Below are 65,449 nucleotides of genomic sequence, written 5' to 3'. Positions count from 1 at the left end.
AGATATATGATATTTTGTCAAAATTTGAGTGGTGTCAAGTAGGCAAATTTTTTTTACTTATAAACGAGGAAGGTTCCAGCCCAGTATCTTCGCAATAGGACTATATTCCTGGAGTATGCTTTGTCACTTGAATGATATTTCCCCTACCTAAAGTTCTTCTAATATGTTTCTCTGATGCTAAGTATTTAGGAAATATGTCAAAGTAAGATAAAAATATACTGCTTTAGAAACAAATTTGGGCTATATATTTTCACATTAGGGAGTGGGGGTAAAGTATAGCAGGTCTGCATGGCTAATGTGTTTGGTACATTTATTGTGCATAATATGTAGTAAGAATTGTTTTCTAACTTCACACTGTCCAAATCCTTTCCTCTTACCCCCCCCCTAATGTGCAAATACATAGGCCAAATTATATATTTTCTACCTATTCTGTCATTTCTCTTTGTCTTGTTTCACACTGAGCTGAAAGACGCTAACAAAACAAAGATGGTTCTATAGGCTAATGCATCAATGAATGAACAACTTGACTGGTAGGGGCTTTAGCATGCAAGTAATATGCTTTTAAGCCCTGGATTCACTACTGAAAATTCCATTTTCCTAACATAACCTCTTTCTAAGATAGCGAAGAGTAGCTAGTCCACAGTTTTACCAAAATTCTACTCAAAAAACAAAGACTCTATCTTCTAAACTAAAACCAGAGAAAAGTATACTGAAAATGAAAGCATAGTCACTTTTTCAAAATTCCATTATCTAGAATTTTAACCTTTGAAAAGCATAAGAAAAGACAAAGTGATATATTTACTTTCATCCTATCTAAACTATGTTGGCAACTGCAAATTTACCTCTGGAAGTTTAATATACCTAAATTAATTGAGTAAAAAAAGGATTTGAATAATAAAATTGTACAAGCCTACTCTTGTTATTTAGATAGTCCAGAAAAAAAAACCGATTAATTTCACTACTTCTTCCCAATCAATCTCCTTCAGTTTGCAGAAGATAGAGCACATTAGCTTTCGGACAATCAACGTTGGATATTTCATTGGATTTTGTGCTGGATTTCATCTTTCGGACACAGCCATATGTGAACAGGCGATCTTTCTCCTTAAAAAATGAATTATCGGTTTTTCTCACTAATTAAAGACGTATATGGCTGTGTAAGTTTACAATTGACCAATTTAATGAATTAGTTTTCATTTTAGGTGTCCTTGGTACTTTAAGGATTTTTGTTCAATGTTTTTATTTTGCTCTTTATTCCCTAAGAAGATAGACATAGTATTGGTATTACCGTCAATGAGATAAATAATGCTAAGCCATTTATTTATATTCAAATTATTTATCATATTCAAATATTTCAATATTCAAATTAAAATGATTAAGTCAAAACTATTAATTAAAAAATTCAAAACAAATGAATGCAAGACCACTTCAATTACTTATTCGACAAAGAAATCAACACGCATAAACTCCTCAAATACAAAGAAAATGCTCTCAATTAATTACTGCTGCTTATAATCACCGTGCATTTCCGTGTCATCAAGGTTCCGAGTAGTTGACCTTGTAACCCTTCCTCTCACAGTCACAGGTGGTTGACCATTCCCAGGCTTTTCAGATTTTGGTTCAGGAAATCGACCTCCCACAGAAGCCGAAGCTCCTGGAAAACAAATATTTGAAAATTTCCCAACAAATAGATGAAAATTTCCGAGAATGTTGAGGGGATGTTGACCGAAATAAAAACACACTTTGTGCCTTTATTTTGTCAAAAGGACGCATCAACAATGTCCCAGGAACTTCTTAGTCTAATAGATTACATGAAACCTTAGGGTGTAAAATTGTTTGGGATTGCTCGCATCTTTCCAGACTTTGCTGTATTTTTCAAGGATCTGAATTATTTAGTTTTCAATTTTAGATGCCAATAGATCGTGGTGGTGGCGAAGGTATATGTTTGTATATCGATACTGAAGGCACATTTCGTCCCGAAAAAGTAGAAGCTATTGCCAATCAGAATGAACTTGAAGGAAGACTTTCCCTAGATAATTATTGCCTATGCCAGAGCTTATAACACAGACCATCAGATACAACTACTCATTGAAGCCGCAGGAATGATGGCTGAATCAAGGTAGCTTTTCTTGGTTTCTTCCCCCTCCTCCTTTTTTGGAAAACTATGGCTTCAAAGTTGACGTGTAAGCCTTCTTTGGTCTTTTTTTGTGGATATTGATATACGGAACTAATCAAAATGACAATATTTCATTTTGTTTTCCTGTGTTTACTGTCTTTCGAAGATATACAATTCTTAATTTTCTTTTGCTTGCTAATATATAGTCTGCTTAGACATAAGTGCAAGCTTAGTCCAAAGATCCCCTCTGCAGAGCATCTTGAAAAAAAATAAACAACTGAACTCGCATTTTTCCATCGTCTGACGTCCCCCCTCCCCTTCTCTGGAAAAATAGCTTATAAACTCTCTTCCTGTCATTCTAAAGTCTGAACTTATCTATAGGCATCGTATGGCTGGTTATATAGTCCTAACTCCTAAGTATCTTAGAGTCTCATATTTTACTTACCTAGTGGTATGTATCCTATTTTTTTGGTATGTATTAGCGTGTTCCTACTAAAATGACCATAAAGATTTAGGTAAGTGGTATTAATTAATGGAAAATACATTACAGATTAATTTATCTAGTTTTTTAAGTTATATGAAAAATAAATTAGTGAAAAAAAGTGGCTTAAGAATATGTTTCGTTGTTTTAGGCCAGTTACATTTTAATCACTTTCCAAAAATTCTGCACTGAGTTCTAGCTCATAAGAAACACATTTTCCCTCTTACCGCAAAGGATATCGTACTTTTTATTCATAAATTATTTCATTTTTTTTGTTTAAGGCTCATCATGTCCATAGGTTGATTAAAACTTGTTTATTTAAAAAGAAGGTATTCTGGATGGGATTAGAAAAAAATAGAGGTTCAATTGACTGTTTTTTTTTAAACTAAAGTTTTATTTTTCTATCGATATTAATCTAGTTTTATTGCGCACCTTCTTTGCTTAAAAATAATAAGACTGAATCCTAAAGCCCGGTAGGGAGAGTAGGGAAAATCCATATAAATTTAATATAGCAATTTTATATAGTTTTTGTGGTTCGAGAAAGAAATTTTACTTTATGTGTGAAATAAATTTTGGGGGTATCTAGGTTTGTGAAAAGTTAAATTTTCGCAACAGTAAAAACAGATGAAATGTGTGGAATTATGGGAAAACAAATAAAAGTGGACGGTATGTTTAGTGTGTTTAACCCAAATATCTTGTTTTTGTGTCTTTTTTTCTGAATTTTCTTTTAAGGGAAAGCTTTCCGATATAAATGTTTTTAGTTAGTGGTTTTTAATTAATCCCTATACGAGTGAATATTTTTTCACTATGAAAAATTATCAGGCATTGAAGTGCAAATAAGTTCATATGTATATAATATATATGTGTGTGTGTGTGTGTGTGTGTGTGTGTGTGTGTGTGTGTGTGTGTGTGTGTGTGTGTGTGTGTGTGTGTGTGTGTGTGTGTGTGTGTGTGTGTGTGTGTGTGTGTGTGTGTGTGTGTGTGTGTGTGTGTGTGTGTGTGTGTGTGTGTGTGTGTGTGTGTGTGTGTGTGTGTGTGTGTGTGTGTGTGTGTGTGTGTGTATATATATACATTTCTTAATTTTCTTTTGCTTGCTAATAAAAAAGCCAAAAAACTGTTCACAATAAATATAAGTTAAAAAACAAATCTTGAATTTCCAGTTGTTTTTTGAAGGGTCTTGCTATTTCACGGTGTGCGTGTAACTCAACCCCTTTCGCTCAACCAGCATTCAATTCAACCCCAATTGATCCTAACCTGTTACAGAAGTTTGATTGAGTTGGGGTTGAGTTGCATGACGGTTGAGTTGAATGGAAGTCAAGTGAAAGGGGGGCTGGTTTGAATGGGGTAGGTTTGAGTTAAAGTGCTCTTTTGAAGGGTCAAAGCTTTCAAAATTAGTCAACCCCGTTTCTATCCTCTTTATACTCTATTCATCCGATTGGTATTGAGTCAACATTTCTAGCTCTTCAACAGGCTCAAAATGCACTAAAGGACAAAAGTGTAAGGGCTTGTAAACTCCAATGTAGTATCAGGGGCAAGGGTCTTAAATATGTAAACAACTCTCTCTTCGAAAATTGGTAGAAAAGGCTAGCTTTATAATTTATTCTTGGATGTCTGATCTGCTTGAAACTATTACCGGTTGTTCCTTTGTTGAACAGGACCAACGTATCGTTAGAGAAGGAAATACATTAAGGGGCAAAGGTATTTACTGATGACTTTGTTCTTCAATCAGTTTGATACCTGACAAAGATGGCCTGTTTAATTTTAAGCTTGTGATATGTACTGATGAGGGCTTCTATAAAGGTGGCAAATTTATTTTCAACTTCAAAATTGGTCAAGAATACCCTTATAATGCACCGAATGTGACATGCGAGACGGCGATATGCCACCCCAATATTGACCACACCAATTCACTGTCATTTTCATTTAATTTGAATAGCTTGGCTTCAGCTTTACCACCACCCCCCCCCCCTTCCCAGGATTTTGAAGAAATTACGGCACTGTCAAAACCCCTATGCATTCCAAAGGCCAGAACACACTTTGCACTTTACTAAAATTAAATTTTAAAAAAAACATTTTTTTTTTTACTGAAAGTAAGGCACGACATTAAAACTTAAAACGAACAGAAATTATTCCGTACATGAAAGGGGCTGTGCCCTCCTCAACGCCTCGCTCTTTACGCTAAAGTTTGTTATTGTTTAAAAAAAATAGAGTTGTGAGAAAGTCAAACTTTAGCGTAAAAAGCGAGGCGTTGAGCAGGGCACAGCCCCTTTCATATACGGAATAATTTCTGATCGTTTTAAGTTTTAACATCGTTCCTTACTTTCAGTTAAAAAAACTTGTTTTTTTTATTTAATTTCTGAACGTTTTTGAATTAATGCAGGTTTTGATTTTGGCTCACCGTACATGAATAATTAAAAAAAAAATTGTATATTAATTTTACTTTTTTTTATTAAATGGCTTTTTCAAAACTTGTTTAATAATATTTACGAACGTTTTGATTAGTAATAAATATACGTAACTTACGAATTAACTTACGTAACGAACTCCTGTATTCATTGATTTTTAATACATATATTAGGGGGTTTGCCCCCTAGTCAATACCTTTCTCTTTAAGCTAAAGTTCAAATTTTGTTCAAATTCTTTAAAAATGACTCCTTAATCTCAAAGGCCGTTAATTAGAATAAATAGCTCTTATGAAAGTTCTAAAGTTCTTTGCCTTGAAGAGCGAGGTATTGACTAGGGGTTGAACCAAATCATATAAGTAATATTTTCTATCTGTTTTAAGTATTGATGGTGCTCCTTACTTTCAGTTGAAAAACTTGTTTTTTTTTTAATTTAATTTCTGATCTTTTTCTTTAATAATGCTTGGAAATGCGGCACCCCCCACATAGCAATGTCCCTTCCCCAACGAAAACTTACTTCATGGAAAGATCCTCCCATATAACCCCCGACCCCCCCCCACCTACCAGAAAAAATCCCCCCTGAAAACGTCTGTATACTTCCCAATAACCAATACTAAATGTTAACATTTGGAGAAATTTCATAACTTTCAGCCCTCTCCCCGGGGACTCCGGGGATTAAGTCATCCTACAAGACATAGTTATCATATTTTCGACCATGCTGAACAAAATGGCTATCTCAAAATTTTGATCGGGTGACTTTGGGAAAAAATGAGCGTGGGAGGGGGGCCTAGTTGCTCTCCATTTTTTTGGTCACTTAAGAGGTTACTAGAACTTTTAATTTTTGTTCCAATGGGCCCTCCCACGATATTCTAGGACCAATGGGTCGATACGATCACCCCTGGGAAAAAAAAAAATAAAAATAAACACGCATCCGTGATCTTTCTTCTGGCAAAAAATGCAAAATTCCAAATTTTTGTAGATAGGTGCTTGAAACCTCTACATTAGGGTTTCTGATACGCTGAATTTGATGTTGTGATTTTTATTAAGCTTCTATAGCTTTTAGGGGGTCTTTCTCCCTTTTTTCAAAAATCAGCCAAATTTTCTCAGGCGCTTAACTTTTGATGGGTAAGACTAAACTTGATGAAACTTTTATATTTGAAATCAGAATTAAAATCTAATTCTTTTGATGTATTTATTTGTATCAAAAATCCGTTTTTTAAAGTTTTAGTTACCATTGAGCTGGGTTGCTCCTTACTTAAACTTCGTTATCACGAACTGTTTGATATATTTTTTGGGTTAAGAGACTAGGGTTCAGAGAATAAGAGATCCGCGTCTCATATGACATCTTCTATTCAAAGTACAAACTCCATAACTCGTAATTAGCAGACCCATATATACGATGGATATGTCTTTGTATCCTTGGCAAAAGCCAAAACAAGAGACATTCAAGTTTTGTGACAAAAACCAGTTTTTTGACATGATGCCTATACATCCCACATTTCGATAGAGTCATTTTTGGTTTAGAATTGGCATATCATTACCTTCGCATTAGTTTAAGAAACAAAACAAGTCTTGTGACGTCTGCTTTTAAACATGCCCCTTTTCGACAAGAATTCATTTTTGTTTCTATGCGGCCATGCCACATCAAATCTGTTTCAAACATGCCACAAAGCGGCTGATCCTGTTTTCGAACGACCCCTTAAATTAGAATTAGCGTCTTTGTAACATTACGATTTTTTTGTTATTGGACCTTTAACTTTTGCCGTGTCTTTTGCAATTATCAAAACATAACACGAAAATTTGTTTTTAACAGCGGCTGATACTATTTCAGGTTCAGATAAAATTGTCTACAGTAAAATGGGCACTGTCAACCCCCCCCCCCTCCTGATTTTACCTCAACAGTCTTTTTAAAAGTTTATGTAAATTAAACCTGACCCAGGAGTAAATACGTCATTAGTTTCGTAAAGTGAGTATTCTAACGAAAATTCTTTTTGTGATTTTTTTTTAGAAAATGCTATTCTTATTATTTATCCCCAAATGCATAAAAATTTATGTTTACATTAATATCCTATACCAACCTCGTTTTGTATGAAAAACTCTAAGCATATTTCTAGCTAGACAAAAAATATGGGGATGTCTTAACAGCTTGATGGTACATACAACTGAAGAAATCAAAATAAACAACAATAATTTAATTTATCAACATGATTAAACTTTTTACTAAAAAAAAAAACAAACGAGAGAAAGAGAGTTATTAAGAAATCCGACTCAAATGAAAGCTTCAGTTGCTCATTTAAGAATCCAAAAAGATTTTGGAGAGTTAGATCTTGCAAAGACCTGCGCAATAGAGTTTCCTGACAAAGATGGTCTGTTTAATTTTAAGCTTGTGATATGTACTGATGAGGGCTTCTATTAAGGTGGCAAATTTATTTTCAACTTCAAAATTGGTCAAGAATACCCTTATAATGCAGCGAATGTGACATGCGAGACGGCGATATGCCACCCCAATATTGATTTAGAGGGCAATGTCTGTTTAAACATCCTTAGAAAAGATTGGAAACCAGATTTTACTATAAAATCTATTGTTTATGGCCTCCTACACCTCCTCTTAGAACCGAATCCTGAAGATCCGTTGAACAAAGAAGCAGCAAATGTACTACAAACAGATAAACACATATTTGAGCAGAATGTTCAGCAAAAAAATCCATGCGTGGTGGAACTATACCTAATGATTATTAGACTTGGAAGTTTACCGCTGTGAAGATAAAGTTTCATAATCTGAGTACAAAACCTCGTATACTCAAGGAAGGGCTAAAAATTGGGCAGTGGATTTATTGGCGTTTCCGAGATCACTGAAATTCCATGTAGCTGATTTAACTGTGTCTCCAAGTAATAAGAAATCAGCTTGTACCAGGTCTACTCCAAAATATGCCATTTATTCAAGGCCACACATTTCAACCAAATAACCTTGTCATAATTATCCTTGTCTATAACCTTGCTAATAATGGTGAATGTCATGTCTCTTTCAGCCTTATCTCTTTAAACGAGGAATAATTGAACATATAAGTATGCATTTATTTATATATATTTTCTTGAAAACGGGTTCATATTTTTTTTGGAATATTGGCATCCTGAGATTTCCTGACCTGAATGAGTGATCTAGATAGGTCACAAGATTGATAAAATTAGTTGAGAATCTTGATTTTGGAGGAATAAATTATATGAGTGACGGCATATTTGCGCGTATTTCAAGAGCGCAGAAGATACGTTGTTTTTGCCTCAGGAGTTTTTGGTGTCTATGACGCAGGCAAAACTACACAAAACCTAGCTAAGTATAAAAATACAATTAAAAATGTTTTGCTTTCAGGCTTTCAAAGGAAAATAAAGAACAATACTAAAGCCTAATACACGAATAGATAAAATTTTTGTGGGACCTTCAAACATAGCTCCTGAAGTTGATTAAATAAAAAAAACAAGTTTTTTAAACTGAAAGTAAGGAGCGACATTAAAACTTAAAACGAACAGAAATTATTCTGTATAAGAAAGGGGCTGTCCCCTCCTCAACGCCTCGTTCTTTACGCTAGTTTTTTATTGTTTTAAAAAATAAAGTTGTGAGACAGAGTCAAACTTTAGCGTAGAGAGCGAGGCGTTGAGGAGGGGACAGCCCCTTTCATATACGGAATAATTTCTGTTCGTTTTAAGTTTTAATGTCGCTCTTTACTTTCAGTTTAAAAAACTTGTTTTTTTATTTAATTTCTGATCGTTTTTTAGTTAATGCAGCTTTTATTTTGGCTAACCGTCATTGAATAAGTAAACAAAATTTGCATAAAAATTTTACTTTTGTTTTGCTAAATGGATGTCTTTACCAATTAACTTACCTAACTAACTTCTATATTAGTATATTTTTCTTCTGGCAAAAATAAAAAGCTGCAGATTTTTGCAGATATGAGCTTGAAACCTATGTAATAGGGTTTTCTGATACGCTTAATCTGACGGTGTGATTTTCATTAAAATTCTTTCACTTGTAGGGGATGTTACCCCCCTCTTTAAAAAATCGGGTAAATTTTCTCAGGCTCGTAGCCTTTGATGAGTATTACTAAACTTAATAAAATTTATATATTTAGAATCAGCATTATAAACACATTCTTTTGATACATTTATTGACATCAAAATTCCGTTTTTAAAAGTTTCGATTACTATTGATCCGTATCGCTTGTTTTTTTTATTATTTTTTTTTATTACGTATATGGTATTCCGTATATGAGGGGGTTCTCCCATTAGTCAATACGACGCTCTTTACGTTAAAAGTAAAAAAAAATTTGATTCACAATCCCTGAATCACAAAGGCCGTTGAACTAGAATAGATAGCTCTTTTGAAAGCACAAAAAAAAACTGTAGCGTAAAGAGCGAGGTATTGACTTTGACGAGGTATTGAACCCCGTCACATACGTTATAATTTCTGTTCGTTAAAAGTTCTAATGTTGCTTCTTACTTTCAGTTGAAAAAACGTGTTTTTTTATATTTAATTTCTGATCAGTTTTTAAATAATGCTTGGAAATCCGGCGCCCCCTTCATAGAAATGTCCCATACCCCAAAGAAACATCCTCCATGGAGAGATTCTCGAGAGTAACCCCCTCCTATAGCCTGGCAAGTCCGGCGCCCCTTCATGGCAATTTCCCTTCCCCCATGAAAAATTCATTCTGGACAGATCCTCCAACATAACCCCCGACCCACCCTTCTCTCCCACTACCAGAAAAAAAACCTCCTGAAAACTTCTGTATACTTCCCAATAACCAATGCTACGTATATGTTAACATTGGGTAAAGTTCATAACTTTTAGCCCTCCCCCTGGGGACTTTGGGGGATTAAGTCATCCTAAAAGACATATTTATCATATTTTCAAACATGCTGAACAAAATGGCTATCTCAAAATTTTGAGCGGGTGACTTTAGGAAAAAAATAAGCGAGGGAGGGGGCCTAGTTGCCCTCCATTTTTTTTGGTCACTTAAAAAGGGCACTATAACTTTTAATTTCCGTTCCAATGAGCCCTCCCACGATATTCTAGGACCACTGGGTCGATACGATCACCCTGGAAAAAAAAAACAAAAAAAAAACAAATAAACACGCATCCATGATCTTTCTTCTGGCAAAAAATGCAAACTTCCACATTTTTGTAGGTAGGAGCTTGAAACATCTACAGTAGGGTTCTCTGATACGCTGAATATGATGGTGTGATTTTCATTAAGGTTCTATAACTTTTAGGGGGTCTTTCCTCCTTTTTATGAAAATCAGCCAAATTTTCTCAGGCGCGTAACTTTTGATGGGTAGCCCTAAACTTGATGAAAGTTTATTATATATAGAAAGTTTATATATATATATTTGAAATCATCATTGAAACCTGATTCTTTTGATGTATCTATTGGTATCAAAAACCCGTTTTCTAGAGTTTCGGTTACCATTGAGCAGGGTCGCTCCTTACTTACAGTTCGCTACCACGAACTGTTTGATCAGTTGATGAGCCATTTCCGGACGTCTATTTTTCAAGTCAAGCTAATTAGCAGTATTTACAATAATTTACCAAGGAAAGGCCAAAGAAGCGTTTATTAAAAGGAAGCGGGCGAGGGCTCAAACAAAGACTCCCAAAGTAGAAACAAGGCTAAGGTCAACAATACTTTCACGAGGCTTAGAAGACCAATCTTCCAGCTGCAATTTTAAAGAAATTAATTAAGAAAACTTTTTCCACAAAATAAGTTTTTCAAAAAAAGAAAGAAAGAACTCCATTAAACAAAAAATGAACACACATAGAATCAAATAATCTACCAAGCATACAACTGCCACAAATCAGTATCAATAAATGAATAAAACCCAAAACAAACAGAAATTAAAATAAACAAAAGAGTTCAACTCAAAATAAGCAGAAATTAGTGTGAGTAGGGTTCTAAACCCTTATACTTTCTAAAAGCCAGAATTTAATTTGTACTTTAATGAAAAAAATTCAAATGAATTTACTGAAAAATCATGCATTGTCAGTTTAATATACATATGCTGATATTTATTCCTTAAAATCTTAATTAATTTTTGATTTCTTAAAGTTATAAAAATGAAAGCATTTAAAGGAATTTTTTTCAGCAAAGTAAAAATTGTATTCTGGCTTTTAGAAAGATAGGGGGTTTAGAACCCTACTCATATTAATTTCTGCTCGTTTTGAGTTTGAATCTGTTGCTTATTTTAATTTCTGCTTGTTTTGGTGTTTTATTTATTTATTGATACTGATTTGTGGTAGTTGCATACTTACAAGATTATTTGATTCTATTTTTGTTAATTTTCGGTTTAATGGAGGTCTTTACCTTTTTTTTTGAAAAACTTGTTTTGTTGAAAAAGTTTTTTTTTTTAATTAATTTAAGTTCGTTATATATTGACATAGTCTTTTTCAGGGGAAGACTGAGCCTCTTCTAAAGTTAAAGAATCATCCCTTTCATAAAAGCCTTAAATACCTCCTGGGTATAACTTACAACCCTTATCCACAATCTCTTGCGTTTTTTTCAAACATCAAAAGCCTTGTTATATGATATGTAGACTATTTTGAATAGAATGGCTATCACAAAATTTCTATTAATTGCATTTCTAGACAATAGGACGTTTGTGTGGAGAACAAAGTGACCTCCGCTCCCTTTAACTCTGAAAAATAGCACTAGAGAGTCTGATTACCACTCCAATGAGCCCCCTTAAAAGTTTATATGACCATGCATTCTATAAAAAAAACCTTATATGCCCCAAGGGGAAACTTACAACCCTTGCCCTGAAGGCTGAGGGATTTGTTATCCTCAAAGACATAATTTCCAGACCTTAAAAATACATAGAACAAAATGGCTATCTCAAAATTTTGATTGAAAGTGTTTGGGAATATGATGGGCGTGGGGGCATTTGCCCTCTGATCACTTTCGACTAATAAAAAATGCACTAGTCCTCTCAGTTTCTAACCGAACGAGCCCTTTTTGAAGCTTCTACGACAAAACTTTCTATAAAAACCTTATATGCCCCAAGGGTATAACGTACGACCGTTGTCCTGAGGGCTATGGCGGAGGGTTGTCAACGTCAAAGACATAATTTCCTGAATTTTCAACTACAAGGAACAAAATGACCATATAAAAATGTTGATCGGAAATGTTTTGGGGAAATGATGGGCAAGGGGGGGGGGTGATTCTCCATCCGATTACTTTCGAATACTAAAAGAGGCAATAGTACACTCAATTTAAAATAGAATGAGCCCTTTTTCAAGTTTTTACGACAACGCTTTCTATAAAAACCTTATATGTACCCAGGGTATAACTTATAACCTTATCCTGGGGGTTGCAGAGCGTTTGTCATCTTCAAAGACCTAATTTCAAGAACTTTCAACAACGTTGAAAAAAGTGGCTATCTCAAACTTTTGATTGGATGTGTTTGTGGAACTGGTGGGCACGAGAGGGGTTACCTGTTCTCCAATCACTTTCTACTATTATCAAGGACACTAGCCCTTTCAATGTTTAATCGAATGAGCCCTTTTTTAAGTTTCTACGACAACCATTTCTATAAAAACCTTATATGCCCCCAGGGCATAACTTAGGACCCTTCACCTGAGGGATGTGGGGGGCTTGTCATCCTCAAAGACATAATTTCTAGATCTTTCAACTACGTTGAACAAAATGGCTGTCTCAAAATTCTAATTGGATGTGTTTTGGGAAATGTTGGGCGTCAAAGGGGGTTAATAACTCTCCAATCATTCCAACTATTAAAGAGTACACTAGACCTTTCAATTTCCAATCGAATGAGCCCTTTTTGAAGTTTCTACGACAAAACTTTCTATAAAAACCTTATATGTCCTCAGGGCAAAACTTGCAACCCTTGCCCTGAGGGGTTTGAGGGGGTTATCATCCTCAAAAACCTAATTTCCAAAAGTTTCAACTATGTTGAAAGAAATATCTATCTTAAAATTTTCATTGGATGTGTTTATGGAAATCGTGGGCGCGAGATTGGGTTACTTGCTCTCCAATCACTTTCTGCTAGTGAAAAGGACACTAACCCTTTCAATTCGCAATCGAATGAGCCCTTATTGAAGTTTCTACGACAACCGTTGCTATAAGAACCTTAAATGCCCCAGGAGCATAACTTACAACCCTCGCCCTGAGGGGTGTGGGGAATTTGTTTTCCTCAAAGACATAATTTCCAAAACATCAGCTATGTTGAACAAAATGGATATCTCGAAATTCTGATTGTCTGTGTCTGGGATAATGGTGGGCGTGAGAGGGGGGTTAGCTGCCCTCCAATCACTTTTAAGTATTCAAAAGGGAACTAACCCCTTCAATCTCCAATCAAATGAACCCTCTTTGAAGTTTTTACGACAATGATTTCTGTACAAACCTTATGTCCCCCAGGGCATAACTTACAACACTTGCCCCGAGGGCTGTGGGAGGAATTTCCTACCCAAAGACATAATATCCAGATCTTCCAACTACTTTAAACAAAATGCCTATCTCAAAATTTTCATTGGATGTGTTTGGGGACATGGTAGGCGTGCAAAGGGTGTTAGTTGCCTTCCAATCACTTTCGGCTATTAAATAGGGCACAAGCCCTTTAGCTTTTTTCATTGAGCTTTTTTGTACCTTTAGGATGTTAACAAAATTCAACGTGAAAACTGGGTAACATGTTTTTTTGGACATTTGGACATTTTCGAAAATACAAAATTTTTATGCGTAAATGAACATTAAGGCCCCAAAGAAAAACCTGTGGTATCCACAAAATCAAAACTCAAATTATCCAAGTATTTATATTTTGATCTCTTCGCAATTCACTGTACCATAAACTTGATAAAATTAGAATTTTACATTTAAAACTAGTCCAAATTATGACTTTAAGGATTTGTGTTCGATGTTTTTATTTTGCTCTTTATTCCCTAAGAAGATGGACCTAGTGATGGTATTACCGTCAATGAGATAAATAATACTAAGCCATTTATTAATATTCAAATTATTTATCAAGTCAAAACTATTAATTAAAAAAATTCAAAAAAAAATGAAGGCAAGACCACTTCAATTACTTATTCGACAAAGAGATCAACACACATAAACTCCTCAAATACAAAGAGAATGCATTCCCCTAATCACTCCTGCTTATAATCACCGGGCATTTCCTTGTTATCAAGCTTCCAAGCAGTTGACCTCGTAACCCTTCCTTTCACAGGTGGTTGAACCTTCCCTGGCTTTTCAAATTTGGTTTCAGGAAAACGACCGCCAACAGAAGCCGAAGTTCCTGAAAAAGAAAAATATTTGAAGTTCGACAATGTAATAACTATAATTCTTTTTTTTATGGAGACGGTTCTGATTCTACAATAGATTTGGAATGCAGCTAAAAAAGGGTTAAAGATAAAAAATACAACCTTCGATACTCTTAATACTCTGAAGCACTCTGTAACTCCTCACATACAAAGAAAAGGCATTCCATTAATTACTGTTCCTTATAATCACCTGGCATGTCCTTGTCATAAAGCTTCCGAGTTGTTGACCTTGTAACCCTTCCTTTCACAGGTGGTTGAACCTTCCCTGGCTTTTCAGATTTGGGTTCAGGAAAACGACCGCCAATAGAAGCCGAAGTTCCAAGAGGAAACATATTTGAAGTTCGACAATGTACTTAAAGATTTGGAATGAAGCAAAAAAAGGGTTAAAGATAAAAAATGCAACCTACGATACTCTCAATACTCTTGATACCCTAAATACTCTGAAATATAGGTATACTGAATGAATAAAATTATTCATTCAGACCCTCAATACAAGATTCCTCCGAATTTTTGGAATGAAGCAAAAACGTTAAAGATAAACGATACAACCTTAGATATTCTCAATATTATCGATACTCTCAATACTCTCGATACCCTCAATGCTCTAAAATACAGGTTTAGTCTCTTGAATTTTTGGAATGAAGCAAAAAAGATCAAAGGAAAACGATGCTGCCTTCGATACCCTCAATACCCGACACTCCCGAATTTTTGATTCGGGAGAGGAGCTTTTAGCGAGGAACTGTTTTAATTGTTTCCCGGCAACAGTATATTCTATTACAGATTTCCTCAACAATGAATTTGAGCATTTTTCGAAACCGATGTTACAATTACAACACTGGGATCTTATCAAATGTATCTGGAAGATCCACTTATATAGCTCTACGGGATCCACAGCTCTTCAATATCAGCATACTGAAATTAGATTAAACTAAACTGTGCAAATTCCAATCCTTCAAAAAACAAGAAAAGTATTTGAACCCATGAACTTCTGCAATAGCAAAATGCTGTGAGTTTGCAACTATGAAAGAAGAAAGATTTTATTTTTCACAAATATGCAACATTTCACTTTTTTTATCTTTAGGATGTAAACAGAACCCAACACTAAAACTGGGTAACAGGTTTCTTTTACATATTGAACATTTTTTGAGAGTCTAAAGTCCTCAAAAGAAATCAAGATACCCGGTAAAATTTTGAATTTTTGATATAAAATAGTTCAAGCCTCACCTTAGGTCGATTCTAAAGGTAAATTTATTAAATCTACGTCTAGAGATTAACTTTGACCCTACATGTGTTTCTTACCCATGTTTGAAAGCCTGAATACAGCTGTGAACAGTACATTTTTACGTTTGTTAGTAGAGGCGTCCAGAACACTTCACCAAAAACTTCGGTGTTTGGTGAACTGTTTGAAAATCAAACATTTCTGACATTGATTTTCAATATCAACCGTTTGATTTTTGGTTTGAAAATCAAATTTTTCTAGCCATGTCCAGGATTTTATTTGGAGCGGGGGTACACATTTTGTTTTAGAAAACATCAAAAATTTGTTTATATTCTTTTGTGTTACTTTCTTACGAGCCGAATAAAAATTGGAGAGGGGGAGAGGGTTCAAACCCATGGCCCCCTCCGCTGGTAACCCAAAAGTATCACTTTTTCGTTATCAGGCAGTTTCACTGTTTCTTATATCCTTGACCGAGGATCATTGGCAATATACCTTTGACCAAGTGGGGACAGTTGTGGGTTAAAATATAACATTAATATGTGAAAATAATAATATTTTCGAAAACACTAAACTTTTATGCGTAAATGCACATTAAGGCCCGAAAATAGAAGGACCTGTTGTACCCTCAACATCAAAATTCAAATTATCCGAGTATTTATATTTTTATCTTGTTGCAATTCACTGTACCATAAACTTGATAAAATTAGAATTTTACATTTAAAACCAGTCCAAATTATGACTGTAAGCATTTTCGTTCAACGTTTTTATTTGGCTCATTATTCCCTAAGAATATAGACCTAGTGTTGGTATTACCGTCAATGAAATAAATAATTCTAAACCATTTATTTATATTCAAATTATTTATCAAGTCAAAACTATTAATTAAAAAATTCAAAACAAATACAGGCAAGACCTATTCAATTACTTATTCGACAAAGAGATCAACACGCATAAACTCCTCAAATACAAAGAAAATACATTCCATTAATCACTGCTGCTTATAATCACCTGACATTTCCTTGTCATCAAGCTTCCGAGCAGTTGACCTCGTAGCCCTTCCTCTTACAGGTGGTTGAACCTTCATTGACTTTTCAGATTTGGGTTCAGGGAAACAACCGCCAGGAATAGCTTTGCTTACATCCTGAACTGGCTAATTAAGCTGACCAATATAGACTTTAGATTCAATATCAAGTACAAGCAGTAAAGCTCTTTGGTAATATCTAATTTCTTCAACCATTTTCCCAGTTTGTTCAAACTGGACACCTTTAAGAAATAGATCTTTAGCTTCAGAATCAGGGTCAGATTGAATATTAGTTTCAGGTTTTTTCATAGCCCATCCCTTTAATTCATCAACCCACTGGGCACGAAACTCTCCTAACGCATCTGAAGAAGTTTTGGAGGATGGCTCATTTTCACTTCGAGAAGCCGAAGTTCCTGGAAAACAAGTATTTGAAGTTCGACAATGTACAAAACTATTATTATTGTTTTTATGGAGCCGGTTCTGATTCTCTGAATATTTAGAATGAAGCAAAAAAAAGGTTAAAGATAAAAAGTACAACCTTCAATACTCTCAATACTCTGATGCTTATAATAACCTGGTTTGTCCTTGTCATCAAGCTTCCGAGCACTATACCCCATAACCCTTTCTCTCACAGGTGGTTGAACATCTCCTGGCGTTTCAGGTTTGGTTTCAGGAAAATGACCACCAATAGAAGCCGAAATTCCAGGAAGACAAATATTTGAAGTTCGACAGTGTAAAATACTATTATTCTTTTTTTTTATGAGGCGGTTCTGTGACTCCCAAATATTTGGAATGAAGCAAAAAAAGGGTTAAAGATAAAAAATACAACCTTGGATACTTTCAATACTCTCGATACCCTTAATACTCAGAAATAGAGGTAAAGTCAATGAGTAAAATTATTCCTTCATACCCTCTGTTGGAACCCTTGGTCCCAGTTTGTTTAGATAAATGCCCTTCCCAGATTCTTTTCTTTTGGTATCTTAATTATTTTCCTTCCCCTAGTAATAATTATTAGTTTTCCTTTAATTTTGGTGGCGCCATTTTCTGTCCTTCATTAATTGCGTAGTTGGTTACACAGACCACGAGGTATTAAGTGCGCAGTTGGGGATGATTGACCATTAATTAGTAAGCCCTTGGATCGGCTGGAAAATTTCACCCACCACCCCATCACCCCTTCGCAGGCACGCGGCCGGCTGAGCAAGTTAGAGAATTGGAAGTGTGATTTAGTTAGTTCCTTTTTTGTAGGGTGACTGATTACAGTAAGATTTTTTATACTATATAATCTTTGACTTTTTAGCCTAGGTCGAGTCCAAGGAGATAGTTAGAAATATTACCGGTAACCCTTGGCCTGAAAGTGGCCCCTGGGACCATTCGATCACGCTATAGTACCCTAAGGCAGGGTATATTGTAAATTGGACCTTGACATACCCGATAAACACAGAACCGTTGGAGTAAGCACGGGAATCCCACTAACATTTGGGCCGACAAGGGGTTCTCCCCCTCGAGTAAGTGGCATAGCAACCTTTTTGTGCCATTTTTGCACCAATAAGTGGTGAACCCCGTACTTACAACTCAATACCCTCAATATAAGATTTTCCTGAATTTTTGGAATGAAGCAAAAAGGTTAAAGATAAACGATACAACTTTCGATATTCTCAATAGTCTCAATACTCTCGATACTCTCAATACCCTCAATACTCTGAAATACAGGTTTAGTCACTTGAATTTTCGGAATAAAGCAAAAAAGTTCAAAGGAAAACGATGCAGCCTTTGATACCCTCAATACCCGACATTCCCGAATTTTTTATTTGGGAGAGGAGCTTTTAGTGAAGAACTGTTTTAATTGCTTCCCGGCAACAGTATATTCTATTACAGATCTCCTCAACAATGGCTTTGAGCATTTTTCAAATCCGATGTTACAGTTACAACAATGGGATCTTATCAAATGCTTCTGAAATATCCAGTTCTATAGCTCTACGGGATCCACAGCTCTTCAATATCATCATACTGAAATTAGTTTAAACTAAACTATGAAAGTCCCAATCACTTAAAAAAAAAAGAAAAATATTTGAATCCATGAATTTCTGCAATTGCAAAATGTTGTGAGTTTGCAACTATTACAGACGAATGTTTTTATTTTTCAAAAATATACAACATTTATTTTTTTTTGTATTTTTAGGATGTAAACAAAATTCAACGTTAAAACTGGGTAACAGGTTTCTTCGACATTTTGAACATTTTTTGAGAGTTTAAAGTCCTCAAAAGAAATCACGGTGCCCGGTAAAGTTTTGAATTTTTGATACGTAAAATAGTTCAAGCCTCACCTTAGGTCCATTCATAACGTAATTTTTTTTAATCTACGTCTAGAAATTAACCTTGACCCGATATAAGTTTCTTACCCATGTTTGGAAGCCTGAATAGAGCTGTGAACAGTACAGTTTTAAGTTTGGTAGTAGAGGCGTCCAGAACAGTTCACCAGAAACTTCGGTTTTTGGTGAACTGTTTGAAAATCAAACATTTCTGTCATTGATTTTCAATTTTAACCGTTTGATTTTTGGTTTGAAAATCAAATTTTTCTAGCCATATCCAGCATATTTTTTGGGGCGGGGGTAAATTTTTTTATAAAAAAACCTCAAAATTTTGTTTATATATTTTTTGTTACTTTCTTACGAGTCGAACAAAAATTGAGGAGGGGGAGAGGGTTCAAACCCATTGCCCCCCCCCCCGCCCCCGCTGGTTACCCAAAAGTATCACTATTTTTGGTATCAGTTAGTTTCACTGTTTCTTATATCCTTGACCGAGGCTCATTGGCAATATACCTTTGACCAAGTGGGGATAGTTGTGGGTTAAAATATAACATTAATATGTGAAAATAATAATATTTTCGAAAACACTAAACTTTTATGCGTAAATGCACATTAAGGCCCCAAAAAAGAAGGACCTGTTGTACCCTCAACATCAAAATTCAAATTATCCGGGTATTTATATTTTTATCTTTTTGCAATTCACTGTACCATAAACTTGATAAAATTAGAATTTTACACTTAAAACCAGTCCAAATTATGACTGTAAGCATTTTCGTTCAATGTTTTTATTTGGCTCTTTATTCCCTAAGAAGATAGACCTAGTGTTGGCATTACCGTCAATGAGATAAATAATTCTAAACCATTTATTTATATTCAAATTATTTATCAAGTCAAAACTATTAATTAAAAAATTCAAAAAAAGTACAGGCAAGACCTATTCAATTACTTATTTGACAAAGAGATCAACACGTATAAACTCCTCAAATACAAAGAAAATGCATTCCATTAATCACTGCTGCTTATAATCACATGGCATTTCCTTGTCATCAAGCTTCCGAGCAGTTGACCTCGTAACCCTTCCTCTTACAAGTGGTTGAACCTTCATTGACTTTTCAGGTTTGGGTTCAGGGAAACAACCGCCAGGAATAGCTTTGCTTACATCCTGAACTGGCTGATTAAGCTGTACAATATAGACTTTAGATTCAATATCAGGTACAAGCAGTGAAGCTCTTTTGTAACATCTAATTGCTTCAACCATTTTCCCAGTTTGTTCAAACTGGACGCCTTTAAGAAATAGATCTTTAGCTTCAGAATCAGGATCAGATTGGATATTAGTTTCAGGTTTTTTCATAGCCCGTCCCTTTAATTAATCAACCCACTGGGCACGAAACTTTCCTAACGCATCTGAAGAAGTTTTGAAGGATGGTTCATTTTCACTTCGAGAAGCCGAAGTTCCTGGAAAACAATTATTTGAAGTTCGACAATGTAAAAAACTATTATTATTATTTTTTTATGGAGGCGGTTCTGATTCTCTGAATATTTAGAATGAAGCAAAAAAAAGGGTTAAAGATAAAAAGTACAGCCTTCAATACTCTCAATACTCTGATTTAATCTATAACTCCTCACATACACAAAAAATGTATTGCATTAACTATGGCTGCTTATAATAACCTGGTTTGTCCTTGTCATCAAGCTTCCGAGCAGTTGACCTCATAACCCTTTCTCTCACAGTTGGTTGAACCTTCCCTGGCTTTTCAGGTTTGGTTTCAAGAAAATAACCACCAATAGAAGCCGAAGTTCCAGGAAGACAATATTTGAAGTTCGACAATGTAAAAAAAACTATTATTCTTTTTTTTATGAGGCGGTTCTGAGTCTCCCGAATATTTGGAATGAAGCAAAAAAAAGGGTTAAAGATACAAAATACAGCCTTGGATACTCTCAATACTCTCGATACCCTTAATACTCAGAGATATAGGCATAGTCAATGAGTAAAATTATTCCTTTATACCCTCTGTTGGAACCCTTGGTCCCAGTCTGTTGAGATAAATGCCCTTCCCAGATTCTTTTCTTTTGGTCTCTTAATTATTTTCCTTCCCCTAGTAATAATTATTAATTTTCCTTTAATTTTGGTGGCGCCATTTTCTGTCCTTCTTTAATTGCGTAGTTGGTTGTACAGACCACGAGGTATTAAGTGCGCAGTTGGGGATGATTGACCAGTAATTCGTAAGCCCGTGGATTGGCTGGAAAAATTCACCCACCACCCCATCACCCCTTCGCAAGCACGCGGCCAGATGAGCAAGTTGGAGAATTGGAAGTGTGATTTAGTTAGTTCCTTTTTTGTAGCGTGACTGATTACAGTAAGATTTTTTATACTATATAATCTTTGACTTTTTAGCCTAGGTCGAGTCTAAAGAGATAGTTAGAAATATTACCGGTAACCCTTGGCCTGAAAGTGACCCCTGGGACCATTCGATCACGCTATAGTACCCTAAGGCAGGGTATATTGTAAATCGGGCATTGACGTACCCGATAAACACAGAACCGTTGGATTAAGCACGGGAATCCCACTAACATTTGGGTCAACAAGGGTTTCTCCCCCTCAAGTAAGTGGCATAGCAACCTTTTTTCGCCATTTTTGCACCAATAAGTGGTGACCCCCATACTTACAACTCAATACCCTCAATATACGATTTTCCTGAATATTTGGAATGAAGCAAAAAGGTTAAAGATAAACGATACAACCTTCGATATTATCAATACTCTCGATACTCTCAATACCCTCAATACTCTGAAATACAGGTTAGTCACTTGAATTTTCGGAATAAAGCAGAAAAGTTCAAAGGAAAACGATGCAGCCTTCGATACCCTCAATACCCGACATTATCGAATTTTTGATTCGGGAGAGGAGCTTTTAGCGAAGAACTGTTTTAATTGCTTCCCGGCAACAGTATATTCTATTACAGATCTCCTCAACAATGGATTTAAGCATTTTTCAAAGCCGATGTTACAGTTACAACAATGGGATCTTATCAAATGCTTCTGGAAGATCCAGTTCTATAGCTCTAAGGGATCCACAGCTCCTCAATATCAGCATACTGAAATTAATTTAAACTAAACTATGAAAATCTCAATCAATTAAAAAAAACAAAAAAAATATTTGAATCCATGAATTTCTGCAATTGCAAAATGTTGTGAGTTTGCAACTATTACAGATGAATGTTTTATTTTTAAAAAATATGCAACATTTTTTTTTTTTGTATCTTTAGGATGTAAACAAAATTCAACGTTAAAACTGGGTAACAGGTTTCTTCGACATTTTGAACATTTTTTGAGAGTTTAAAGTCATCAAAAGAAATCATGGTGCCTGGTAAAGTTTTGAATTTTTGATACGTAAAATAGTTCAAGCCTCACCTTAGGTCCATTCATAACGTAGTTTTTTTAATCTACGTTTAGAAATTAACCTTGACCCGATATAAGTTTCTTACCCATGTTTGGAAGCCTGAATAAAGCTGTGAACAGTACAGTTTTAAGTTTGTTAGTAGAGGCGTCCAGAACAGTTCACCAGAAACTTTGGTTTTTGGTGAACTGTTGGAATATCAAACATTTCTGACATTGATTTTCAATTTTTAAAAAACCTCAAAAATTTGTTTATATATTTTTTTTTTACTTTCTTACGAGTCGAACAAAAAATGAGGAGAGGGTTTAAAAGATTTAATTATTGCATTTCTTGCAGACACCCTTTGAGACTTAAGGGGTTGTTCACGTAATTATATGACTGGGAAAGTGGTTCAAGGTTTATTTCAGGGGTTACTAAAGTATCGGCTTCTCTTTTGAGAAAACCAAAATATGACTAATTTATTCTTAAATCACTGGAATCTCTGTTTAAAGCTAGACCTAAATGTTGGTATTTTTAAATTTCAACAGCTTCTCTGTAACACTGGACAATACCTCTGTCATGCGAAACTAGGCTATCTTGATTAAACAAAATAGTATGGTGTTTTTAAAAAAAATTTGTTGTGTTTTTTCAGTATTTTCATTTGGCCTTTAAAATCCCCATTTTTGCTCGTTTTTCTTTCTTTATGCAATACTCTGAAACAATGTAACTCCTCACATACAATGAAAATGCATTTCATTAATTACTTCTGCTTATAATCACCTGGCATGTCCTTGTGACAAAGTTTCCCAGCAGTTGACCTCCACAGAAGCCAAAGTTCCAGGAAACCAAATATTTTAAGTTCAACAATGTAAAAAACTATTATTCTTTTTTTTTATGGAGCCAGTTCTGATTCTCCCAAAGATTTGGAATGAAGCAAAAAAAGGGATAAGTATAAAAATACAACTTCAATGCTCTCAATACTCTTGATACACTTACTACTCTGAAATATAGGTATTGTCAATGAATAAAATCATTCATTCATACCCTCAATACAAGATTCTTCCAAATTTTCAGAATAAAGCAAAAAGGTTAAAGATAAACGATACAACCATCAATATTCTCAATACAATCAATACTCTCAATACTCTTGATACCCTCAATACTCTGAAATACAGTTTTAGTCACTTGTATTTTTGGAATGAAGCAAAAAAGTTCAAAGGAAAACAATGCAGCCTTTGATACCCTCAATACCCAACACTCCCAAATTTTTGATTTGGGAGAGGAGCTTTTAGCAAAGAGCTATTTTAATTGCTTCCCAGCAACAGTACATTCAATTACAGATTTCCTCAACAATGAATTTGAGCATTTTTCGAAACTGATGTTACAGTTGCAACACTGGGATCTTATCAAATGCATCTGGAACATCCAGTTCTATAGCCCTACTGGACCCACAGCTCTTCAATATCAGCATACTGAAATTAGATTAAACTAAACTGTGCGAGTCCCAATCCCTTAAAAAAAACAAGAAAAATCTTTGAACCCATGAATTTCTGCAATTACAAAATGTTGTGAGTTTGCAACTATGACAGAAGAATGTTTTTATTTGCCAAAAATATGCAACATTTATCTTTTTTGTGTCTTTATGATGTAAACAAAATTCAACGTTAAAACTGGGTAACAGGTTTCTTGGACATTTTGAACATTTTTTGGAGTTCTCAAAAGAAAACATGATGCCAGGTAAAATTTTGAATTTTCGATATGAAAAATAGTTCAAGCCTCACCTTGGGTTCATTTAAAAGTATTTTTTTTTAAATCTACGTCCAGAAATTAACTTTGATCCGACATAAGTTTTTTACCCATGTTTAGAAGCCTGCAAAAGATATGAACAGTACATTTTTATGCTTGTTAGTAGAGTCGTCCAGAACACTTAACCAGAAACTTTGGTTTTTGGTGAACTGTTTTAAAATCAAATATTTCTGATATTGATTTTCAATATCAACTGTTTGATTTTGGGCTTTAAAATCAAATTTGTCTAGCCATATCCAGGATTTTTTTTGGAGGGGGGGGGGGGAGGTTAGAAATTTTTTAAAAGAAAACATCGAAAATTTGCTTATACACTTTTTTTTACTTTCTTATGAGTGTCAGAGAGTGGCAGAGGTCCAGTAATAATTTGGCACAGGTTTGGAACTGACATGGTGTATTACGGAGGGTTGGGTTGCGAAAACATGAACTAATGGATTTAATGCATTATTTTCAATAGGAAAATGTTTTTAGGAATGAAGATGGGGTTTTCTTAGAGTGCAAGGGGATCAGTAATAGTGTGGCACAGGTTGGGAATTGACATGGTGTATTACACAGGCTTGGGTTACGGAAACACAATTCAATGGATTTAATGCGTGATTTTTAACAGGAAAACATCTGGAGAATGTCTTAGGAATAAAAAGGGGGGAGTCAGAGAGTGCAAGAAGACCAGTAATAGTGTGAGTAGTAACATATACTCCTATATCAATGGAGGTTGCATAATACAACCAAACACATTATATTATGGACCTATAAAACAACCAAACACGCTATATTATGGACCTATAATGCAAACATGACTTGTCTGACAGGTTTTTCTAGGGTCAATACCCAAAACTAAAGACCTTGGTATAACGTGTTCAATAGTTTAATGGACTTCCTGTGAAAATACTAGTTTCAGCCAAAGGGTAAAATAATCATGTTTTTTCGTATAAATTGGTATGATACAACTCTTTCTGCATCAGTTTGAAAAAACAAGCAGAATAGATTACCTTTCTTGATAAATTTATTTGTATTTAAATGGATAGCTCCAAAAGAATTTTCGAAATCTCCAACTAGTCAGCTATCAACAAAGTTTCTAAAGTTTCACTTGTTTAGATTAGCCCGCTAATTGGCTATTAGATCTCACCTATATATACTCTTCAGGCTGACTTTGCCAACTAGTCAGCAAATTAGAGAACCATATATGCTTTATAGAATTAGTTAACTAGTTGGCTGTTAAGATCTCAACTATACATACCTTTCAGCAAGAAGTAGCCAAAAATTTAGTTATCAATACAGTTTCTAATAGCCTACATAGCAGAATTAGCTAACAAGTTGGCTATCTCACTATTTATTCTTTGTGTTTTTGAAAGTCCCACCAAATTATTTCATTTCTGTGATTTGTTAGCTAACATTGTTTTTTGGCAGTGTTTTGTTCAACAATTCTATTGCTACTATAGGCTACTAACAAAAACTATTACCTAGCTGTTTTATATTTTAAATTAAGGAACCGAAAAAAAAGCCTTTCCAATTTTAAGACATAATGTCAGAGAAAGAAACTTTACCAATAATGTATTATTTTTGCTGACTAGAAGAAGACTAGCAGAATATTTACCCCATTACTTTCAACATTCTATTTGTTGGTAAGAATATCAAGACATTTTGCATTCTTGTTTTGTTTCAGTAAAAATTGCATTGTCCCTTTTTATTAAATTTTCCTCAATAAATTTTTCATAGTATGCATGTCTCAGTATGATGGATTTGAAGATGAATTCTTGCTGAATTTATTGATTTGAGTACTGGAAGTGGCTAATCAATGAAAATACCACCAGATAACCTTCAAATAGAAAACTATTTGCAAGTGTAGTTACTCTTCATGGCAGGCAATCCTGGCTTGCTAATGCCCTTTTATAGCTTTCTTTCCAAAAAATAAATTCTGCCTTGTTACCCCCCCCCCCCCCATAAAAAATTTCGATTTTTTGCATATGCTATGCTTTTTTATATAGCTCTGTGGTGGATATATGTCTTGATATTAGTCAAGTAGTCTAAATATCATCTAGAGATGATGAAAAGAAAGCAAGATATTCTATATCCCTGACCCCTCCTGCTTAATTATAGTAAAATAATGGGAAAGAGAAAATCTAAATTAATTGCCACTTCAAATCAATTATAATTTGCATTTACCCTAACCCTCCTCTTACCCCATTTTGCTTAAATAAAATCTAGTCAACACCCTTGTGCCTCCTCCTCCATTAAAAATATGTTAGCTCTTGTTTACAGACAATCATATCCTGCTAATTTGCTTTCTGGTATATACATAGACTCAATTCAGTAGCCAACCAATTCACCATTTTATCTTCTTGTGTGTACTTCAACTGTTTTTCAATTACCAACTGGTTGGCTATTTTTAGGATGTTTATAGATAAAGTGGTTTGATATTAGCCAAGTAGTCTAAATATTATGTAGAGATGATGAGCAGAAAGCAAGATATTCCACATCCCCACCTCTCCTGCCCAATCATAATAAAATGATGAGAAAGAGAAAATTTAAATTAATGGCACTTTAAATCACTTCAATAGCTGACTAGTTTACTATTTTGTACTATAGTTGATATGTACATGGGATATTAATAGCCAACTAATTAGCTAATTCTATAAAGTATATATAGTTCTCTTAGTGGCTAAATTACACCAAAGTGTATATAGGCTATGCATGAGATATAATAGTCAGCTGGTTAGCTAATCTAAACATATGTATATAGATGAGACTTTAATAGCAAACTAGTAAGCTAATTCTACTGTGTATTAGGAACTTTATCAATAGCTGACTAGTTGGCTATTTTGAACTAAAGTTTATATATACACAAGGATTATAATAGCCAACTAATTCTATAAACTATATACAGTTCTCTTATTAGCTGACTAGTTGGCTAATTCAGGCTGAAGTGTATGTTGGTGAGATCTAATAGCCAACTTGTTGGCTAATCTAAACAAGAAACTTTCTTGATAGCTGACTAGTTGGCTATTTTAAACTAAAGTTTATATATACATGGGATATTAATAGCCAACTAGTTAGCTAATTCTATAAAGTAAATATATTTCTCTTATTAGCTGACTAGTTGGCTAATTCAGGCTGAAGTGTATATATATGTGGGATCTAATAGCCAACTGGTCGGTTAATCTAAACATGTGGGTAAATTTTTACCAAATCATATTATTGGCTTACAAATAAAGTAAATATACCACTTGATTTATTGACACTGTTATTTATTTATTTTTTTATGTTTGCTTGTGATCCTATCACCTTTATGCAGGCTGATTTCTTTCATATTTTTGTCATTTCAGCATAATTCCAGCTCATATAATCTTGACTGGTTCCACATTATACTTGGTGCCAATATTTTGATGAATATGTGCCATGCCACTATTATTTCCTTATCTGGGTTGGTGATCCTATCGCCTTCCTGCAGCCTGAATTCTATCATATTTTTCTCATGTCAGCAAACATGCAACTCACATACTTTTGACTGGTCCCATATTATATTTTTGGTCAATATTTTGAATAATATATGCCATCTCATTGATATTTCTTTATCTTATTTTTTGATGCTATCACCCTTGTGTACCCTGAATTCTATCATATTTTTGTCATGTCAGTATATATGCAGCTCTCATAATTTCTTACTACCCATATTATACTTTGGGCTAATATTTGGAATAATATGTGTCATTCCATTGATATTCATTTATATTTATATGTGATCCTATCACCTTCAGGTCGGCTGACTACTATTATATAATTTTTTTTTTCTCATGTCAGCATACTTACAGCTTACATAATTTACTGGTACCACATTATAAATTGGGCCAATACTTTGAATAAAACGAGTCATTCTACTGATATCTCTTTGTGTTTTTTGCGATCCTCTCACCTTCATGTAGCCTAATTTTTTATTATTTTTTTTGTCAGTCATTCAGCACACTTGCAGCTCATGTAATGGCAACTGGTGTCACATTATACTTTGGTCCAATACTTTGGATAATTTTGCCATCCCACTTATTTTTCTATGTGTACATTTATTATGTGTGATTTCTCTTTTCTTTTGAATTCTTCTATTCTTAATTCGGTTATATTTGATCAACCAAGTAGGGCTGGTAAGCAAGAGACTCAAACGCTTGACCCTCTCCTTGAATCTATTTTATATCATAAAATAGATATCATATATATATATATAGCCGTTCAGTTGATGGTTTTGGTTTGAGCTGTAATGTTCTTAAAAAAAATTGTCAGTTTGTTTCTAACCCCATTTCACACATAACTAACCTCTCTCTTTCTTCTGGTGTTTTTCCTCATTTATTTAAGGTTGCTAATGTTGCACCTTTGTTTAAAAAAGGTGATTCATCTCTAATTTCAAATTATAGACCTATTTCTCTCCTTCCTGTAATTTCTAAGGCTGTTGGAAAAGTAGTGTATTGTAGAATCTCTTCATTTGTATTTACTATTAATACGACTGCAGGTAATTCTCTCATAACTAACCATCAGTATGGCTTTCGTCCCAGTTTTTCTACCTTGCATACACTTTCAGATGCAACACAGTTTGTGTTTGTTAACCTTGACAAGGGCTTGTGTGTTTTGAGTCTATTTCTTAACTTTTCAAGGGCATTTGATATGGTCGTTCACTCTGTTCCTTTGTCTAAATTATCTTCATTTGGAGTGCATGGAGTCCCTCTTGAATGGTTTAGGTCTTACCTCCCAGGGAGATCTCAGTATGTTTTGGTTAATGGTACCTCTTTCTCTTCCTTGTCTATTGTGAAAGGTGTCCCACAGGGCTCTGTGCTTGGACCATTTTTGTTTTTAATTTATATTAATGATCTTGTTGATGGTCTTCATCCCCTTGTGCACCCTATTCTTTTTGCTGATGACAGTAACTTTTTCATTGCTGCAGTGGACCTTCCATCTGCCACTTCCCTAGCTCAAGGTTTTCTTGATAAAGTAAAAGATTGGTGCTGGTCAAATGCTATGACTATCAACAGCCAAAAAGTGCCATTGTACACTTCAGGACCCCTTATCGTATGAGAGACGCAAGGGAGCCAACCATCCTGACTTATGGGAATGATATTATACCGCAAGCTACTATAGTGAAATTTCTTGGTGTGTATCTTGACTGTTTTCTATCTTTTAAACACCCCATATAACTCATACTCGTTCCCTTGTCCTCCGCCAATCTTGAATGTTATACAGGGTTAACTCATTTCTTCCCCCCAGATGTTATGCTTTCTCTTTATTATGCTTTTATTTTTCCTTACCTTTCCTATTGCTGTTCTGTCTGGGGTAGTACTAATAAATCTCTTCTCTGCTCACTTCAAAGAGCCCAAAATAGGGCAGTGAAGGCTACTTTTCTTCTACCTCGTTTTTACCCTTCCTCTGATCTTTATAATGATACTGAAATAGCTCTGCTGGATCGTATTGTGGGTAAACTTTACCTTTATTTAGCACATTCTGCTTTTCTAGGTACACTTCCACCATCTCTGCAGCAATTTTTCTTTCTGTCAGGCTCAGGTAGGTACTCTTCTTTTTTACGTAGCTCTTATCGCAGGTTCATTTTACCTAAGCGATCATCGACGGCAGGTCAGAGGTCTCCCGTTTATCAATCTATTTTACTATGGAACTCCATCCCTCCTTATGTCCCTCTTTCTCTTTCTGCAAAGGCAGTTTCTCACTGGGTATTTCCAGTATAGTATTCCCACCCCCCCCCTTTTTTCTTCTTTTTTTTGCATTTCATCCAAATTTATATGTCTTTTTTTTCATTCAATATATTTTTCTGATTTTTTTTTTTTTTTTATTTAATCCTAATTTACAATCTCTTCTTCGTTTATATATTTTTTTTAATTTATTTGTGAATTTTCCCGTTCATTCTCCTATTTTCATAAATGTCTTTTTTTTAAGTATTTTTTTTTCTGTTTTTTTATGTGCTTTATAATAGTGTCTTATTTGTTTTGTTGGCCCTTTACAAGCTGATCTTCTTGGGCATGTATAAACTTTAAGTTTGTAATTGTTTTGTTTTTAGTATTAATAAATTGATTGATTGATTGATGTCTTTTTTATGCTTTTAATAATATGATTTGGTAAAAATTACCAACATGATTATAATGATTATTATATTTGGAAAGAGCATAAAAAAAGGCATTGAGTGGTATATTCACTTTTTTGTAAGTCAATAATATGATTTGGTAAAAATTTACCAACATGTGTATATAGCTGAAACTTCAATAGCAAACTGGTTTACCAATTCTGTTGTGTATTAGAACCCTTATTAATAGCTGATTAGTTGGATACTGTAAACTGAAGATTATATATACAAACGACCTTAGTAGCAAACTAGTTAGCCAATTCCACAAGTGAATTAGAAAAAAACATAATTGATAGCTGACTAGTTGGCTATTTTAATATAAAGTTTATGTATAGCCTATATATAATTCTAATATTAGCTTACTAGTTGGCCAATTAAGGCTGAAATGTAGGCCCCTATATATAGGTGGGATCTAATAGCCAACTGCATGGCTAATTTAAAAATTCCATATATATATATATATATATATATATATATATATATATATATATATATATATATATATATATATATATGTATATATATATATATATATATATATATATATATATATATATATATATATATATATATATATATATATATATATATATATATATATATATATATATATATATATATATATATATATATATATATATATATATATATATATATATATATATATATATATATATATATATATATATATATATATGATATACTGTTATTCTATACATAGTGCTAGCTAAGTACTATTCTATATATAAACTGTACTATTTTCTATTAAACTTCGGGTGGTATCCCCCTAGTGTTGATAACTTCTTTGTGTTGTTACAATTCAGGGTATATATTTGCACATTAGGGGGGTGGGGAAATTTGAATTTCTGATAGAATTGATTAGGAATTTATATTCGCCTATTATATTTGTAAAGAGCATAAAAAAGGCAGTGAGTGGTATGTTCACTTTATTCCTAAGTCAATAATATGAACTGTCAAAAATTTACCAAAATTAGTTTATTTAATTTTTAATCTGTAGGCTTAACTAGGCCTACTTGAGATGAACGTTTGACTATAAATCTCGGTAGGCTATAAGATTTTTTTAGGGGTAGGCAGTTGTATCCAACACACCTATCTTCCTTGAGAATATGGACAAATGGCTGGCTTTTGATAATACAGCTTCCCTTAACAAATTCTATCTTTTTTCTCATATTAAAATTGCCAGAATTAGTTGACAGGAATTTCGGTCAGCATCTACCAAATCATATTATTGAGTTAGGACTAAAGTGAATACACCATTCGATGCCTTTTTCTATGCTGATTACGAATATAATAAGCATTTCTATTGGAAATATATTTCAGCCCCCCCCCCCCCTATATAGGTCCCTTCAGGGGTCGGTATAGCCGTTATAGGGGGGGGGGTCTGAAATTCATTTCCGATAGAAATGCTAATTATATTCGTAATCAGCATAAAAAAGGGCATCGAATTGTGTATTCACTTTATTCCTAACTCAATAATATGATTTGGCAGCTATTGACCGGAATTTCAAATATATTTGAAAATTTCTACTAACATAAAGTTAGGAAATGATGAAAGAAAAAGATGGCACTGGCTTATATTCTAGCTAGGCGCCAAGCACGGAGGAATTCGTTTCCTCACGATTAAATAATGTCTCCATAATGGCAAATATTCATAGTGGTCGATGAAAAACGTCTTCATAATGGCAAATATTTGGTTCCAGTTTTAATAGCCTCCTGAGACCTGGTGTCCCTGTCTGTGGACATCCCCGTAAAATATTTTTTGTGCAAAGGCCTCATCATCTAGCAAAGGTTTCGTTGTTTCAACGTAATTTTTGAACCTGAAATGTCATCTGTGATTTTTTTCAGAAAGTTTCTGCAACTTTTTGTGGTGTTTTTAAAAACTAGAAAGGGCTAAAATAAGGAGATGAAAATAAGCAAAGGTAAGAAAACAGAAAAAAAAGAAAGTGGTGAGAACGAGTTGTGAAAAAAATTAGGTGTACTCTCTTGATAGTAGACAGTGCTTAGATAGTTTTAAAAGCAGTTAGTTTGGCAAGTGTCATCTTTTGGAACTTGGAAAACCTCCATGTCCACGTCTGTGGACAGGCGGTTCCAATCGAGTAAAAAGCTAGGGTTGATTTTTCGTAGTTCAAATCTCGATTTTAATGTGGATAACAGAGGCCAGTGATTGTTTTATTTACTAAATTGGCAACAACCTATTAGTTTTAAGCTTACTGAACCTGTTCCTTCATTGTGTTTTCCCTTGATGACGCCCTCGGAATGCTCGATGAGAGCGACCTGGACCTCTCTGATTTAGATGATGATGAGGAAGGGATAAAAAACCACTCTTTGTCGTGTTCAGACTCTGATGGTGAACCAGCTATTGCAGCCATTCCGTCATAAAGCAGCTATGCTGTTCTTCCAGATGTTGAAAGTGAAGAATCTCGACGGTTCGATCATTATCGTGGCCCGGACGTGGGCCCCGGTCATTTCCAGGACCACGACGACTGGAGTACAGAACAATTCTTTTTGCAATATTACCCGGAGAGCTTCTTTGAACGAACAGTTTTTTGCATGAACTACAGCTATCAGTTTGCCCACCACAAAAGCTTAAACGTAAATGTAATGATGATGAGAAATGGATAAAAAACCACTCTTTGTCGTGTTTAGACTCTGAGGGTGAACCAGCTATTGCACCCATTGCGTCATCAAGCAGCTACGCTGTTCTTCCAGATGTTGAAAGTGAAGAATCTCGACGGTTCGATCATCATCGTGGCCCGGACGTGAGCCCCGGTCATTTCCAGGACCACGACGACTGGAGTACAGAAAAATTCTTTTTGCAACATTACCCGGAGAGCTTCTTTGAACGTACAGCTTTTTGCATGAGCTACAGCTATCAGTTGGCCCACCACAAAAGCTTAAATGTAACTCCAGACGAGCTGGAAATTTTGTTGGCATTGTCATCCTGATGGGAACCTTAAGTTTCCTGGAATCCGCATGTACTGGTCTGGGAAGTTTAGGGTGGAAACCATATTGCAAAAGATGAGGCGAGACAGATTCTTCACAATCCGGTTATGTTCTGGCCTTGGGAAGGCATAGGGGTTTAGAACCCTACTCATGTTGATTTCTGCTCGTTTTGAGTTTCACTCGGTTATTTATTGTAATTTCTGTTCGTTTTGGGTTTCATTTTTTTATCGATATTGATTTGTGGTAGTTCCACGCTTGGTAGATTATTTTATTTTTGCTCATTTTTGGTTTAATGGAGTTCTTTACTTTTCTTTGAAAAACTTATTTTGTGGAAATTTTTTTTTAATTAATTTCTGTTCTTTGTATATTGACATAGACTGTCGGGGGTAGAAGAAATCAATATTTTAAATCTTTTCTTTTTTTAAGACTTTACAGTATGACCCGCTATATGCGTGCCGAAGAAAAATTTTCAACAATTTTTAACAGCATGACCACTTTTAAAAATTTGAACACATAAGTTACTGCTTTGTTTAGTTTCAAACTTCTTCTAGTTGACCTGAAATGAAAACTTGATACCATTTGCTCAAAATCTGTTTACTTTCTTTGATAGCGTGGATACACTTACGCTATTTTGATTTGGCTAAATTTTACGAGTAGAAGTAGCCCCGAAAGTTTGAACATAATACCCTCTGTCGTTCTTGGGATACTGCTGAGATACCTTATTGGGAATTATCATTAACACAGTGCATTTTGATTTAATCTTAAGGAAACTTTTAGTTTTTAAAAATATTGGGCAAATGGGAGGGTGGGCATGGAAGGGGGACTAGTTGACCTCCAATCACTTTTGACTATAAAAAAGGGCATGAGCCCTTTCTATTTTCAATCGTATGAGCCTTTCTCGAAGTTCCTACGACAACTCCTTTGATACGAAGTGCCCTGGTCTAAACAAAAGAAAAAAAAATAATAATACACTTTACCCAAATCGATCTTTACTATGAAAATGTCAAGCCTCCCAATCACTTTCGACTATTAAAAGAACACACAAGCCATTTCAATTTCCAATCGAATTGGAAAGATGAAATTCGAATGGAAAGATGAATTTCCAATCGAATGAGCCTTTTTTTATATAGACAACGCTTTCTATCAAAACCTTATTTGCCCCCAGGGCATAACTTATAGCCCTTGCCCTGAGGGCTGTGGTCTGGTTGTCATCCTCAAAGACCTAGTTTCCAGAAGTTTCCACTAGGTTGAACAAAATGGCTATCTCAAAATTTTGATTGTATGTGTTTGGATAAATAGTGGGCGTGAGAGGGGGGTTAATTGCCCTCCAATCACATTCGACTATTAAAAAGGTGTTGTTTCTACGACAACTCTTTCTATGAAAACCTTATTTGCCCCCAGGGCATAACGTATAACCCTTGCCCTGAGGGCTGTGGTTGGGTTGTCACTCTCAAAGACCTAGTTTCCAGAGCTTGCAACTAAGATGAACACAATGGCTGTCTCAAAATTTTGATTTGATGTGTTTGGGGACCTTCGACTATTGAAAAGGGCACTAGACCTTTGAATTTCCAATGGAATGAGCCCTTTTTCAGGTTTCTACGACGAAGATTTCAATAAAAACTTATATGCCCCCAGGGCATAACTTATAACCCTTGCCCTGAAGACTGTGGAAGGAGTGTCCTGCTCTAAGGTATAATTTCCTGAACTTCAAACTGCGTGGAACAAAATGGCTATCTCAAAATTTTGATTGGATGTGTTTTGGGAAATGGTGGACGTGTAAGGGGTGTTAGTTGCCTTCCAATCACTTTCGACTATTAAAAAGGGCACTAGTCATTTCAATTTCCAGGCGCATGAGCCCTTTTTGTTTTTTCTACCTATTTTTTTTTCTACGACAATGCGTTCTATAAAAACCTTATATGCCCCCCGGGAATAACTAACAGTCCTTGTCCTGGAACCTGTGGGGGTTGCTATCCACAAACGTCTAAGGGGTAAAGCTTCCAATACCGTTATATGAACATAGACTCTCAAAATTTAGGTTTAAGGCGTGTGGGAGCATAATAGGCGTAAGGTAAGCTTTCTGTTTTTCAATCCCTTTCGACTATGGAAAAGGACAGTAGCCCTTTGAATTTTCAATCGAATGAGTCCTCTTTGAAGTTTCTACGACAACACTTTCTATAAAAACCTTATATGCCTCCAGGGCATAACTTACAACCCTTGCCCTGAGGGCTGTGGGGGAGTGTCCTTCTCAAAAACATAATTTTTATCTGGAAATCAACTACGCTGAACAAAAAGGCTATCTCAAAATTCTGTTTAAATGCGTGTCGGTAAAGGATTTGCGGGAGTGAGGTATTAAGTGCCTTCTAAACAATCTCGACTATAAAAAAGAGTTCAAGTCCTTTGGATTCTTAATCGGATGAGCCCTTTTGGAATTTCCTATAACAGCTCCTTTAATACGAAGTGCTCTGGTCTAAAGAAAAAAAATAAAATAATGCATTGTGCCAAAATCGTTCTTATACGCCCCCAGGGCATAACATAAAACTCTTGACCTGAGGATTGTGAGGGAGTGTCCTCCTCAAAAATATATTTTCTATTTGGAAATTAACTTTGCTGAACAAAATGGCTATCTCAAAATTTTGATCGGATGTGTTTGGGGGCGTCGGGGGGGGGGGGGGGGCTAGTTGCCCTCCAATCAATTTCAACTATTAAAAAGGGTACTAGCCGCTCCAATTTCCAGTTGAATGAGCCAGTGTTTCCACTTCTCCAGATATTTTGGGAGATCTACAGAATTTCTAATCCATCTCCTGACAAAAAAGGAGGTTACTGAATCTCCCGAAAATCTTAAGAAAACTAGATCCCTGGAAGATTTTGCTTTGTGGTCATTCTTTTTTTTTCTGGCTGTTGTCTTTGGTCTCTTAGGGATTTCCCCCAGCGCTCCAGGCAGTTGAGGCAGCGCGATTTGAATTTATTGGTACGAGCTATATGTATGAACATTGCCCTTTATCCATTTCACAGTGGTTGCATTGATTTTCTGTTTTTGATTATTTGAACACATTCAAGGTTTGTAATTTACTAATTATTTTCAATTAATAAACTAACCATAGATGTCGACTTGCACCAAGAAGATGGGAACTAGCACTATCTCGGTCCAGCTGATTCAGTAGGTTCAAAATGATCCTAAGTTACTACAAATTTAAAGAAATATGACAAAAATTAGACTTTGACTGCAGTTGCTCTGTAAATCTGACGGGGTTTGCATCAAATGATCCAGTACAAGATACAGAGACGAAAATTGCAGCATTTTAAAAACAATTTACCATTTTTTCTGGTTGACAAATTAATCCAATTCCTGAAAAATATGCCGCATAAAAATGTTACTGATAAAGTAAGATTGGGTAAGCAGAAATTGACGAATATAGTCCACCATGGCCTGTCACTGCATTATAAAACATAAAATCGCGAAGAAAAGATGAAAGTGAGGATTATTAACAGCCAGTAAAAAAAAATGAAAAAGCTTAAACCCGAAAAAGCTATGTCAATATACCCACCCACCTGTGGCCCATATTTAAGATGCCACTCATTGCCAGGGTGGTCGAGAAGCGCCAATGACAAAGAGTGGCTGGAACATTCCGATAGTGCCAACGATCATGAAACTCTTACAGCCAAGGATTGCTGGCAATCGGCTTGTTCTCAGACCAAGCTGAGAACTAAACAGGGACCTGAAAATTTGACTAGATGTGTCTCAACTTTGAATGTGCTTGGGAGAAAGGCTATTTGATCTCTTCTGTCTTTTGCTTAAAAAAAGTGCTAGAACTTTTAATTTCTAATCAAATAAGCTCCTTTTAAAGTTTCAGTAGTATTTCTAGATGGGCTATATCCAGATATTTCAAACCTCATAAATTTGGATTGAGCAAAGTTGTAGTCAAGCTAAAAAGGTAAAAATTTACTATTGTGACTCTTGATAAGGAGACATGTTAAAAAGACAATTCTTACTTTCAAGTAAGCTATGTATAATGATCCTAGTTAACATATTATCCAAGGGGAGAACCTTTATCCTCAAATTTTTCCTTTTTTTTCCTTCTTTTTCCTAGTTTAAAGAAAAAAATTACAATTTTGCCACACTTTCAAGAAAATGTGTAAATTTTTTTTTAATTGTTGCTATAAATTGTTTTTTATAGATAGCATTCATCCCAGTTGTTGTTAATTCTTTTTTTTTTTTTTTTTAATGACAGATAAAGCAATGGCAAAAAGTGGTGATTTTGTATTTTTGTCTCACCATTTTCAATGATTAAAAAAAATGATTATACCCCACCCCCCTAATGTGCAAATATATAACCAAAAATCCATTCTGATTCTAAATATAACCTTCATTTACATCACAAATGAATTTTGCCCCCATCTCCCTGGTGTGCAAATATATACCTGATTTGGATATATTTAGGGGTTAGGGTACAGTTCATTTGGTTATATTTTGGCTCAGAATGTAATTTCGGTAATATTTTTGCACATTGGGGGGTGAGGGTATATATTTCATATGTATATGTATGTTTATAGCAATATTTTTTATTTTTGCCACTGCTATATCTATCATAAAAAAAAAACAGAATCAACAATGACTGGGATGAATACCATCTATAACAAACAATTTATAGCAACACATTCAAAAGATTTGCACATTGCTTTGAAAGCATGCAAAAATAGAAATTTCTTTTCGTTTAAGTTGGAAAAAGAAGGAAAAAAGAGTAAAGATTTGAGGATAAAGGTTCTCCCCTTGGATAATAAGTTAAATAGGGTCATTATACATATTCGAAAGTAAATATTGTTTTTTAACATGTCTCCTTATCAAGAGTCACAATTGTAAATTTTTACCACTAGAAACAGTTTTCTTGTTGTTCATTTAAACAGGAGACAATTTGTAAGGTTTCATTGTCATAACAAAAAGATTTTTAAATGTCATCAAAGGTCACTGCTCTCTAGAGAGAGAGTAGGAGTTGAGGTAGGTACTTCAAAGTATCCTCCTGGGACATACTTTTGTAAATTTTTCACAGTTCATATTATTGACTTAAGAATAACATAAACATACAACTCAATGCCTTTTTTGTAAATGGATACACTGACTTATTTTTGTCCTAATGTGGGATTTTATTCTATGTAAACAAGCATAAAAGTTTTCCTACATTGTCAAGGAGGCACACTTGTGCCTCTTTAAAGAGGCAACCCACCACAATTTTAAGTGATTTCCGGTCCTAGCAGTTGCAGAGAGAAGGCAGTGATTGCATTTTGTAGCCTAAGGTCAAACTAAGAAACATGCGAAATTTCACCCCCCTCCGACTTTATCTTCATGGGGGAAAGTGGGCTGGAAGTTTTGACCCTCTCACCACAACCCCCCTTTAACGTTGTCAGATCGGGCTGAAATTTAGAGGATAAGCTTTCCTAGGGCCCTGGGAGCTTATCCTCAAAATTTCAGCTCAATCCAATAACCCCTTCCCTGTTTTCCAAAAACCAAATATAGCCATTTTTTTTTATCAATCACGCCTACAGGCCACAGTTGGCAACGGATCCGGGTGAATGAGGACTCATTTGAAGCGGAATTTGACCTGTTAGGGCCTTTTGATATTTTCAGACCGAAAAAATTATCCCCCAAATTTACATTTACAAAAAACCTTGTTTTCCTATTAGAGCCCATGTTAATTTTTGAAATTCCTAAAAGCATAGTATTTCATTCTTAAATTAGATCAAAATAGTCCTCTTAACCTGACAAGACTAACTGCAAGCTTCCAAAAATTCCAGCTCTTTCCCAGAAGTTTTTTTGTTGAAAAAGAAAAATCTTACTTTGTATTTGCTTGCGTTGAAAATAGATTGCAGAGACTAAAAATAATTTAACAAGTCTCTGATAGTACAGTGGTCACTATTTCTGTCTGTCATGCAGAAGACCCGGGTTCAATTCTCCATCAGAGTTAATTTTTTATATATTGAATTTAAAGTAGTATCTCTTAAACTTAAAGTTTAAAAAAGAAACTCAGTTTCTTTTTTAAATCCAATCTATTAAATCCTTTGGCTCAACAGGTGTCTGCAGTAAAATATCACAGTTGGCCTTTAGCTTACAGGTAAGTCTCCACTGCTTTGATAACATGCCGTATACCCGCATGCTCAAAGAAAAGTTGAAAAAGAAAATCTTACTGTGCATTTGATTTGAGTATTCAGGAATTAAAAGCCTTAACACAAGAATCTTCAAAAGCCGGGGGTTTGGGGGGCAGCAGCCCCCAACTTTAACTCCTGACATGATCAGCTAACAGTTAGTCACGTAATAATAAGTAATAAACTGTACAAAAACGTGCAGAAATTATTTGAAAAAAAAAGTTTTCAAAAGAGTTAAAGAGGCTGAGTCACAAGTTCGAACCTTAAAACGTACAGGGATTAAGAGGTACAGTTGGGGGCCTGCAGCACCCCAAACCCCCCGCTTTTGCAGCCTCTTTTGTTAAGGTTTTTTAAGTCATGTAGCCTGCAATCAGTTGGTTGCACCATCACGAATGAAACTGTTTCAATGGAATTTTTTTTTTTAATCTTCAGAGAATTTGGCAATGACAACTCAGTCTGTTACAGTTATAACTACAATCTCATCTCTGTGCCAGGTATAGTTATGTATTCAGTGGGATTATGTATGAGGGAAAAATAGATGAACCTGAACCTATCTGAACCTAAACTGCTTGTTTATGCTGAACCCTTCTTCTGCTCCCTGTTTTTCTGTTCAAAATTTTTAAGTTCATCACATCATAGCTTGTTATTGGTTAGGGAAAAATCGCCTGTAAAAAATCCAACAAACAGGCTCAATACTTTTTCTAATCAAAGAATTGCAATAGGATGTTCTTACGGTAAAAAATTCAAGTAGACTTTGTTTGTGTTGCAAAGCATTTCTTTGCAAGGGAAAAAGCGGGGGTTGAGGGGGGCGGCAGACCCCCAAATAAAAATCTTAACAAAAGAGGCTGCAAAAGCAGGGGGTTTGGGGGCAGCAGCCCCCCCCCCGATTGTACCTCCTAATCCCGGTACGTTTTAAGGTTCGAACTTGTGACTCAGCCTCTTTAACTCTTTAGAAAATGTAGTTTTTTTCAAATAATCTTTGCTTTACATTTGCAGGGTTAAAAAACAGCCATGGTTTAAAATTAAACACTGAAATCTCTTCTGATGCATCATATGCAATTAATTAAGTTACATCTGAACCCTTTCTGACAACCCTGTTGTGTCTGGTTCAGTTAGAGACCTTTCCTTACGGAATGGAGGGCCTTCCCATGCCAAACATAAAGCAAAGGCCTAGTTGAAAGAAACCCAAACTGGGGATCCTGTCTTAAAAGCCTTCTGAAATTGAGTGAAATGGAAGGGACCTCAAAAAACCCCTGTGAAATACCTTGTGGAGGAAGGAGCTTGCTTAAATGAAAAAGTTTAGGTTTATAAGTTCAAAAACGGATATTGTCCATATGCTCAATAATGAAAAATTCTACAAATTCTTGAAAAAGATTAAAAGTGAGGAATTCAAAATCTGAAAATAAAACATAAAATGGTAATACTTGGAATTAAGAAAGCCTAATTCAAAGAAAGCAGAACTTAAAAACCTTCTCAAATTGACTGAAAGAGAGAGGCGTTAAAAAAAACCTGAAATACCCTATGTGGGAAAGACCTTGCTGGAATAGAAAGGTTCAGGTTTACAACTTCAAAATTTTCCTTAAATTTCTCAAAACTGTCTAGGTAAGAGTATGAATTATATTATATGGGAGGATCTTTCCATGAAGGAAGTTTTCATGGGGGAAGGGATATTGCTATGAAGGGGGCGCCAGATTTCCCAGCGTTATTAAAGAAAAAGATCAGAAATTAAATAAAAAAAAACAAATTTTTCAACTGATTTCAACTGATTGTGATTAAGGGGTCATTTTTAAAGAATTGGAAAAAAAATTTGAACTTTAGCTTAAAGAGCAAGGTATGGACTAGGGGGTGAACCCCCTAATATACGTGTTAAAAATTTATGAATATAGAAGTTTGTTACGTAAGTTAATTTGTAAGTTACATATATTTATTAATAATGAAAACGTTTGTAAATAAAATTAAACAAGTTTCGAGAAAGCCATTTAACCAAATAAAAGTAAAATTAATATACAAATTTCTTTTTAATTGTTTATGTACGGTGAGCCAAAATCAAAACCTGCATTAATTCAAAAACGTTCAAAAATTAAATTAAAAAAAACAAGTTTTTTTAACTGAAATTAAGGAACGACGTTAAAACTTAAAATGAACAGAAATTATTCCGTATATGAAAGGGACTGTCCCCTCCTCTACTCGTTGCTCTTTACGCTAAAGTTTGACTTTCTCACAGCTCTATTTTTTAAACAATAAAAAATCTTCAGCGTAAAGAGTGAGGTGTTGTGGAGGGGACAGCCCCCTTTATATACAGAATAATTTCTGTTTGTTTTAAGTTTTAATGTTGTTCCTTACTTTCAGTTAAAAAAAAATTGTTTTTTTTATTTAATATCTTGAAGGTTCCAAGCTATCCTTGTAGAGAAATCCCTGCTAGTATCCATACCCTAGTTTCATCAAAGGTCTAAGCTATTAAAAAAATGAACAAATATTTAAATACTGAAAAAATATGTGTTTTTAGTATATGTTGAATATTCCAAGCTGTCCGTGTAGAGAAATCCCTGCTTGTATTCTTATCCTAAGTTTATCAAAGGTCTAAGCTATTAAAAAATGACCAAATCATAAAATACAGAAAAATATTTATTTCCTATTACATCTTGAAGATTACAAGATATCTGTGTGGAGGAATCCCTGATCTTATCCTTGCCGTAGGTTTATCAAAGGGGTAAGCCATGAAAAAAAAATGATCAAATCTTAAAATATAGAAAAATATTTGGTTTCTAATATATCTTGAAGATTTTGAGCGATCATTTTTGAGAAATTCCTGCTTGCATCCTTAACCTAAGTTTATCAAAGGTGTAAACAAAAAATATTAAAAGTTGGAATTAAAAAATATAAAGCAAAAAGAACTAGTTAAAAGAAACCTGAACTGGGGGTCCCGTCTTAAAACCCTTCTGAAATTGAGTGAAATGAAATAGATCTTGAAAAACCCCTGTGAAGGAAGGAGCTTTCTGGAATAGAAAAGTTCAGGCTTAAGAATTCAAAAATTCCAAAATTGTCCGTTTACTCAATAATGAACATAAAATTCTTAAAAAATAAAGAATAAGAAAATCTGAAAATAAAACATAAAATACGAAAACTTGGAAAAATAAAATATAAAGCTTTCTGCTTTCTTTTTTCAAAGAAAGCAGATTTTAAAAGCCTTTTGAAATTGAGTGAAAGCTAATAACGCTCGAAAAAAATCCTGTGAAATACCCTATGTGGAAAGGACCTTGCTGGGATAGAAAAGTTTATATTTATGACTTCAAAAATTTCCTTAAAACTCTCAACTGTCTAGGTAAGAGAATGAAAAAAACGTCTTACCCTAGGTTTATCAAAGGTCACTGCCATTAGAAAAAATGACCAAAAGTTAAAATACAGAAAATATATTTTTTCTGGCATAGCTTGAACATTTCAAGCTATCTGTGTAGAGAAATATCTGCTCATATCCTCACCCTAAGTTTATCAAAGGTCTAAGCTATTGAAAAATAACCAAATCTTAAAATACTGAAAAATATGTTTTTCCTAGTATATTTTGAATATTCCAAGCTATTTGTGCAGAGAAATCCCTCCTCCTATCCTTACCCTTGGCTTATCAAAGGTCTTGGCTATTAAAAAAATGACCAAATCTTAAAATAATGAAAAAATATGTGTTTTCTAGTACATCTTGAAGATTCCAAGCTATCTGTGTAGAGAAATCCCTGCTTGTATCCTTAACCTAGGTTTATCAAAGGTCTAAACATACAATATTAAAAGTTGGAATTGCAAAATATAAAGCAAATAGGCGTAGTTCAAAGAACCTTGAACTTGGGGCTCCCATCTTAAAACCCTTCTGAAATTGAGTGAAATGCAATGGGTATCAAAAACTTAAGTGAAATACAGTAGGGAGGAAGGAGCTCGCCAGAATAGAAAATTTCAGGTTTTGAGTTCAATAATGCAAAAATTGTTGGTATATTCAATAATAAACATAAAATATTTGAAAAAGATAGAAATAAGGAATAAAAAAATTTGAAAATAAAACATAAAATATTAAAACTTGGAATTACAGTTTTGCAGCAAGCCTGAAAATGCGACAGTAAAGCTACACCATGTCGGGAAAGCTAAAGACCCCTAAAAAATGAATTGCACGCTCTACATACGGATTGCCATTGTGGAGCTATCAAGCCAATTCGACTTAGCTTCACTGCAAACAAGAATGGCTACTGCCCCCTTCCCTAACTGTAGAAGTAGAAAGCCTACTGCATCATTGGTACTTCACTGAAAACAAATTATATTATAAATATTTTCTCTTCCAGTTATTACAGCAGTGAAAATGAAAATAAAATTACAGTTGAACAAAATCTTGAACTGATGAAGTCCTAGTGACCAAGAAAAAATGGAGGGCACCTAGGCCCCCTCCCACGCTCATTTTTTCCCCAAAGTCACCCGATCAAAATTTTGAAATAGCCATTTTGTTCAGCATCGTCGAAAATATGATAACTATGTCTTTTAGGATGACTTAATCCCCCAAAGTCCCTGGGGGTAGGGCTGAAAGTTATGCACTTTACCCAATGTTAACATATAGTATTGTTTATTGGGAAGTATACAGACGTTTTCAGGGGGGATTTTTTCTTGTAGGTGGGGGGGTCGGGGGTTATATGAGAGGATCTTTCCATAAAGGAAGTTTTCATGGGAGAAGGTACATTGCTATGATGGGGGCGCCGGATTTCCCAGCATTATGAAAGAAAAAGACGAGAAATTAAATAAAAAAAAACAAATTTTTCAACTGAAAGAAAGGAGCAACATCAAAACTTAAAACGAACAGAAAATATTACGTATATGATTGGGTTCACCCCCTAGTCAATACCTAAATATTTAAGCCAAAGATTTTTTAGTACTTTCATAAGAGCTATTTATTCTAATTAACGGCCTTTGTGATTAAGGGGTCATTTTCGAAGAATTGGAACAAAATTTGAACCTTAGCTTAAAGAGCAAGGTATTGACTAGGGGGCAGCCCCCTAATATATGTATTAAAAATCTATGATTATAGAAGTTCGTTACGTAATTTAATTTCTAAGTTACGTATATTTATTACTAATAAAATGGTTTGTAAATAAAATTAAACAAGTTTTGAGAAAGCCATTAAACCAAATAAAAGTAAATTAATATGCAAATTTTGTTTTAATTATTCATGTACGGTGAGCCAAAATCAAAACCTGCACTAATTCAAAAAGTTGAAAAATTAAATAAAGAAAACAAGTTGTTTTAACTGAAAGTAAGGAACAACGTTAAACTTAAAACAAACAGAAATTATTCTGTATATGAAAGCGGCTGTCCCTCCTCAACCCCTCGCTCTTTACGCTAAAGTTTGACTTTCTCACAACTCTATTTTTTTTAAACAATAAAAAACTTTAGCCGAAAGAGCGATGCGTTGAGGAAGGGACAGCCCCTTTCATATACGGAATAATTTCTGTTCGTTTTAAATTTTAATGTCGTTCCTTACTTTCAGTTAAAAAAACTTGTTTTTTTTATTTAATTTTCACTAAAGCGCCAATAATGCAGTAGGCTTTAGATGTTTACAGTGAGAGAAGGAGGAAAAAAAAAACTTGTTTGTAGTGATTTTTATTCGTTTCAAGATTGATTTAGATATTCAAGTTTCACTCGTTTTAAGATTTATTAATTAATTTATATCAGTATCTATTGTATATTTGTTTGCTATGATTGTTTATTTAATTTCTTTTTGTTTTGGGTTTCATTTATGCTTCAATAGCAAAATATTTTTGTTTGTTTTTAGCTGGATTTGCATATTAAACTTAAAATTTACTCGTTTTAAGATTTAATTATTCATTTATATTAGTGCCTGTTATATGTTTCTTTGCTATGATTGTTTATTTAATTTCTGTCCATTTTGGATTTCATTTATGCATCAATAGCAAAACATTTTTGTTCGTTTTAAGCTTTATTTGCTTGTTCAATTTAGACTACACTCATTTTATGATTTATTTATTTATTTATATTAGTACCAGTTGTATTTTTTTTGTTATTATGGTTTATTTAATTTCTGTTTGTTTTGGGTTTCATTTATTCTTTAAAAATGATTTCTGGTTGTTTTAAGTTTGAGTTATTGTAGGTTTCTATTTCTTATGATCTTACATGGCATTTACTTTTCTTTAAAGTACCAAGGACACCTAAAATGAAAACTAATTCATTAAATTGGTCAAGTGCAAACTTACACAGCCATATACGTCTTAAATTAGTGTGAAAAAGCGATAATTCATTTTTTAAGGAGAAAGTCGCCAGTTTACATAATGTATTCTAATAAGGAAATTCATAGATAATTTCAAAAATAACGAACGTGTGCTGTTAAACAGCAGAAAATGAGCAAAAAATGAATAAATCAGCATATAGCCTTAGAAAGTGTTGTTTTCTTGTATGTTCTGGTAAAACAGAAATCGCAACCAAGTTCAGCAAAGGTCTTTTCTTTGAAAAATACTTTTAAGGAATGCTTCTTGAAAAGAGCTTGGCTAGACTAGGCCTAGTCTTGATGCTACTAGGATTTTTGGCACTCCAGGATCTTTTAACCATGAAGTAGTTTAAAGGTAAACATTAATGATTCTAAGAGAACGCATCAAACATTGAAAATCCAATTTCCATTCAAATGAGCCCTAACCCAATTTCAAGACCCACTAGTCTGATGCAATCACTTATAGGGGAACAAAAGAAAAACACAAATAAAAAAACGGTAAAATTCTACTTGAGTTACTTTTGGCTATCTTGGAAAGGGGTTGGGTTAGGAAAATGAAACTTTCAGGGATGGATCTACATGCTATGGTATGTCCCGGGAAAGTACTTTGAAGTACTTACCTCCACTCCCCCCTCTATTTAATGGTAAACTACTGCACATTACTAGTTGTTTTAGCTCACATTTCATCCTATATTACTATCATAATTATAAATCACTGCTTAGCTTACACAACTTCAGCTTTTAACCTTGTTCATTAAAATATATTCCAAAATCCTATTTTCCTTTAACATTCATCCCTTTAAACTTATTTAATATATAACTGACCTGTTTAGGAAACCCGTTTGTGATGTCACAACTCTGCTTATCATAGCATGCAAATGCCATGGGGTAGAAGAGTGTGTTGATAAGCCAAGCCATTTAAACTGTATTAATTAGGGAAAGGATTTGACAAGAGATAGCCTTGACCAGTAAAAAAATCCAAATTGTTTTTAGAGGACAATTTATGTTATGAGAAGATGTTTTTATTTTTATAGGTCCATGCGCTCATAAAGTTTCAGTTGAGTTTATTGAAACACTAGCATGGACTTCGTGTAGTTATGGACTCTCCATAAAACGTTTAAAAGTGCAAAGATGCACCTTAGCCAGGGGGAAGTTGTGCTTGGGGTGGATTTCTAAGAGGAGAATTTTCCTTTGGGAGGGAAATTTCAGATGAGTGAATATTCTGGGGGAAATGTTACACTGGGGGGTATTGACAGAATTACTATATGAAATTCTTTTTAATTGTTTTACATTCTCTTTGCCAAATTTTTTATTTGGAGATGTTTCGGAGGCTTTTTTCTGTGCGTTTTGTTTTCTGGGAAATAATTTAAACGGAAGGGGGCATTTCTGGAGTGGCCAAGAAATCGATGTATAGATTAAAGTCTTATTCCAATGAAAAAATGCTAAGGAGAATTTTTCAGGGTGAATTGTCAACAAGCAATTTTGCAGAGAGGGGGGATTCTCAGTGAGGAAAGAATTGTCTGGAGGGAATTTGACGGGGGGAGGTGCACTTTACGTTGGATGAAATTTCCACGGAGGAGTTCCGTGAGGGTGAGGGGTATATTTCATAAAGAGTGAGCCAGATTTAGCAGCATTATTCGAAAAACAAACTGAAATTATGCCATTTATGAAGGATTGCCCCTCCTCAATACCTTATTCTTTACGCTAAAGTTTGACTGTTTACTAAAATTGAAAATAGGGGCTTTTTAATTAGAATAGGAAGCTTTTTTAAAAGGGCTAAGAGCTTTAGCGTAAAGAGCAAGGTATTGGGGAGGGGCGACCCTTCGTATCTAGAATAAATCTGCCAAAACTAATACGCCAATTGTGTTTTAATTTTTCATGCACTGGGAGCCAAAACCAAACCAGCATTAGTTGAAAAACGTTCAGAAATTAAATAAAAAACAAGTTTTTTATTAACTGAAAGTAAGGAGCGACGTTAAAACTTAAAATGAACAATAATTATTCCGCATATGAAAGGGGCTGTCCCCTCCTCAACCCCTAGCTCTTTACGCTAAAGTAACGTAAAGAGCAAGGCGTGAAGGAGGGGACAGTCCCTTTCATATACGGTATAATTGCTGTTCGTTTTAAGTTTTAATATCGCTTCTTACTTTCAGTTAAAAAAAAAACTTGTTTTCATTACTTAATCTCATAAAGACGATACTTTTGTCTGCATATGAAGAACCGTGTATATTGCAAATATATCTGTCTGGTTTATATGCAAAGTAACACAAAAGACGAAAATTAACGTACAAGAGAGTAGTGAAGAATTATGGTATACAAAGTAATATTTGGCAGGGATAGTCACTAGTGATAAATCACTATGGGTGGCAACATGATTGGATGATTTTTGGGGATTTGGGGAAATAAATTTTTTGGGGGGTGGCACATAGGTTTTAGGGGAAATCCCCGAAAATTTGAGAATAGTGCAAGCCCTGCTTGATTTCTAATCAGGAAAATCAAAATACTTGAACAACATGAGAAAAGAAAAGCTTCGACTTTGCGGTTGACGCAATAAAGAATTGCCGCAAAATTAATTCAAATTCAACCAAACACCGCAGCCTCTTCGGGCGGCACGCCAGCGACGTTGTGACACTTCAGAGGTGGTCAACCAAGCCTCTTGTTGGCAGCATTTGGTTGATGTGCCGGCATGGTGCTGGGGTCTAGGTAAGACACAGAGTGCTACAAACATCAGAATCGACTTTAGAGGACAAGTTATGTCATGGGAAGATGTTTTTGAAATCCCCCTTCCCCCCAAACTCAAAATTTTAAAAAATTTTACTTCAGAAGCTTTTTTTAAATATTTCTAATGTGCTAAGACATAGAGCGCTACAAACATCAGAACCAACTCTAGAGGACAAATTATGGTATGGGAAGATGTTTTTGAAATCCCCCTTCCCTCCAAACTCAAAATTTTCCAAAATTTCTACTTTAGAAGCTCTTTAAATGTTTCTAAAGCACTAGTAGATAGAGCGCTACAAATATCAGAATCGACTTCAGAGGACAAATAATGTTATGGGAAGATGTTTTTGAAATCCCCTTTTCCCCAAACTCAAAATTTTATTTTAGAAGCTTTTTTAAATATTTCTAAAGCGCTAAGACATAAAGCGCTACAAACATCATAATCATCTTTAGAGGACAAATTATATTATGGGAAGATGTTTTTGAAATCCCCCTTCCCTCCAAACTCAAAATTTTCAAAAATTTTACTTTAGAAGCTTTTTTTTAATATTTCTAAGGCGCTAAGACATAGAGCGCTACAAACATCAGAATCAACTTTAGAGGACAAATTATGTTATGGGAAGATGTTTTTGAAATCCCCCTTCCCCCCGAACTCAAAATTTTCCAAAATTCTACTTTAGAAGCTTTTAAAATATTTCTAAAGCACTAATAGATAGAGTACTAAAAACATCAGAATCGACTTCAGAGGACACGTTATATTACGGGAAGAGGTTTTTAAAATCCCCCTTCACCCCAAATTCAAAATTTTCTAAAATTCTACTTTAGGAGCTTTTTAAATATTTCTAAAGCGCTAAGACATAGAGCGCTACAAACATCAGAATCAACTTTAGAGGACAAATTATGTTATGGGAAGATGTTTTTTTAAATCCCTCTTCCCCCCAAACTCAAAGTTTTCTAAAATTCTACTTTAGAAGCTTTTAAAATATTTCTAAAGCACTAATAGATAATGCTAAAAACATCAGAATTGACTTCAGAGGACATGTTATATCACGGGAAGAGGTTTTTAAAATCCCCCTTCCCCCCAAACTCAAAATTTTCTAAAATTCTACTTTAGAAGCTTTTTAAATATTTCTTAAGGGATAAGACATAGAGCGGGGTTTGCATCAAATGATCCACTACAAGATACAGAGACGAAAATTGCAGCATTTTAAAAACGATTTACCATTTTTGCTTGTTGACAAATTAATCCCATTCCTCTTTCATCAAACGTGTTTCATCATTCTGCTCTGATCATTGGTCTGAGAACAATGATGAGTAGATCGTCAAAGTTCTCTCATCATTGTTCTATATGGCAAAACAGTGGCGATCTTCACTCTTTTTGCTAACATCGGTGAGCTGTAAGATCTTAGAACAAAGATGAGTTAAAAAAGGATAATCTTTGCAGAAAGATGTAAAGATCTTAAGGGCTGGGTACACGTAGCTGATTTTGGGAACCAATTTCAGCATCAGTGGACAAACGATAGCGGTAAAAAAAATTGGTTGAAAGAAAAATTTTTTTCGCCAGATTTTCAAAATGAAAAATCATGGACACAAATAGTCAACTGGAGTTTATTAATAGTTGCATAATTGATCTCAGCTTCATTTTCAGTTTAGTTCTCAGCTCAGTAGCGGAGTCTTTCACCACAGACATCTCTGGCTGACTGTTTATTTGTATGCAAATTTTTTGGTGATGATAATGATGAAAATCGGCATCCGAAAACTATAAAATTTTTCAACCTCAAATCGATGCTGATTTCTTTTAAAATCGGCGCTGATTTGGAAATCAGTTCCCAAAATCAGCTACGTGTGCCCAGCCCTTTAGTGCTAAAAAACGGGCCTAGTGAAGAACTGAGTTAATTTTGGTCATATTCATCACTCTCCTATATTCATATCCTGTCTGACATTTTGATTAGTGTTAAGGGGTTGGTGCAAGGTATTTTCAGGTCCCTCAACAGGGATCTGAAAATTTCCGGTCTGGTAAACTTTGTTGAATATTATATAGGCCTATTGCCTTTTTGTTTAGCCTAGTTTTAAAGCATAGTGAGCCAGTAGCACAATTCTGAGAGGTTGACATATGTTACTACTCAATATCCCTAGACATTAGTAACTAGGCCTAGAGCATTCTACTCTTCTGAATAAACAGCTGTCACAAAATTTTGACTAGATGTGTTTCAACTTTGAATGTGTCTTGGAGGAAGGCTACTTGATCTCTTCTGTTTTTTGATGCTGGTAAAATTCTACTTTAGCTACTTTTGACTATCTTGGAGAGGGGTTAGGTTAAGAAAATGAAACTTTCAGGGATGGGTCTACAGGCTAAAGTATGTCCTGGGAAGATATTTTGAAGTACCCACCTCCACTCCTCCCTCTAGAGGGTCCTGACCTTTGATGACCTTTAAAAATATGTGAGTTATAGAAGTGAAACCTTGCAAAATAGATCTTCTGCTGAAATGAAGTACAGCAAAATTGTTTTCAGCTTCACAACTTTGCTCAATCCCAATCTATAAGGTTTTAAAGATATGCAAATACATTTCCTAAATTTTGGAAATAAACTTTATATGTCTTAAAATTCTGCTCAAATAATTGAAATTGCATTTTCAGAGCTAAAGCCAGAGGAAAAGAAACTGAAAATTAAGGAAAAATGTTTTTTTTTCTAAATTTCAATGGGTATAGACCAGTCATGTAGGCAAATTTCATGACCCTCTAGAGGGAGAAGGAGTGGAGGTAGGTACTTCAAAACACCTTCCCGGGACATACTTTGGCCTGTAGACCCATCCCTGAAAGTTTCATTTTCCTAACCCAACTCCATTCCAAGATAGTCAAAAGTAGCTAAAGTAGAATTTTACCAAAAAAACATGCATCCATAATCTTCCTTCTGGGAAAAAAAAATTAAAGGAGAAGCTTGAAATGTCTATCTTGGGGCTCTCTGATAAGCTGAATCTGAGGGTTTGATTTTGATTAATATTGTTTGACTTCATGTGGGTCTGTTTTATATAAGCTACCCTATTGGTAGTTTTGCAGACTTAATGACTTCCACTGATAGCCTACCTTATGTAGGCTAAGGTAAGACACCTAGTAGGCTGTGTGATTTGCTTGAATATTTCGATATAAATCTACCTCATAGTTATTATATAATAGTAGCATATACCTTTTATGTTTTTTTAAATTAGAAATACAAATTACTTGAGTGAGCACTGTTTGACAATTAAAGTCATTGGTTCTTTATACTCTAAGCAACAAATATTGTCATTTACTCTTATATACAAAGCACTATAAAGTCAAACAATAGACAATATTGTGTTTCCTTCAAACATGGAGAATGATATAGTCTTCTGTATGACTTTAAGCATCAAATTATTATAGAGAAACATGAATAAAGTTATACAAAATACTTTTTGATTTTCTCATTTAATATATGATCCACTAAAATGTCATACAAAAGAAATTACATTACCCTACTGATACATAGAGAAAACAACAAAGTCATACAGATGGCTTTTCATAGCCTAGGCCTACACAATTTCATATAAAGAGCAGCCTAAATAAAGTCATACAGATGACTTTTTAATTTATCATTCTACTATAAAGCATTATGTATAAAGTCATACAGATGACTTTTATACGTCCTGGTATTATAGAGCAAACATAAATAATGGCTTTTTATACCTCATGCTATTATAGAGCAAACATGAATAAAGTCCTACAGATGGCTTTTTACAGCAAACATAAATAAAGTCATACAGATGACTTTTTATACCTCATACTATTGTAGAGCTAACTTAAATAGTCATACAGATGACTTTATGCCTCTTGCTATTATAGAGCAAACAAAAATAAAGTCTTACAGATGACTTTTTATACCTCATACTATGAAAGAGCAAACAAAAATAAAGTCTTACATATGACTTTTTGTTATTTTCTCTATTTATCAGTGGGGTAATATAATTTTTTCTGTATGACATTTTAGTGGATCATATATTAAATAAGAAAACCAAAAAGTCTTCTGTTTGACTTTATTCATGTTTGCTCCATAAAACTATGAAGTTTAACAAGTTATCTGTAGGACTTTGTTCATGTTTGCTATATAATAGTAAGGTATAAAATTTCATCTGTATGACTTCATTCATGTTTTCTCTATTATAGTGAGATATATAAAAAATCATATGTACAGCTTTATTTTTGCTTGCTCTATAATAGCATGAGGTATAAAAAGTCATCTGTATGGCTTTATTTATGTTTGCTCTATAAAATAATGAGGCATAAAGTCATCTTTATGAATTTTTATCATTCTACATAATAGGAGAAAGTATGATATATTGTCTTCTGTTTGACTTTATACTGCATTCTATATAAAAGTAAATGACAATATTCTATCACTCAGATAAAAAGAAAAAAAATTGTATATTGCCATATGTAGGTAACCCAATTACTTTGACAAACAGCATCAATTACTGTCTACTGTAATAAATTACATTCAGAGCTGTTCAGAGGGAACAGGGCAGCCAGGGCCACTGCCTTGAGTGGCAAGGGACTATGTTGACTGTTTAGGTGGCAAGGAGGGGATGCCTGATTTGATCAAATTTTTCCCTTTAATTTGACTGCCTTTGCTTATATTTGAGTCAGGAGAGGTGAAATGTAATTATATTTTCCCTAGGCACAACTAACTCTATAAATAGCTCTGATTGCGCTTGAGAAGTAGATGGAATATTGTTATGGGCCATTTCAGAAGAGATTTCTACTTGTTTTGATAATGAACAAGTTTAACTCACAATAAAGTAAGAAGGCCAAAATTTCGGTTCCAACAATCTTTAATATTTCAAAAGTATGATAAATCAGCATCCAGCTTGCTCTTGTAATAGAAGGTAGTTTGAATTAGCATAAGAACACTAGGTTGATGCTATGTAAATATTATTTTACATCAAGTAGTTCTTAGTAGAAAACTATAAGTAAGGAGTTAGAAATTTTTAAAACACTAACAAATAATTTTCAACAGAAACTAGTGCATAAAAATTTGCCTTTAAATGCTGATTCAAAAAATATATAGGGCATATAAAATTCATCAGGTTTAATGGATGAGTGGATGAAAAAGCTATATGTTTTAGAAAATTTGACTTATTTTCAAAAAAGAATAAAGACCCACATGAAGTCAAACAATATTTATGAAAATCAAACCCTCAGATTCAGCATATCAGAGAGCCCCAAGATAGACATTTCAAGCTTCTCCTTTAATTTTTTTCCCAGAAGGAAGAATATGGATGCATGTTTGTTTTTCTTTTGTTCCCCCATAAGTGATTGCATCAGACTAGTGGGTCTTGAAATTGGGTTAGGGCTCATTTAAATGGAAATTAGATTTTCAATGTTTGTTTTTAGTGATTAAAAAGATTGTGCAGTAACCAAACTGTGATTGTTTCCCAATGAGGGCCAGGTTTACTATTAGATTTTAATTCTGGGAAAGCACATCAATTTATGAGCTTTGAAAAACGCATATTGATCTTCTCAATTGTAAAGAATGTAAAGCTGTTCTGTGGGGTATTTGTAGGCTACTTGAAAAATAATTTAGTTTAATCCATATTAGAAAAACACTAAACATTAGCAGTTATTATCTTTATTAAGTTGATTTACAAAATTTTTCATGAAATTCTGTATGGTGACTGATTTTTGGTTTGATAAACAAATAGGTTGTCTAATATGTATAATTAAACTCAGTGTTCAGACCCATTGAAATCTTTCTCTGAACTCTGGCTAAACAAGCATTGACTAAATTCTAGTTAAATCAGAAATCATGCTTTAGGGTATCAATATTCTCTAGCACAAAACAATGTTTGGTAAATTTGCAGTTTACAACGTAATTTGGCTAGGATGAAGGGGAACATGCCACTTGATGTTTTTAGGGTCTTTTTTAATCCAATAGTCACTCAGGACTTTGCCAAATTTGCCTTTGATTTTCAATTCTGAGATAGCAGATCAATTTATGACCTTTGGAAAATACACATTGATCTTCCCAGTTGTAAAAAACATAAATTTGTACTGTGGGGCATTTGTACCTGAAAAGTAATGTAGTCTGTTCTGGATAAGAGAACCAGTAAACATAAGCATTTATTGTCTTAACTAAGTATATTTACCAAATCTTTCATGAAATTATGTCCAATGACCAATGATTATGCTAGCTATTATAAAAGATGGTTGGTGGCTATTGTGTTGAGGATTGGGTTATCACATCCCTAAAAGAATGCATTTCAATACCTAAATTGTCAAACTCCCCATGGGCCTTCACACTGGTATAGTTATATAGGGGGTTATAGGAATTGATCTCTATCTCCCTCCATTTAAACCAAGACTGAATAAGGTTGAATTGGGGTTATACATCCTATGTCATTACAGACAAAAATTATTTTACATTTATTTTAATGCTTTATACTGATATGGTTTGTGATATAATTATGTGTAAGTGTTTTTCTCTTCAACAAAACTCATCAAGTTTCTGTCTTCCTTGAATATGTGAGGACCACCTTAAGTATAGACAGTGTCATGAATAAAGGACAAGTTATAAATGTGATGATTTTTGGATCAGTACAAGTATTTTCTTATCTGTGATTAATGGACTTGATATCTCTTTTGACTGAATTAATGGACTTGTAAGCAGTGATTGAATGCTGGATTTATTAACGAAACTGCAATAGCCCAGATTTATCAACTTAACTACAGCAGCCTGGATTCATCTACATCTACCTACCATGGGCGTAGGCAGCATATTGTCTAGGGGAGGGGCAGTTGATAGTGTGATGGGGGGGCCTTTTATCAACTGCTTTTCCAACTATCTGCTTTTTCAGCCATATCTAACGTAAATTTGAAGGTCTCGGGGGGGGCCAGCGGCCCCCCGGCCCCCCCCCCCCAACACCCATGCTACCTACTTCTCCTAACCCTAGAACCAAAGGCCTGTTTCAAGGCCAACAAATTTGAAAAATGAATACTCATTGTGAATAATCAGAATACATTTCTTTTCAGGTTTTTTTTTTGGCTAAATACCAACATTTTTGTCCAACTTGCAAAAGTAACAGATATGTATATATTTTCCTGATTTCAAATATTTACTGAGGTTTTACTCAACCTTGATCAATATAGTTTCAGAAGAAGTCCAAGCCCTATAAAATATAAAATTTCCATCAAGTTAACCACCTGTATTAGAGGAGTTTTAACTCCTATTTCTGAACAATATGAAAAAAATATTCTAGAGATTAACTTTAAAATGCATGAAAGATTTTGTTGTTACATCAATTGTATTAAGTAAAGAGGCACTTACAAAAAGACTTCTATGCATGAAAAACACTCATCAATTAATGAAACATTTATAAAAACAACTTCTATGCACCAAGAAACCCAATATAGGGGCCACTTGACTCAGGGAATCTCTCTCTAATCTTCATGTAAACACAGGATGGAAGGGGAACTCTGATCCTTTCTCCAAGATAATTATAGACAATCCTGAAAAATTGCATGTAGGCAATGTACCTCATCCATCTTAAAAAAGAGAAAAAGGAAATACAACTACTCTTTCACAAATCTAAAAATCCATCAATAGTAGGGGTTTATTTACTAGTAGCAATTACTCCATATATTTCTGACTTTTTCAAGTTGTAAGGAGGCCTCTTTTTGTGTAAATTTAGTAACTCAATTTCAGTAAAAGTTGGAATCCCCTTTGCTGGAATCCCAACTTACCAGTTGATTTATCAAAGGTTTGAGCCTTACAGATGGTTCAAGGTAACCCTTGGATTTTTTCTGATTAATTAAGAGATACGTGATCTAATTAAAATTGATTAGAAAAGGGCAGAGATCACCCTGGTAAATAACTCAAGATTTTGTTAGATTTTATTCCATTTAGTGGTTCGTCTCATAGTTTCGTCTTTATATTTCATTTTAGTTAAGGCTGGGTCTGTCTAAATTAAGGATAAACTTTATTAAAGAATAAAATAATCTAAGATTAATTAAATTTAAAAACTCAAATGACCTTCCCAAAAACGTAAAATCTGTGGAATAAGCTTTGAATAGCCTAAGGTTTAGGTGAAAAAACCTAAAACAAGGAGTTGAAGCTATAAGAGCTTTTTTGCGTCCCCTATTTCAGCCTAGTGTCTCTTGGAACTTAAGCTTAGTGTTTAGAATAGATCTCACACCCAGAAATTGGATTTCCCTGGACTACAGTTTTGCGTACCCCCTACTTGTATCCTTCTAACATTATAAAGAAGTCTGAATCCAAGAGGAGAACCCTATATTTTACTTGTCCTTTACCTGCCTAATCCTTTCCCAGCTGTAAATACAAATGGTGGTCTTGATGTTACACAGAGAGACTAAGAAAAAAGGAGTACTATTGGACACACAAAGAGTTTAAGATCTTTCCAGTTGAGGGAAATTCAATCCAGAATCTTTCCTATTGAAGTTTAAGATTTGCCCGAGATCCAAGGAACACTGATTCCTTCTACAAGAAATAACTGTAAGATACCTTGTTTTGGGTACTGAGAAATTTGTAACCAATTGATGTGGTTATTCCTATTTAAGTTTTGCCCATTTTCAAACCCCTTTGATTTCCCTTCTTGGAGTACCTTAACTAATCAAATAAAACTCGTAAATTTGGTGCTTCCATTTTTAACCAAATTAGCAGGGTTTACCTAATTTGATAATTTAGATCTAAAGACTCTTAAGACAATAGACCCAAGCCTTAACTAATTAGCCAAGTGTAATTTAGTCAGCTAGAATTTCAGTAGGCCCTAAACCTAAGATAATCCCTTTTTTTGGTGAACGGCATGTAGACACTAGAAGACCGACAGACACACACACAATATAAGACTATTCAACTCTGAAGAGAGCCATTGGAAGGTTTACATAATTAGAATTACAATGTTTCTCCTCTTTTATTAAATTTACTAATAAAATTTATTTGTCACAGAATTTTGAGTACCAATTCCAACTACTGCCTCAGTTTATCATGCTACCAATTTACTGATTGTTCCTTTAAGAACTCTGGGTAGCAAGATTTATAAATAGAATTTAAAGCATTCAGAAGGTACGTTTAGAGGGATAAGTTTACCCAGAGCCTGCTTAGAGCAACGATCAGACTGAGTTTCTAGTCCTAAAAATAGGGCAATCTCAAAATCTTACAGGTGCAATGGAAGGGGAGGATTTTATATAGAATACATTCTAGCCCATAAGAAAAATTCTCTACCTGGGGATCAAGAAATAGAAAACTATTTAAGTTGTAAAAAACAGACCAGACTCTTGGAGATAGTTTGTGCACAGTTGTAAATAACCGGTGATATTCTGTCACTTAGAAACAATACCTTAGTTCCTCTTGGTTTACTAACTACAATAACCAACTATACTTGAATAATGGGGGTTACTAACTTTGCTTGAATAACACTTATTTACTTACTAGTTTTTGTTGTATGTAAGTGAAGCATTAAACTGGGTCTTGTACTGCCAATATGCAGCCCTAAGAACCCATGGCTCCTGGCAATTTAGACAAAAAGCAGAGTGATGTGTGATGCACAGAGGGATGCAAGGTGTGGTTGATGGTGCATCTGGATCCTTGTAGCTCTCTAGGAAGCCTTTTACTCTTTGTTGTTCTTGGCACCAGACATTTTCAGTATTTACTGACCAGACTTTGCATTGGAGACATGAACACCTTCAAGAGAACCAATTGTAGTATTTGTTCCAATTGTAGTTCAGGAAACTTGGTGGTCATATGTCAATCCTAAAACTTAGTCAACCTACCTGAGAATTTATGTGGCCAGGAAAATTAGGCTTAGGATGCTTCTTCATCAGCAAGTTCAGTAGATGTTGTCTGTTATGAGTCAACCCAAAAATCTTTGGGTTGCCATCTCTATTGTTATTCAAGTGGACTTTCTAAGTAGGCCTGTCTGTCTAGAGTCTAAGTCAGTTTGACCAAGTTTTAGGATTGACATGACCACTAAGTCAACTGGACTTGCAGTCTTCAGTCAGACAACCCAATTTATAAGCCAAGACAGTTGCATTAACACAAAATTAATTAAAAGTTGGTTGACCAACAAGTCAATAAAGGCAAACAAGATATCTAAGCCTAAATAGGCCCACCTGTCAGGTGAGTGAAATTATGTTAGGTTAGGACCCAATTTTATAAGCTCAGACAGTTACACTAAAACAGAATTAATTGAAAATTGGTTGACTGAAAAGTTGCCTGGCCTTGTGTGCAAACAAGTGGCATAGGGTCCTCCCACCTAAAGTCTTAGACAGGCAACCCAGTTTATAAGCTCAGACAGTTACACTAACACAAAATTCATTCAAAATTGATTGACCCAACAAGTTGCCTGGATTTGCAGGTGAACAAGTGACATAAGATCTGCCTGCCTATGGTCTCAGGTAAGGGCAGCTGAGTTTTAGGATTAAAATATGAACACCAAATTGCCTGGACTGACGGGCAAACCAGCAACCGTAATAATAATGGATTGAATTTTCAGAATATATATCCTATAGGCCTTCTAAAAATTATGGGTATTTACTAGTGAAAAGGATGTCACAATGATAATACTAAAGAAATGCAAGAAAAAAAGGTACTGTTCTAATACCTGGGGAACATGCGACAAGTGAAGTTTGGTTAATGCTAGTGAAATAAAACAAAATAGGATAAAAATATACTATTTTTGAACAAACACCTATCTCAAAATTTCTATCAGATGCATTTGGGGAAAATACGATGTGTTGGAGGAGGGGTGTTAGCTGCCCTCTGATCACTTTGGCTTTTTAAAGAGTACTAGAAGATCTGATTTCTAATCCAATGAGCCCCCTCCGAAGTCTGTTCAACGAACCTTTCCATCAAAACCTTATAGGCCCTCGGTGCATGGCTTATAACTCTTGCCCTGGGTGCTGTGGGGGGGGGTGTATATATATATATATATATATATATATATATATATATATATATATATATATATATATATATATATATATATATATATATATATATATATATATATATATATATATATATATATATATATATATATATATATATATATATATATATATATATATATATATATATATATATATATATATATATATATATATCATCCTCAATATAATTTTCGGACCATTCAACTACGCTGAACAAAAAGACTATCTTAAATGATTGGCTGTGTTTGGGGAAATGCTGGATGTGGGAGGGCTGGGAACCCCTCCAGTCACTTGACTATTAAAGAGGGCACTTGTCCTTTCAATTTCCAATCGAACAAGCCCATTTCGAAGTTTCTACAACAACAAATGGCCATCTGAAATATTCATCCAATGTATTTTGTGAAAATAGGACGCGTGTGTGGGGGGGGGAGGTACCTACCCTCCAATCATTTTGACTCTTAAATGGGATACTAAAACTTCTTATTACCAATCCAATGAGCCCCTTCCGAAGTTTATACGACCACCATTTCTATAAGTAGCCTATATGCACTAGCCTCTCAATTTCCGATCGAATGATTTCTTTTTTAAGTTTATACGACAACTCCTTCTAAGCGCCCTAGTCTTAAAAAAAAAACATTGTGACTGACCACGTTGTTATTTACTTAGATGAAGATTAATATTTTATTCGTGATTTGCTTATTATAGTTTTATTTAATAGTGTTATTGTGTCTATTATTATTATCATTTAAACAAATGCTTGAATGTGTTGTGTAAAACTTGTAAATTCTTTTGTTAATCAATATAATTCATATTGATTTTGATTTCTAGCTTCAGAATTGTTGTGTGGATGTATTAGTAAGTCCATTTAAAGGAACAATTTCATCTGAATGCCAATATCTATCAAGCCACATTGAAACGGAAGAATTTCGATTACTCTTCTTGCTTAGCAGACATGAACTTAGAGGAACAGACTATATGCTACCAGATTTAGAAGATCATATGTTTAAATCTGGGCTTTTATATATGAAGAAAAATGCAAGCAAAATAAATAAGGTATCTAAGTTAATCCATAGTTTACTGTTATTATTCCTTAAATAAGTAAATGGAAATTGGTGTATTTAATAATTACAGAGGATTGTCTTGTGTGGTAAGGTGAAGTACCATAGCCCCCAGAGGGGGTATGTGGATAACTGGGTTGAGTCGATAGGGTGACTTATAACTATGGTAGCATCCTAATTTTTGGGTCCCCAGGGTAGCATCCTATGTCCCCAGGGTATAACTTATAACCCTTGCCCTGAGGGCATCCTTAACAACCTAATTTTCAAAACTTTCAACTACGTTGAACAAAATGGCTATTTCAAAACTTTTATTGAATGTGTTTGGGGAAATGGTGGTCGTGAGAGGGGGTTAGTTGCTCTCCATTCACTTTCGGCTATTAAAAAGGGCACTAGCCCTTTCAATTTCCATGCAAATCAGCCCTTTTTGAAGTTTCTACGACAACACTTTCTTAAAAAAAAACCTTATGAGCCCCCAGGGTATAACTTATAACCCTTGCCCTGAGGGCTCTGAGGAGGTTATCATCCTCTAAGACCTAAACTCCAGAACTTTCAACTAAGTTGAACAAAATGGCTATCTCAAAATTTTGATTGGATGTGTTTGGATAAATGGTAGGTGTAGAATGGGTGTTAGTTGCCTTCCAATCACTTTCGACTATTCATAAGGGCGCTAGTCATTTCAATTTCCAATCGAATGAGCCCCTTTTGAAGTTTCTACGGCAACGCTTTCTATGAAAACCTTATATGCCCCCAGGGCATAACTTATAACCCTGCATAACTTATAAATGGTGGGCGTGGAAGGGGTGTTATTTGCCTTCCAATCACTTTCGACTATTAAAAAGGGCACTATACAACGAAACAATAATAAAAAAAGAGAAAAACGAGGATTATACAAGCCAGTGAAACATATGAACTAAAATGCAAATCTGCAGTTCGGATCTGCAGTTAATTGTCCTTGTCCATACATAGAAAGGTTATATCTCGCTTGGGAATGATCCAAAAGTCTTGACAAAAAGAACCCTAATTTGTAGAAAATGGCAGTTTGCACACGAGACAAATACCTAGGCCAGTTCTCGTAAAAATATCATCGTTCTTTTTTTGTTTTTTAAGTTTTCTATAATGTTTGATGACATCAGACTACTTGTATGGAACTCGACTCAACCATCCCTTCTTGCGTGTGTGTTAATAGCATCATTTTTAGTTTTGGGAGACTTTTTTCCTTAATTAATTAAAAAAACTTTTTCCACAAAATAAGTTATTCAAAGAAAAGTAAAGAACTCCATTAGACAAAAAATGAGCAAAAATAAAATCGAATAATCTACCAAGTGTGAATCTACCACAAATCAGCATCGATAAATAAATAAAACCCAAAACGAGCAGAAATTACAATAAATAACCGAGTCAAACTCAAAACGAGCAGAAATTAACATAAGTTGGGCTCAAAACCCCTATGCCTTTCCAAGGCCAGAATATAAGTTGCACTTTACTGAAAAAAATATAAATGTTTTTACTTTTAATAAATCAAAAGTAAACTTTAATAAATCAAAAAATATTAAGATTTTGCTTACTAAATATCAGTAAATGTATATTAAACTGACAATGCACATTCATCTTAATTTTTTTCAGTAAAGTGCAAATTATGTTCTGGGCTTGGGAAGGCATAGGGCTTTTGAGCCCAACTTATGTTAATTTCTAATCGTTTTGAGTTTGACTCCCTGATTTATTGTAGTTTCTGCTCCTTTTGGGTTTCATTTATTTATCGATGCTGATTTGTAGTAGTTTCACTCTTGGTAGATTATTTGATTTTATTTTTGCTCTTTTTTTGTCTAATAGAGTTCTTTACTTTTCTTTGAAAAACTTATTTTGTGGAAAAAGTTTTTTTTAATTAATTTCTGTTCGTTTTATATTGACATAGTCTTTTCAGACAAAAAGAAAATAATACTTTAAATCTTTTCGTTTTTTAAGAATTTATAGTTTGGCCTTCTATTTGTATGCTGGAGAAAATTTTTTAACAACATACACTCTCTTAAAAATCTGGACACAAATATTAGTGTTTAATTTTGTTTCATACCTCCTCTAGTTGACCTGAAATGGAAAACTTGATACGATTTGCAAAAAAATCGGTTTACTTTCTTTGATAGTTTGGATTCACTTATGCTATTTTGATTTGGTTAAATTTTAAGAGCAGAAGCAGCCCCAAAAGTTTGAACATAATACCTTCAGTCGTTCTTGGAATACCGCTGAGATGCCTTATAGGGAATTAGCATTTACATAGTGCATTTTGATTTAATCTTATGGCAACATTTAGTTTTTAAACATAAAGTCAAATGGGAGGGTGGTCGTGGGAAGGGGATTAGTTTCCCTCCAATTACTTTCGACTATTAAAAAGGGCATCAGCCCTTTCTATTTTCAATCGAATGAGCCCTTTTGAAGTTCCTACGACAACTCCTTTGATACAAAGTGTCCTGTCCTAAACAACAACAAAAAAATAATACATTATATCCTCATCGATCTTTACTATAAAAATGTCAAGCCTTCAACGTACTTTCGACTATTAAAAAGGGCACTTGGCCTTTCGAATTCCAATCAAATGAGCCTTTTTCGAGTATCTACGACAACACTTCCTATAAACACCTCATATGTCCCCAGGGCATAAATTACAACTCTTACCCTAAGGGCTGTGAGGGTGATTGTCATCCTCTAAAACTGAATTTCCAAAACTTTCAACTACGTTACACAAAATGGCTATCTCAAAATTTTGATTGGATGGGTCTTGGAAAATAGTGGGCGTGAGAGGGGCGTTTGTCTTTCTCCAATCCCTTTCAACTATTAAAAAAGGCACTAGCCCTTTCAATTTCCAATCAAATGAGCCCTTTTGAAGTTTCTACGACAACGCTTTCAATAAAAACCTTATATGCCCCCAGGGGATAACATAACCCTCGCCCTGAGGGCTGCGGGGGGGGTGTCATCCTCACAGTCCTAATTTCCCTCTCAATTTCCAATTGAATGAGCCCCTTTTGAAGTTTTTACGACTACTCTATCATTAAAAACCTTATATGCCCCTGGGCATAACTTACAACCTTTGCCCTGGGGATTTTCGGGGGTTTGTCATCTTTAAATACATAATTTCCAGAACTTTCAACTACGTTGAACAAAATGGCTATCTCTAAGCTTTGACTGAATGCGTTTGGGGAAATGATGGGCCTGAGAGGGGGGTTAATTACTCTCCATTCACTTTCGACTATTAAAAAGGGCAATTTCAATTTCCAATCAAATGAGCCCCTTTTGAAATTTCTTCAACAACTTTCTATGTACACCTTATATGCCCCCAGGGCACAAATTACAACCCTTGCACTGAAAGCTCTTATGGGGTTTTTATTCTAAAAGACCTAATGTCCAGAACTTTTGACTACGTTGACGAAAATGGATGTCTCAAAATTTTGATTTAATGTGTTTGGGTTAATGGTGGGCGTGAGAGGGGGGTTAATTGCCCATTTCAATAAAAAAACCTTATATGCCCCAGGGCATAACTTATAACCCTTGCCCTGAAGACTATGGGGAGAGTGTCCTGCTCAAAGGTATAATTTCCTGAACTTTAACTGCGTGAAACAATATGGCTATCTCAAAATTTTGATTGGATGTGTTTGGGGAAATGGTGGGCGTGGAAAGGGTGTTACTTGCCTTCCAATTAATTTCGACTATTAAAAAGGGCTCAAGCTATTTCAATTTCTATCAAATGAGCCCTTTTTGAAGTTTCTACGACAACGCGTTCTATAAAAATTGTATATACCCCCAGGGCATAACTTACAACCCTTGTCCTGAGAGCTGTGAGGAGGTTGTTATCCTCAAAGACCTAATTTCCAGAACTTAAAACTGCGTTGAACAAAATGACTATCTCACAATTTTGATTAGATGTGTATGGGGGAATGATGGGCGTAGGGGGGGGGGGCTAGTTGCCCTCCAATCACTTTCGACTATATAAAAGGGTACTAGCCCTTAGAATTTCCAATCGAATGAGCCTGTTTTGAAGTTTCTACGACAACGCCTTCTATAAAAACATTATATGCCCCCAGGCGATAACTTAAAACCCTCGCCCTGAGGGTTGTGAGGGAGTGTCCTCCTCGTAAACATATTTTCTATCTGGAAAACAACTACGCTGACCAAAATGATTATCTCAAAATTTTGATTGGATGTGTTTGGGGGAATGATGGGCGTGGGGGGGGGGCTTGTTGCCCTCCAATCACTTTTGACTATTTGAAACGGCGCTGGCCCTTTGAATTTCCAATCAAATGAGCCTGTTTTGAAGTTTCTACGACAACGCCTTCTATAAAAACCTTATATGCCCCCAGGCCATAACATAAAACCCTTGCCCTGTGGGTTGTGGGGGAGTGTCCTCCTCAGAAACATATTTTCTTACTGGAAATCCACTACGCTGAAAAAAATGGCTATCTCAAAATTCCGATTGGATGTGTTTGGGGGAATGATTGGCGTGAGGAGGGGGGGCTAGTTGGCCTCCAATCACTTTTGACTATGAAAAACGGCGCTAGCCCTTTGAATTTCCAATCAAATGAGCCTGTTTTGAAGTTTCTACGACTACGCCTTCTATAAACACCTTATATGCCCCCCAGGCGATAACTTAAAACCATTGCCCTTAGGGTTGTGTAGGAGTGTTCTCCTCAAAAATATATATTCTATCTGGAAATCATCTACCCTGAACAAAATGGCTATCTCAAAGTTTTGATTGGATGTCTTTTGTGGGGGGGGGGATAGTTGCCCTCCAATCACTTTCGACTACTAGCCCTTTGAATTTCCAATTGAATGTGCCTGTTTTGAAGTTTCTACGACAACGCCTTCTATAAAAACCTTATATGCCCCCCAGGCGATAACTTAAAACCCTTGCCCTTAGGGTTGTGGAGGAGTGTTCTCCTCAAAAATATATATTCTATCTGGAAATCATCTACCCTGAACAAAATGGCTATCTCAAAGTTTTGATTGGATGTCTTTTGTGGGGGGGATAGTTGCCCTCCAATCACTTTCGACTACTAGCCCTTTGAATTTCCAATTGAATGTGCCTGTTTTGAAGTTTCTACGACAACGCCTTCTATAAAAACCTTATATGCCCCCAGGGCATAAATTAAAACCATGCCCTGAGGGTTGTGGACGAGTTTCCTCCTCAAAAACATATTTTCTATGTGGAAATCAAATACGCTGAACAAAATGACTATCTGAAA

The 65,449-nt window shown here is 34.7% G+C and overlaps 1 protein-coding gene, 1 long non-coding RNA gene and 1 pseudogene across 3 annotated transcripts in view; 2 read left to right on the top strand and 1 right to left on the bottom strand.

The window, feature by feature from the left end:
• The first annotated feature begins 7,200 nt into the window (after window positions 1-7,200).
• Window positions 7,201-7,735, top strand: LOC148950242 (NEDD8-conjugating enzyme Ubc12 pseudogene; annotated as a pseudogene).
• A 6,512-nt stretch (window positions 7,736-14,247) lies between these two features.
• LOC148950241 (uncharacterized) lies at window positions 14,248-31,394 on the bottom strand. Of its 2 annotated transcripts, XM_089091521.1 has the most exons (3): window positions 31,254-31,394; window positions 19,885-20,310; window positions 14,248-14,284 (listed from the first exon to the last, which is right to left on the bottom strand). In XM_089091521.1, coding segments are annotated over exons 2-3 (324 nt in total). In that variant the 5' UTR covers window positions 20,207-20,310; window positions 31,254-31,394; the 3' UTR covers window positions 14,248-14,282. The 2 variants fall into 2 exon arrangements, with proteins under 2 accessions (XP_088947647.1, XP_088947646.1); XM_089091520.1 differs by lacking the exon at window positions 14,248-14,284 and having other exon boundaries at window positions 19,851-20,310.
• Window positions 31,395-50,097: 18,703 nt separating this feature from the next.
• LOC148950240 (uncharacterized) overlaps window positions 50,098-65,449 on the top strand; it is a 19,249-nt gene continuing 3,897 nt past the window's right edge. Inside the window, exons 1-2 of the long non-coding RNA XR_016141958.1 lie at window positions 50,098-50,223; window positions 59,992-60,216. This is a non-coding gene — a long non-coding RNA (uncharacterized LOC148950240). The remainder of the gene's footprint in view (window positions 50,224-59,991; window positions 60,217-65,449) is intronic.

The sequence above is a fragment of the Artemia sp. Qi Xiang Cuo genome, chromosome 7 (assembly GCF_049724085.1).
Source record: "Artemia sp. Qi Xiang Cuo chromosome 7, ASM4972408v1, whole genome shotgun sequence".
Taxonomy (NCBI): domain Eukaryota; kingdom Metazoa; phylum Arthropoda; class Branchiopoda; order Anostraca; family Artemiidae; genus Artemia; species Artemia sp. Qi Xiang Cuo.
The sequence above is the reverse complement of the archived record's forward strand: the minus strand, read 5'-3'. Positions and strand labels throughout refer to the sequence as shown.

Coding starts and splice junctions, on each gene's coding strand:
- LOC148950241 (XM_089091520.1), bottom strand. CDS start 20,206: ATGAAAAAACCTGAAACTAATATCCAATCTGATCCTGATTCTGAAGCT.